General features: G+C 42.3%; 1 protein-coding gene across 3 annotated transcripts; it reads right to left on the minus strand.

The window, feature by feature from the left end:
• Positions 1–11,460: 11,460 nt before the first annotated feature.
• On the minus strand, positions 11,461–51,335 carry GORASP2 (golgi reassembly stacking protein 2). Of its 3 annotated transcripts, XM_032771039.2 has the most exons (11): positions 50,346–50,480; positions 49,679–49,781; positions 33,274–33,354; positions 28,474–28,677; positions 23,215–23,301; positions 22,509–22,639; positions 21,307–21,439; positions 21,069–21,192; positions 19,589–19,675; positions 13,422–13,532; positions 11,461–12,485 (listed from the first exon to the last, which is right to left on the minus strand). In XM_032771039.2, exons 4-11 carry the CDS (start codon positions 28,615–28,617, stop codon positions 12,193–12,195), a joined length of 1,110 nt encoding a protein of 369 aa, XP_032626930.1. In that variant the 5' UTR covers positions 28,618–28,677; positions 33,274–33,354; positions 49,679–49,781; positions 50,346–50,480; the 3' UTR covers positions 11,461–12,192. The 3 variants fall into 3 exon arrangements, with proteins under 3 accessions (XP_032626930.1, XP_074926225.1, XP_032626929.1); XM_075070124.1 differs by lacking the exons at positions 49,679–49,781; positions 50,346–50,480 and adding an exon at positions 51,180–51,335; XM_032771038.2 differs by lacking the exon at positions 49,679–49,781 and having other exon boundaries at positions 50,346–50,502.
• Positions 51,336–72,089: the final 20,754 nt, after the last annotated feature.

The raw sequence follows: 72,089 nt of genomic DNA on the forward strand, positions 1-72,089 counted from the left end.
TTATGCCACCACTTGCCTGTCTTGTGAGTATAGATTGTAAGACTTTGGGGCAGGCACTGTTTCTTACTATGTTTTTGTACAGTGCCTAGCTCAATGAAGCTGCAATATCCTTGGGTACTTCTGGGCACCCTATTGTAATGGAAATAGCAGTAAGGCATTACTAAGCCTATGTGTCGATTTCCGATGCTCTAAGGAAAGATGGTAGTGTCAGCACCTTGTTTGCTCATACCTCAAGTAAGCAGACACGACTCCTGAAGCAGATGACTTTCTAGAAGCGAGAAGTATCAAGGCTAGGAATGGGATATGGAGAGGATTAAAATTGTGGAAGCAAACACTTGTCCTTGTTGAATTCTTATGAACTATCTTTGTTTGCTAAATATAAGCACCATTACCCTGTGCTAATGAGACAGGGTACTTATTTTCATTTGGAAAATAATTGATGTTACTGATTTCTTCATTTGTGGGTTTAAAGCCCACTCATTCTAGTGAGGTGATTGGCAAAAGTTATATTTTCCCTGAAGTATATTTGGCTCAGTTGAGATTCATAGGTAGGTTCGAAACATTTTTAAGAGTGTAACTCTCCTCCCGGCAATAACTGCTGATAAACTCATGTAAGCAAACGTGTTGTACATCTCACTAGGGCCTCAGTACCTGTTAGCCCAACAAGACACCTCTCCCTGCCCATTGTGAAGACTTGGGAAGATTCCTCTGTATAAAGTATTAGTGAGACCATTAGTGGAATACTGTGTCCAGTTCTTGTGCCCACACTTCAAAAAGGGTGTTGAAAAACTGGAAAGAGCTCTTTGCTGAGCCACAGGAACAATTCAGTGAGAAAGCAGCTCAGTCTATTTAGGGTAACAAGAAGAGAGTGAAGAAGTGACTTGGTCTATAAGTACCTACACTGTGAGAAGATTTCTGACCACACAGGTTTCTTTAATCTAGCAGACTCCAGAACAAAACAAAATCCAATGGTGGACACTCAAGCTAGATACATTCAGACTAGACTAGAACTAAGGGGCAACTTTTTAAGCAATGGTAACTAATAATTGGAACAATTTACCTAGGGATATAATCAATACTCACTCATTTAAGTTTATTAAGATTTGATGTCTTTCTAAAAGATTCTCCAGCGCAATCATAAGTTATGGGTTTGGTACAGGAATTATGAGTGAATTGAATAGCCTGTGTTAAGCAAGAAGTCAGACTAGATGACCATAATTGTCCCGTCTGGCCTTAAAAATCTGAATGTATAAACTGAGCTGTCTCTTGAACTCGGGGCTTGGAATCAGAGGTTGTTGCTGCTCCCTTCTCCAGAGTGAGAGGATAGGAAGTGGATTAGGTCCATCTCCATAGTGACACATAGCCCATCTTCCTAAACCAATTTCTCCTGCTCCACCATGGCAGACCAACCAAGAAATGGAAAACATTCTTGTGACTCTTCTTACTTCTCCAATCTAAATTACACTGGGTGCTTCTTTTTATAATATCCCTGCATGCACCGTTTTGCGATGTGATCCCTTGAAGTCTCTCATGCTACAAAAAGATGGGCCAGATCAATCCTGGCAACACCTTGGCCTTGCAGGAAAGGGTTGGCAATTCCTTAGCGATTCAGCACTGAAACAATGCCACAGCATGGTGTTGGGCGAGCACTGTGCTGCTGGAGTGAACTTTGGAATCAGAGGTTGAATGGAGGCTCTGACTACTTATGGTGATGATCAAATCTATGAAGAGCCATAAGATCTTTCAAAATTAAAATCAGGCAATTGTACTCTGCCTTCTTAAATCTAATTTTCTATTGTATTTTTTTTTTTTTTTTTTTTGCCCCTTATACCCTCCCCAGATTATTGGATTCTGTTGCTGTGAGCTGTCATACAGCTATTCTCAACACCACCTTAGTGTTCTTTATTCAAGTTTCAGGCCACCATGAAATGGAAAAGGGCCAAAAACGGATTAGAAAGAATAATTAAACTGACTAGTGTCTTTTCATCATCTGAGCCAAGAAAAATAGAAATCCGCATAAAGAAGGAAAATATAATTTTGGAAGTTTTCTCTAAGAGTTACTGATAAGACTGCTAAAAGAATCTGTGTTATGAACATTTAACCTCTAAGCGAAAGGTAATTTTTCCCCCCAATTTCAGTTATTCACACTACACAGCATGCCATTTGGCAATGCTTGGCTTCCAGCTGGTTTCTATTTTCTTAGCAATTGCAGTTGCTCTCTAAAATAATTTTGATCTGAGCACTGTTCAAATTTACAAAATCATTCAAATCCCCTAATGTTAGATTTCTTGGCTTGCTGGAACGGTCGCTACCTGGGATCATTTTCATTCTGTTTTCAATGTCTTCTGAACACGTATACGTGTTAGGAAATAGGACTGATTTCACAGCGTTGTTTATTTCCTTCCCTGCAATTCTAGCATTTAACATTCTATTTATTCAAGCTTTCTTCAATTTGACTTGTGCCCAGTAAGTACTAAAAATGATCTGCAACTGTACAAGTTTCCGCCCTAGCTTCTGAGTGGATTTACTTTAATGTTCTTATTGTTTGTCTCAACCATTACTGTTCATGTGGTTTCCTACATCCCTTTTCCAAGCTCTTTAGACTTTGCGTAATATTAAATATTAATACGTGTGTGTTTGTGTATAGGTGTGTATGGATGTAAGTTCTGTACTTAATAAAATCAAACTAAAGACTCAGTATCTTAATGTTTTCAAGATTTAAGAATTGGTCTGTTGGGAAATTTTTTCTACATAGGGTGGAATTTTCAGAAGCACTCACCAGTGGCATAACTTTGCTCCTATTGACATAAATGGGAATTAAATTTATAATAATTTACCTCCTCATTCCTGTATGTTTTAGCCGATGCTTACAGGATCTGTCTCAGAAATATGGTAAAGCTGGTAGTAAGGAATCAACTAACCTGTCCTATCCACACATGCTGCAGGGTGTGGAAGAAGTTGAATATCTTTGCATCTGCTTGACTCCTCTTTGTTGAGACTGTATATGCAAATATGCATGTAGTGGTAGTATAGCTGTAGGATATTGGAGAGACAAGATGAGTGAGATTGTTTTATCGGAAGTTGGTCCAATAAAAGATGCCTTACCCACCTTGTGTGTCAGTGCAAATATGTAGCAGTTCAGATTCAGTGCTGAGACAATCAGCCATTTCTGGTTAATGTTCATTTATACAAAAACAAGAAATCTGAAATGGACCATCTGTTTCATGGAAGTTAACACACACTAAAACAAGGGCAAGGAAGAGACTTGCTATTAGCATAGGCTCTATGCTGGAAACTAAGGGCTAGAGCCACAAAGGGTGCCACTTTAGGCACTTCAGATCCCCAGAATACCTGCTCAGGTGCCGCTTAACCCTGTAGGTGCCTAAATTCCCTAGATGCCACCCATAAAATCCCATGGCCCTTCAAAATCTGCCAGTGAGCACATGCACAGCTTCCTCAATCCTGTGCCTAGCTCATGCCTAAGCCCTGGTGGGATCCTCAATCTAGGCCACAAGCTTGTCCTGCTTGTGGGGCACCGTCTGGTAATCCATTTCAGATGCTACCTAACAGATCAGGTACTGCACAAAACACAGCCAGCTGGGGATGTGGTGTTACTTCTCCACCTTTATATTTTTAGCCCAGTGGTAGGCACTCACCCAGGATGTAGGAGACACAGGCAATGGGATATTCTAGGGCAGGGTGCTCTCAACCTACCTGCGGAACAAATATTCAGTAATAGCTTTTTCAATCTAGCAGCCAAGGGTGTAACACGATCCAATAGCTGGAAGTTGAAGCAACACACATTAAGACTGGAAATAAGGTGTACGTTCTTAACAGCAAGAGTAATTAACCATTGGAACAATTTATCAAGGGTCATGGTGGATTCTGGCCATCGCTGGCAATTTTAAAATCAAGATTGGATCTTTTTCTAAAAGATCTGCTGTAGGACTTACTTTGGGAAGTTCTGCGGCATGGGCTATACAAGTCAGACTAGATAATCACAGTGGTCCCTTCTGGTGTTTGAATCTATGAACTTTCCTGTTGAAGTTGTTCCACTTCTGGTAAATAAATATGCATTGGGCCAGAGAGTGGGAATGTCTATAGCATGGCAGTTAAAGTACACAGCTGGGGGTAGGAGAGCAAAGCTCCTATGCCTGTTTTGATTACTTTGAATGTTTATACACACATCCTAGCAGGGGCCCCTTTAATGACATACATCAGGAAATGTTTCATTATAGGATTTGCTTATAGATCTAGAGATCCTGTGTAAACTGGAGTCTTTGCAGTCTGAATACACCTGCCTGCTGTTCTGGTTTTGTTACTGCTGCAACAAAAGCTAAATGAAACAAAGAAACTTAGCTGGGAGTTCCTTCCTCAATGAACAAAGCACGTCTATCTTCAACTATTGTGTTCATTGTTAGTGGCACAGCTCTCCAAGTAAAGGACTGTTGTTAGTACGAATTGCTGTGCTGGAAAAAGTAGCATCCAAAGTTCCTGAGGCAAGAGGGACTCCCCTGTGCCACTTTCTTCTGGGTCTGTTAGGTCTGGTCTCTTTCTTCTGGAGAACTGTGGCAATGTCAGATGCTCCATTTGAGGCAAACTGTCCATACAAATAATGGACAGAAATTATAATTGTTCTGTGCTAATGAATAAAAAAAATTATATTACAAACTGCAGAAAAAAATCTTTCTAAACAACTTCTTTGCTAGGAAGACTTGTTCAAAGGTCAGGCTGCTAACTTACCCCACTTAGCGTGTGCTATGCTGCACTGTACCAGTGCTGTGCTCTAATCCCACCCCTTCCCACGGCACAGGGAATAAAATTCTCAACCAGATGCTGCTCTCCCAGAGCAAAATTGGGTCTTTTGTGAAAGTGAGATGAAGGCAGCCAGTCGGAGGGTCCCTGAACCATCCTGCCTCTTGAGGAGAATTAGTGAGTAATTTAAGGAAAGAGAATGAGAAGTTAAAAGGAGTTTTGTACAAATAAACACCGAAGAGTTTGAAGGGAATTAAATAATTGGGGGTTGTGAAAATACTAAAATGTGTAAGTGCTAAAGAGAATGCTAGAATATCCTTTTTTAAAAAGAGTGCTTAGTTTAATAAAACCCAATGATGGAAGTATAATTTAGTGGAGTGACACCTGGTAAAACCCTTAGTAAAAAAACAAATTATGCAAAGGGAAGGTGAGGTGGTGGTAACTACCACCCCAGATGTTTTTCCCTCCAAGAAGCCATACAGCTTTTCTAAAGGGAATGGGCCCTACCCAATTAAAATGTCTATAAACACTCAGTTGTGCTGGCTGCTACAGGCAGAGTGATGATCTGATTTAAATGATTGAACTATGAATAATTTAGTCAAATGTAAATGGGGATTTCTATAAGTCACGGAGTCTCCGAAGGATGCTCTGGAACTGCTTCTCACGAAGCCAGTCAGGGCTTTGGGGAGCCTCCTCACCCTCAGAGCAGACTCTCTTCAGGGCAAGAACTCACATGGCTTCACCTCCTGGGTCTCTCCTAGGAGCATTCAGCATGTGCGCTTCCCACAGCGAGTCCACCCAGCACCCTCACTTGCTGTGATTCACCATGACTCTCAGCCAGCTAGTAAAGCAGAAGGTTTGTCTTGGACTGTGTCCTGTCATCCAAGTAGGTCTCTCAGGCACAGACAGCAGGATCCCCTTTAGTTAGGTCCATCTGGGGACATCCCTCTCCATTTCCATCCATTGGGACATCCCTCTCCATTTCCAGCCAGCTTCAGAACTGAAACCCCCTCCTCTCTGGGCTGTCTCTCTTTCCCTGGGCCAAGAGGTCACCTGACCTCTTTGTCTCCAACACCTTCAATTGGCACCTTTGCAGAGGAGGGCCCAGGTCATCAGTTGCTAGGAGACAGAGTGTCAGGCACTTTGGTACACTGGCCCTTTGCTCTGCATCAACCATACACCCTTGTCACATCACCCAGCCACTCAAGAACTGCATGGGGGAACCTGAGGCACGAACACAGTATTCAGAGAAAACATTAAGAACATTCCCAGTTCATCAAGCTATATAACTTGACTGCTTCCGAATGTGTTAGTGGGAATATATGCTGGGTATAGCTGTTTTTAAAACAAGACGTTCAGAGCGGTGCACGTGGTGTTGGTCAGTTCAAGCAAGGGATGGTTTAAAAATAGGGGAGGGCACCTAGTTTTTTTCCCCTGAAGTGTAACAAGCAGCTTATTAAAGCCTTCACCAGCTAAGAAACGGAAGGAAGAGAAGGGAGGACAAAGAGCATAAAACAAAACCTTGCTAAAATACAGCACTTCTCAAAGCCCAGGCCAAAAAACTTACCTTGCCTATTTTTATTTAAAAAAAGAGAGGCTACTCCAAGAGAGTGTATAAGGAATTGTAATATTTTGGGGTGGGGGGGGGGTCATTGAGCAACAGGATGGTGGTGCTTCCTATGTACAGTTGGACCAGTGCTGGTTAAAATAAACCACTACTAATTGACCTGCTGTGGCTCCTTGGCATGCTGGTGGATAGAGAAGGAAAAAAACTTGAGTTGAGAATTTACCCTGAATAGTCAAAAGTGGGGAAAAAATATCTACAGCTGAAGTCTGAGTTAGTGCCTGAGAAGTCAAAACCCCACTCTATCAAATTTGCTGGGAATACTCCATTAGCAAGCATTTCTGACTGGAGCCAGCTACAGCTCTGGCCCCCTACCACCTACTCCAGCAACACCTTCGCTCAGCATGCCCACTCAGATGCAGCAATAGCACCTGTTCGGCTTTCAGTTTCACATACTCATGGGGGAGAGGGGTCTTTCCTAATTGAAGAAGAAAAAATCTCAGGTCCTAATGTTGCCCTTTACTGTGCTGCACTCTGCCCCTGGCCTGTGCACGCAAAACTGCCGCAAACCCAACTCACGCTTGGACTGGAAAGATTAGGCTGAGCTGTTCTCCTGGCTGGTTACATAAGCCCCAAACAGGCCTCTGCCTGTAATGCAGTTTTCAAGGCAAGCTTCAAAACTCACATGCCTTAATTAGCTTGGCTTTTTAATTCTTTAAAAAATTGCCAGTGGGTTATTGGAGTCTAGCAACAGTGAGCCAGGATCGGTACTGGTCTTTGCTGCCTCCAAATTATAGCTGGTCAGAGGTTATTCATAATTCCTTAAAATGTTGTGCTAGTGGCTAGTTGGCAGATTCAAATGTGGTTAGTTTCTGAAAAAGATCACAGACCAGTGCCTTGATTGGGCACTTCCTTGCCAGTTAAGGCAAAGAGAAACTACACAGCGCCATCTAGTGGAACAACATAGCTTCCCCCCCGCCCCCCCTCGGAAAGCAACAACAAGAGATTCTACTGGTGACTAAAAAGGACTTGCGTTATTTTAACTCACCGTACAGGAATATTTTACTTCAACTATTAAAAAGTTTGCATAGGATAGGATTGGGAGTATCTTTATGCTTTCCACAAAGGGTAGGAATTAATGGTAAATTCTCAGAATGGAGAGGGGTAACTAGTGGTGTTCCCCAAAGGTCAGTCCTAGGACCAATCCTATTCAATTTATTCATAAATGATCTAGAGAAAGGGGTTAAACAGTGACGGTGGTAAAGTTTGCAGATGATACTAAACTGCTTCACGACAAGTTATGACCAAAGAACTGTGCAAGAACTTCAAAAGAGATCTCACAAAACTAAGTGGATTGGGCAAGAAATATGGCAAAATGAAGTTTAATGTGGGATAAATGTAAAGTAATGCACACTGAAAAAAATAACCCCCAACTATATACCTTACACATAGATGCGCGGCTAATTTAGCTACAACCCCAACTATACATACATATCATGGGAGCTAATTTAGCTACATGACTCCAGGAAAAAAAAGAATCTTTGAGAGAAAATCCGTCCCCATGGAACAAAAAGTTTCTCTGAAGATGTCCATGCAGTGTGCAGAGGCAGTCAAAATCAAACAGGCTGTTTAGGAATTATTAAAAAGGGAACAGAGAATAAGACTGACGAATATATTTTGCCCTTATTAACATCCCATGGTACGCCTCCATCTCGAATACTGCGTACAAGATGTGTCTCCTCAACCTCAACAAAGATATTAGTAAGCACTACGAAAAGGTTCAGAAAAGGGCAAACTAAAGATGATTAGGGGTTTGGAGAAGGTCCATAATGAGGAAAGCATTAGAAGCTAGGACTCTACAGCATTTGAAAGAGAGACTAAGGGGGATATGATAGAGGTACTAAAATCATGAGTGATGTGGAGAAAGTGGATAAGGAAAAAGTTATTTACTGATTACCATACATACAAGACTAGGGGTCACTAAATGAAATTAATAGGCAGCAGGTTTAAACACAAATAAAAGGAGTTCTTCATAGCAGCGCAGTTCAACTTGTAGGCACTCCTTACCTGAGGAGGTGTGAAGGTTAGGATTATATAACAGTGTTTTAAAAGAGAAGTGGTTAAGTCCATAAATGGCTATTAGCCAGGGATGGGTAAGGAAACGGTTCCTAGCCTCTGTTTGTCAGAGGATGGAGATGGATGGCAGGAGAGAGATCACTTGATCATTGCCTGTTAGGTTCACTCCCTCTGGGGCACCTGGCATTGGCCATTGTTGGTAGACAGATACTGGGCTAGATGGACCTTTGGTCTGACCCGGTACGGCCGTTTTTATGTTCATGTATCAGGCCAGGAAATACCTCCGTGACATTTTTAGCCTTCAGAGCATCCAGATTTATACAGCTCCATTGCAATGTAAGCAGCTGGGGCTGGAGTGGCAATGAAGACTTGGTACTCATCTTGTATGTGTATCATCATTTAGTAGATAAGTTTCTCGAACTCACCAGTAATTAAAAATAACCCCAATTCCCAGCTCTGGAGCACCATAGCGCTTGCCCTGTGCTTACAGAAGTGTAACCAGATGTAGTGTGTTGGACATCCCTGGGCATGTTGAGCAATTAGCTTTTCAAAGCTACATTGGGAGGGGGGTGGTGAGGAACCTCTACCAATTCCACATTAAATATTAATCTTAGCTCTATGTATGTGAATTCTGATAACTTTAGCTAAAAATATATTGCATTTATCTAGTCCTTCAGCTGTAGACCTCACTGTGCATTACAACTTATACAAAATAAATGTATTATTAGCTTCAGTTAGACATGGAGTAACTACTCAGATACAGATAGTTGAATACATAGGATGGTGAGTTACAATTAGCTGATATGTAGGTTCCAGTCTTGGCTCAGCTAGCTGAAGTCTACAGGCAAGGAGACACTGGTGATGGTTCATGCCTGCACTGATGACACCCTGCTATGCAGTAGCTTGCTTCAGGGAGCATGCTGAGGAAGACCATCCAAGCCATCTTCTCCACGGTACTTCCTGTCCCATAAGCAAAGGGTTCTGGAAGCAACTTACTGACTAGATAAGTGTTAAAGAGTAGAGGGCTTTGGTTTTATGGAACACTGGTCTACCATCTAGGGGGAGGCCTGTAAGTTAGTCTCCTGGATGGTGGTATCTAATTGGGGGTGGATGGCAGTTTCTTCAGAAATCTCTCTCCAGCTCAAGGGAACCAGGCATAGTGTTAAAATGAAACATTTACTTAAAGCAGGTGAAATGTTATTGTTTTTCCGTATATTTAATAAAAAACTTTTCATGGTGTTTGTCAGGGTCCAAAGCAGCTGAGGTCCCTGTATACCAAACCCTGAACCTAGTTCAACACTGGTGGACATGTGACAGGCTCATGTTAACATGTTTGCGTCTTTAGGCCCATTTATTCTATCAAAATGAATATGAGAGCGCCTGTCTCCACCTCAGGCAGAAGGGGGAATTGAACCACGATTCTCTCACATCTCAGAGGAGTGTTCTAATCACTGTGTTAAGTTTAAGGGGGTGCTGCCTGTTCCTCCAGCTGTTTTTTCTGTTTGTTTTTGGGGGAAAGGAGTGTTAAGGCTGGGGCCCATATTCTCAGAGTACACTTAAGCCCCCAGGTAAGGGCAACCTAAATTGAGGATCCTGCTGAGGTTGGAGGTGGCAGTAAGAATGCTCATTGGCAGAAAGTTAAGCAGCAGCTTAGCAAGTGTTTGGAGGATCTGTGGTACCTAACTGTTGGTCGTAAGTGCTGAACTGCTACTTTAGGTGTTGAAGTCCTATTGTAGATCAGTTCCTATAGTTTTTTTGTTTCTGTTTTTAAATACAGTCATGAATGGTGCTGTGCCCTGCTGCAAAGACACAGAAGGGAAGAACTGCAGTGATGTTCAAGTTTTCTGATCTCCCCACAGTTTCACCCTTTGTACAAGAGTGGGAGCAAGGAAAAATGTTAACTCAGCATTTCAGACAGTGTGGGAGGAGCCTCAACTTCAGTGCAAGGAGATGGAATGGGAAGTACTGCAAGTGTGCAGCAATCTTCACTACCAAAGTGGAGGAGACACGCCAAGGTATGTCAGTTTAAGGCTTTACTTGCATCAGCTTGACAAAGGTGGCTTCCATTTGAAAATTCTTCCTTGACATTTTAAACAAAATTCTTTTGTAAGCAGATACAGGGATTAGCTCATCACAAAGGGAACTCTCAGCACAATAGCTGAGATTCCAATTCCTGCTACAAAAGTATGTTTGGGTGCACTTTAAACACAGCTCTTAGTGAAAACACTAAAATCCACCTGACTTGTGACCACTAAAATCCCCTCAATGCCAACCGGCAAAGGGTTTACTCTGCTGTAACAGCAACTCTTAGCAGGCCAGACAAACTGACTACACTTAGCACACTGCTTACATGATACTGTTTATGGATAAATACTACAGAAGTCTCAATAAAAGGTTGTTATAGTGATCCTTCAACAGGGTTCGTGTGTTTTTTAACCTGCACTGCTAAGGGAGTTGGCATAGGTCTGAGAAGACTGTTGAGGTGGTTGTGGCAGGGAGCTGGCACCCAGTTAAGCATCAGCAAGTCTTCTCTTGCTGGTGGTTGGGAAGGGTGTAATAAAGTGATTTTCAGTCCTGGGCTGCCTGATTAGATCAGGCAGAGTTTCAATGCATCCTGTTCAAGTGCAAATCAGGCAAAAATATTCTCACCTTGAGGCACTAAGACTGAGGACCACCTTTGAGCAATACGAATATAATACTCGTAGAAAAAGGAAACTGATGCACTTCATGTATGTGAAGATGCCAACTATTGCACAATGACAAGGAGAGATTTGCACTTCAACAGCAGATGAAGCAATCCTGCTACATTTGGTAAAGCATTTTATTGATGTGACAGAGTCAAAACAAGCCCCTTCATCCTGAGACGCAACTGAAATGCAAGTCTGTGCCACAATCATCATCCTGAGATGAGACTTACAGTGCTGATTGCATCACTAGTACTAAGTCACGCCTCCCATCCTTTTCTGTGACAAAGACTATTTTCTCTAGGGTAGAGAAAAAACAAGTCACTGAAAGGTGAACAGAGCGTTGTCACATCTTACACACCGAACAAAAATATTGTGCTATTTTGGTCTCAGAATAAAATTCCACGACTTTATTGCTGTATGTATGTTTTCCTCTATGTAACTTATCTTACAATAGTCAAAGTGCCACCTTCTGGTTTAAAACTGTGCAACATTAACATTCATTTTCTTCCGAAGACCATTATACAGTGGGGGTGTAAAGCAATCCAGCAGCAGTTACAAAATGTTGCCCGACCATTTTTTCTTAAAAGTTTAAGATAAAGATCTGCATACAAGCTGAATGAAAAGATGCTCAATTGATAGATCATTCAGTAACTTTAATAAAACATTTTTAGTTGGAAGTTTTGTAATGCTAAAATTTACAACTAAAACAAAAGTAAACACTCCTCCCCCACCCCCCACTGTAGCCACAAGGTTTCTATACTTGTAAAGAACAAGAAATATGGTATGTAATTGTCTCACAAACCTGCTTCATTTCTAACAGAAGCAAAAGTTGTGGAGGCTGCCAGCCTGTTAAACCTGCAAGTTTGGCAGTGGAAGTCTGTTTTACTACCATGATGCTTCTTTTTGGTTATTTAAATACAAGCCTTTTTCTTCCCCTCCCATTCAACACACAGTATAAATCCCATTTCCTTTTTTTATTTATCCTCAGTATTATTTACAGGACTCCTACAGATAAAGTACAAACGAATATGAAATTAATGGTAGTTTGCATCTTCAAATATGCATCCCATGGCTAAATTTACCAAGACACTCCAACAGAATGATCTGAAGTTATGATGATTCTGAAGTATGTACAGCTGAGACTGTGGATGTTTTTTCATTTACTGTAGTAGATTCATTTGATCTGTCATCAACAGGAGTTGCCTTAGAAGTGGGGATAGCAGTATCCAAGGTGAGTGCAGAGGTTTGTTCTACACTTACAGTAGTGCTATGGGAAAGCAGATCTGCAGGTGGAGTAGATACCTCTGTGACCAAAGGAAATTGTGCAAGAAACTCAGGTGGCATTGAGAGAGGTGTTATTCCAGATAGATTTAGAGGTGGCAAGGAAGGAAGCGGTGGCAAACCTAGAAATTAAAAAAAAAAAAAAAAAAAAAAAAAAGGCAGCAAATCACACACCACTCTACTTCTACTTTTTAAACTTTTCCCCAGGATGCCATGTGATCAGTTTGATCTACACTAGAACTATGAGTCCGCCAAGCCTCATGGTATCTGTTTGTTCCCCGAGTAACTATGGGATTTCTTCTGCTCCTATTGAGTTCAATAGGAATATGATCAAGACTTTTGAGCAGCAACAACTCAAATAGCTAGTTTTAAAGCTTTAAATATTTTGCAAGCCAAACAATCCTCCTCAACTAGATCATCAAGCATTCTTTAGAGGTTAACAATAATGGAACTTGTGTTGGCTTGCTGACATGTACAAGAGGCAGCTACCAGACTTGAGACAATGCTTTTAATGTACTTATTTGTCCTATGGCCTGGATTTCTCCGGCACATCCTTAAACTGCCAATGCCCACAGAAGCCTTGTTCCACTTTTTGCTTGCTCAATGTGTATTTTTCAGTAGTTATATTTAGTACCATAAATTTAGTATGTCAGATACTTATTCTAACTTCTCAGTCTTCTTGGCTGGCACACAGAAAATATGAACTGTGCATTTCATTAAACCTCCCCCAAAAGCTATATACTTCCTCTAATCTTTAGCACAAAGGAACATCTTTATGAAGCCCTAAATATGATGGGGGTAATGAGGAAACATCATCAACCTAAGGCAGTGAGGACTAGATAGGGTTATTTTGACACACATTCCTTGACTGACCAGAAGAGATCACCAATGAGAGCACCATTCCATTGCAGCTGTGGCAACAGACTCAACCATATTCTGCATGACTGACCCATAGAGCACAACTTGAAATTAGTAATGAATGGGTGGTATCAAGGAAATAGGGTGGTCAAAGGTCTTCATAAACCAGTTACTGTAATATTTACAGTTTGTAAACATACCTGGATGTATGATGTCTGACAATCCAGCACCAGAAATGATGGGTGGGGCAGGTAAATTCAGACTGGATAAACTGGTCAGGGTAGGAAGTCCAGTTGGTAATGACATCAGACCTAAAAAACAATTACAAAAGATACAAACCTCAATTTCAAGAGCTGCAGCCAGCCAGTAGAAAAACTGTTCCAGACAGAACTTGCATATCACTGGCTCACACTATACTTCAAGGTGGTGGTTCTTTTTACAAATGGAAAAGTGAGTACGCCTCTCTTTTGATCTTAAAATCCGGTGATGAAAGGGATTTACTTAGATGCTGTAGCAGCAAGAGTTAGGGCTAGAAAAATCCCACTTCCCAGCTAATTCTATTTTTACTATCATGGTAATAGAGCATCTTCCATAGGATAATGAAAAGGAAGGGAATGATTTTGGTTTGTTTTTTAAGTGACAAAAACAAGCAAAAGTGTTAGTTATAAATACAAATAGAAAAGGCTATGGTTAAGGACGAAAAATATACAGAAATAATGGCAAGTTTTAAAGTAATTTTCAAAGTTAGGTGAAGGCTATAAAATGCAATACAAGTGTGGAATTAAGATGGCATGTGCTTGCCATCATTCTGCCTGCCAACAAGTATATCCTGTTTTGTTTTGTTTTTTAAATGGATCCTCTATGGAGCAAGGACCACCTCTTTCTTAAAGGTGTACACAGGGTTTACGTTAATGAGGACTAATCCAGAAATAAACCTTGTGTGTCAACATTAATAGAATACTGTAAGATAAGATCCAACAAAAATTACTTATTTAAAAACAAATCAGATTCAAAACAGAACCAGCCTAATAAATAGTTAAGATTAATAAGTAGGTCAGCAGTAAAACAACAACAGACTGATTCACAAAGAAAGCTTGTCTTTAGACTGAAAGCTAAGACTAATGTAAATATTGATCTGGGAAACTTAACTGTACACAGAAGCCCACCTTTTGCTACTATAAAGACTTTAAACATCTTTGATTTACAATTTCACTACTACAAGTATAGAAGCAGTGAACAGTTTTTTCCTGTGGGTTTCAAAACCACATTCCTATTGCCCAGAGTTGGCAGGTAAATGTTCACACCTTAATGAAAAGTGAAACTTCTTAGTAGTTTGACATCTTAACCTCGTGATATAGGAATTTAGAATTTCCTGACATTACTACTGCACACACACACTTAGCTCTACTGTATTTTCTTCCCACACTGGCAAATCTGACTTCAAGAGTTTTGGGTTCATTTTTTAAAAACTTTACTACATTTCCAATATTTCAATTGTATTAGCATGCAAAATACGTTAAGTAATCCTATGTGTCCTGTACCATTTAACAGGGAATATATGGAGAAATAAGACTTGCATTGTCTGACAAACCTACAATAGAATGATTTTGGCATATGAGGAGTCAGTATTTCATTAATCTCAGTAAATAAAACATTACTTTATTCCCAGGGCATGTAGCAAGAGTTTCCACACCAGTCTAAAATAATACATTATGGGAACTGAGCTAGTAAGCCTGTGCACTATAGGAACTCTCAACACTTTAGAGATAATGGAATCATCACTAAACATTTTATGGCAGATTGTCAATGTCATCTTTTAACAAAATGTAATAGGCTATTATCTAAACTGCTGTTAGTAACTTTAAACTGATCCAAATGCAAAAATAGTTGGCTATCACCCATTGTTCTAGATAGCTTATCTTAAGATTATTAATATGTGGAGTATTAATATGAATACTAAATTAATCCAGTGTAAATATACATATGTAACCTTAGCCTAACCCAGGGGTAGGCAACCTATGGCACAGGTGCCGAAGGCGGCACACGAGCTGATTTTCAGCTGGCACTCACGCTGCCCAGGTCCTGGCCACCGGTCCAGGGGGCTCTGCATTTTAAATTTAATTTAATTTTGAATGAAGCTGCTTAAACTTTTTAAAAACCTTATTTACTTTACATACAACAACAATTTAGTTATATATTATAGACTTATAGAAAGAGACGCAAAACCTTAAATCAGAGTGAATGAATGAAGACTCGGCACACCGCTTCTGAAAGGTTGCCGACCCCTGGTCTAACCATACATACTGAGTTGGAAAATAGTGCAGTTAATGTGTCAAACATGACACACAAGCCAGTGGAGCACAGCAGTCACAGGAGAGCTCTTAACCCCACCCCAAATATTTGCTTCTCTCCAAATAGGAGAACCCCACTGGGCAGCTGTCTCCTTCCTGGGCAAGAGCCTCTTGCTCTGCCCCTTTTCCCTGAAATGGAGCTAAGACAGTCGTGCAGCACTGTGTGCTGTGGGAAGAAACGAAGTCTGCTGAGAGCAGCTTCCAGCTCCACTAGCTATTCAGTGGCCATCTAAACACCCAAGAGAAGTAGAACTCTGTCTTTTGGGTCTTGCAGAAACTAGTCCTAGTCCTACTCCTTGACACCAGCATGGAGCCATTAGCAATTATCTTTGAGAACTCATGGAAGATGGGTGAAGTCCCAGAGGGCTGGAGAAGGGCAAATTCCTATCTTTAAAAAGAGGGAACAAAGAGGGCCTGGAGAATTATAGACTAGTCAGCTTAGCTTCGGTATTTGGAAAGACAATAGAACAATTGTTAATCAATTTATCAGCGCCTAGAGGATAAACAGTGATAAGCAACAGGCTACATGGATTTGTCAACAAATCATACTAAACCAATCTGATTTCCTTCTTTGACCGGATTATTGGTCTGGTGGGTGGGTGGGAGGAAGCAGTGGATGTGATATCTTGATTTTTAGTAAGGTTTCTGACCCAGTTCCACAAGACATTCAAGCAAACTAAAGAAAAGTGGCCTAGATTAAATTGCAATTAGGTAGGTGCACAACTGGTTGGAAAAAAATATTTAAAAGTATTTGTCAATGGTTAAATATCAAATAGGGAGGATATATCTAGTGAGTCCTACAGAGGACTGTCCTAGGTTCAGTACTATTCAATATTTTCATCAATTGGATAATGAAGTGGGTGGTATGCTTATAAAAAATTGTGGATGACACCTGGAGTTGCTGTCACTTTGGAGGACAGGATTATAATTCAAAATAACCTTGATAAACTGGAGAACTGGTATGAAATCATTGAGATGAAATTCAGTGTTACACTTAAGAAAAATCAAATGTACAAATACAAAATTGGGAATAACTGCAGAAAAAGGATCTGGGGGATTATAGTGGATTGCAAATTGATGAGCCAACACCATGTTGCAGTTGCAAAAAAAGGCTAATATTCTAGGGTGTATTAACAGAAGTGCAGTATAGGAGGTAATTGTCCCACTCTGCTCAGCACTGGGGAGGCCTCAACTGGAGTACAGAGTCCAGTTTTGGAGGCCACACTAAAAAGAGATGTAGACAAATTTGAGAGGCCAGAGGACAGGAACAAAAATGATACAAGGTTAAGAAAACCTGACCTAGGAGGAAAGCGTTTAAAAAAACAAAACAACACTGGGATTGTTAAGTCTTGAGACAAGAAGTGGAGGCCTGATAAGTCTTTGAATATGTTTAAGGGATGCTATAAAGATAATACCGATCAGTTGTTCTGTATGTCCACTGAAAACAGTGCAAGTAGAAAGGGCTTTGTCATAAACAGATAGTAGGGGTTAATAGAACAGAAGTACTTTATATCTCTTTTGACTGTAAAGGGTTAACAAGTTCAGGTGAGCCTGGCTGTCACCTGACCAGAGGACCAATCAGGGGACAGGATACTTTCAAAACTTGAGGGAGGGAAGTCTTTGTGCGCGCTGTTAGTTTTTGGTGGTTGTTCTCTCTGGGTTCTGAGAGTGACCAGACGTGCAACCACGTTTCTCTCCAATCTCGCCGATAAAGGCTCTTATAAGTTCAGAATAGTGAGTACTAGGCAGATAAGGCAAGTTAGGCTTATGTTTGTTTTCTTTATTTGCAAATGTGTATTTGGCTGGAAGGAGTTCAAATTTGTATTTTGCTAAAAGGATTTTAATTTGTACTTGTATACTTAGGCTGGGAGGGTATTCCCAGTGTCTATAGCTGAAAAACCCTGTACTATTCCATTTGAAATGTACAAAAGATAAAGAGATGAAACAGTAAAAATTAATTAAAAGTTTCTTGTTTGAAGAACTGATTGTTTTTTTTTTTTTCATTCTGGTGTGAGACCCCAGGGACAGGGTCTGGATTCACTAGCGAATTGGTGGGACAGAAAGGAAGGAAGGGAGAGAGAGAGGCTAATTTCTCTCTGTGGTTAGGATTTATCTCTCTCAGGGAGAGGTTGGGAGGGGAGAGAGAGAAGGGAAGGGGGAGGTGCATCTTCCTCTCGGTTTAGATTCAAGAGAGTTACTTAAATCCACCAGCTTAATCATCTCCGAAGCACCACATAAACCACAGCAGAGGGAAGCCACTGGGAGAGGCCAACAGCCGAGGGACAGCGGATTATCTTTACTTTCCTTGTGTTAAGATCCAGAGGGTCTGGGTCTTGGGGGTCCCCGGGCAAGGTTTTGGGGGGACCAGAGGGTACCAGGCACTGGAATTCCTGGTTGGTGGCAGCGCTACAGGTTCTAAGCTGGTAATTAAGCTTACAGGAATTCATGCTGGTACCCCATCTTTTGGACGCTAACATTCAGAGTGGGGAATTATACCATGACAGGCTTAATCTGCAGCAAGGTAGGTTTACAAAAGATGTTAGAAGGTTAAATAAAATACCTATCAGGGATGGTTTTGGTCCTGTGTCAGTGCAGAGGGATGGACTAGGCGACCTCTTGAGGTCCCTTCCAGCCCTACTTTTCTGTGATTCAGCATGTTTCATCCCTAACCAATTTCATATTCATGTGCCTGTAAGGCCTTAAGATCTCAGTTCCACTGTAACTTAATATGCATTAAGTACATTTCAGACCACAGAAATTTAGTGATGGATTGGTTACATTTTACTTTTACTCCAAATGTCAAACTTAATTAGTGAAACTGCAGTTTAAAAAAACAAAAAACAAAACAGAATAGGATGAACTCCTAACCCCACTGAACTCAATGGCAAAACTCATTTGTTTCCACAAGGCTAGGATTTCACCAACATTTATTGTAGATACAATTGTGCTGAAAATGCATATATTACCAAATCGGGGGATTTTCAGATATTTGAGAGTCCAGTCCCAGTTTGCCAACCCACTACTCCCTCTTTATTTAGATTACGCCTCAAAACTCTGTTCCACAGTGACACAGAGTGCTAGGCACAAAGGCCTATGTCACTACTCTTCACAGCAGCCCCAATCAGGCAAAATTTAATTTGTGGGCCAGCAGGGCAGAAAGGCCAATTAAGCTATTAGGGAAGAGCCCACAACTAGGCCCAGGAAGGAAGCAGGAAGTAAAAGAGAGAGAGATTGTCCTTCTCTGTTTGGGAAAGGTCTTATGTGTGGTGGGATGCAACTGTATATAAACTGCACAGGGTACTGAACCAGCAAAAAGGTGTCTGCATAATTTGTGGACTGAGACAAAGGCAGGACCAAGGTAGCCCTTTTACACACAGTTCTTGAGAGTCAACATTTAAAAAATGTAATTGAAACATCAAGTTGCACACATGTACCTTGTCCTTCCTCATCCCCACTAGATATCAGACTCCTTGGTCACATCACATCTACAATTTGATTATATGGTATTCAAGGCAAAAGCCATAGAATTCTCCCACTAGTTATGGATCTAGCACAATTATAAGTGGAGAAGAAAAAATCTGTTCTAAGGGAACAGCAAGTATGGTTTATCTAGATATAGAAAGGTAGGGCTGGAAGGGACATCAAGACATCATTTCATCCATCCACTCATGCTGAGGCAGGGCCAAGTAAACCTAGATCCATCCCTGACAGGTGTTTGTCTAACCTGTCCTTAAAACCTCCAATGACAGAAATTCCACAACCTCCCTGGGTACCCTATTCCAGTACTTAACTGACTTTAGAACAACATTACACCTTAATGCTGTTAGAACATTATGTCAATGAAAGGGACAAATTACTCCTATATTCTAGTTAGACAAAATGACAGAAACAGACATAAAATTTTCTTAAGAATGGGGCCAAAAAATACAAACCACCTTTTTCTCCCCATCATTCTATACATCTTGACTTATTTTGTTTTAAAACATTTGAACTTTGCTCAAATTTTCACTACTCACCTGGTAATGTAGTTGCTGGGTTAACTGGTGGCACTGAACTGAGAGACTGATTCACTTGTGGTGGCAATAATGGTACTGTTGGGACACCTAATGAAAGATACATGAAAGTATATACCATCATTTCAAATACGTCCAAGTATGCAACATCCCAACCCGCTTCCTCACACAGTATCTCAAAGAAAAGCTTATAGGTAGGGCCTGCCAAATTCATGGTCACAGGATTTAAAAAATCATAAATTTCATGATTTCAGCTATTTAAATCTTAAATTTCACAGTATGCGGGGGGGCAGGGGAAGTCACAAGGTTACTGGGGGGGCTGGGGCTGTGGTACTGCTACCCTTACTACGCACTGTTGCTGGCGGTGGCACTGTCTTCAGAGCTGGGCAGCTGGAGAGTAGTGGCTGCTGGCTGGGACCCAAGCTCTGAAGGCAGAGCCGCCATCAGCAGCAGCGCAGAAGTAAGGTACAGTATTGCCACCCTTACTTCTGCACTACACCCTGCAGAGTTGGATCATCAGGGCTTGGCTACACTCAGAACTCCAAAGCACTGCCGCAGGAGTGCTCCTGCGACAGCGCTTTGAAATGCGAGTGTGATCGCAGTGCCAGCGCTGGGAGAGAGCTCTCCCAGCACTGCACGTACTCCACCTCCCTATGGGGATTAGCTTGTAGCACTGGGAGCCGTGCTCCCAGCGCTGCGGCACTGTTTACACTGGTGCTTTGCAGTGCTGTAACTTGCTGTGCTCAGGGCGGGTGTTTTTTTCACACCCCTGAACAACAAAGTTGCAGCGCTGTAAAGCGCCAGTGTAGCCAAGGCCTCAGTCAGCAGCCACTACTCTACACCCACCCAGCTCCGAAGGCATGGTATTGCCACCCTTACTTCTGCACTGCTGCTGGTGGGGCGCTGCCTTCAGAGCTGGGCACCCGGCCAACAGCTGCCACACTCTGGCCGACCAGCTCTGAAAGCAGCACAGAAGTAACGGTGGCAATACCATGACCCCCCTGAAATTCACTTTAAGTTAGGACCCTCAATTGGGAAACCTTGGTCTCCCCTGTGAAATCTGTATAGTGTAAGGTAAAAGCACACAAGACTAGATTTCATAGTCTGATTTTTTTTCATAGCCATTAATTTGGTAGGGCCCTACTTATAGGGATTCAATGTTTCTGTATTAGCAAAACCTTGTAAACATGGCATAAAATGCTATCAGTAATTTTGAACCCTGGTGTTAACAGGTTTAGAGACACTCACCTTACAGTGAAAGTACATTTTACCATTGGGCTATGATGTGAAATATACCAAGCCCTAGTTTTTGGGAAATGGTTTTGGGAGATGCAAAGGGAAGACATGAACTCTGGAAATCATATACATTTCTACAAACATGTTTTCTCTTTAGGAAGTTAACTGACAAATCCATTTTTCTGAATTACAGAAGTCAATAAATTATGACTGTATTTCACAGGTGAGGGGTTTTTTTTATACATACCTGTACTGAGAACACTACTGACTGTAGTAGGAGTTGAACTAATGGACAGCCCTGACAGACTCTGTTCAATTCCTGTTGTTCCAGGCGGTAAGGTGGATGGGGGATTAACTGAAGACAGTTGAACCTTACAAAAATGAGAAGTTAGTGTTAGCACTTTTGTTTTACTAAAATCCACAAAAATGTTAGTTATACTTTCACAGTTACGATTTTATCAAGCACAAAAGAGATTACAACTTACCTCTGTAAATCCATCTTTGAGTGGACTGATGGGTGCACTATGCAATTGTCCAGGGAGAGAAATTTTCTTTCCCTCTTCAAATGGACGTGTAGGTATCCGATGTAAATACCCATAGCCAATGCCACATCCTAGGCTTTTAAAATATGAAAATTTAAAGGTTAGACACAGACCAGTCTGACCTTGGTACATGCATAAACGACCATCACCATGGACTCTACACTAAACAAACAGCACAGAACAACCTTGCCTAACGTGAAAAGGACTCAGTTCTCAGATTCCCAAAAAACACAAGAATGGTGTCTTGAACTACAGCGAGACACAGAAGTGTGTCAACCAACAGAGTTGCAGGCACTCAGCAACCACAGGACAGTTTCCCCCTACAGTATTCCCCCCCCCCCCAGGGCTTCCTTTGTGTAATCCAGTTTTAAGTGACAACTAATGAGGCTTCTATAACTTCCTTTGGGGGATTGGTTTACAATATGCCATACGCAAACAGCTCTTAGAAAATATAGCCAATGACCTGCAAATGGCTCAAGATGTCATAATAAATCTCTAGAATAAAGCCTTGTAAATCATTAAGTGCCCATTGTTATATGGAAAAGTACTAGAGTACACACTCATTTTTCTGAGGAGAGAAATACCCTCACTAGTAGATTATACATATATTACTTTGAACCTTTATAGCTCCTTTCAACCACTAATATCACTACACAACACCACAGGTGTCCAAAAGATTTAAAAACTATTAGAAACATAGCTAAGCCTCAACCACACCCTTGTAAAATAGATTTACAGATGGGGAAATAAAGTACAGAACTTAGTTACCTGCCCAAAGTCAGAGTAAGTCAGAGATACAGCTGAAAATATAACGCACGTACATCAGCTGCAGTCTTCTGTTCTAGACACTACATGCTTTAGCATACTATACAGTATCAAGATTTCAAGTCCAATGCACTAAGCATTCATAAAGTTTTATGAACTTTTAAACGAGCTAATTTGAGTAACTACAAAAAACATGGGCCCTTTTACAAACTAATTTGTATGTACATCACCACCGCACAGTTTCTTCTTAATGACAATACTCTTTGCAGCAGGAATTACCTTTTCCTCTGATTCTACAGCATCAAGCACAGTGGGGCCCTAATCCTGAATGGGCTAAGTGCCTCTGCAAAACCACCATTTGGTATGTTGAATTAGCTTACCTGCCTTCTCCACCCCATGCAGAATTGGGGGTAATAATCACCTCTCGACAATTATCCGTGTCTGTGTTGTACACATAAAGTTTTAATGGTTTTCCTTCATGTGTTTCAATAAGAGAGAACAGATCTTCAGACTAAAAAAAAATAGGAACATTGCAAATTGGTTAATTTTTTAAAATAGTATTTTACTTTTAGAATCTAAGAAACCACGGCAATTAGTATCTCATAGGCTTCAATGCAGAACTAGCAGAGCCTGGCACCTAGTGTGTGCGTCTGTCTATATCTCTATAAAAAAAAAATAAAAATAAAAAAATCAAATTTCAGTATACTCCACAGATAAAATAGTTTATATTTTCAGACTGAAAAACTGAGAAGACGAACTACTACATTTGGGATAACTCAGATTTCAAATCAAAACAAAAAAATGAAAGTTTAAATTGTATTTTACTAGTTTAATTCCTAATAAATATTTCAAATTATTTTTAAAAGGTGTAAACTAATCTCATCTTATTATATGAAGGCATTTCAAACAGCATTTTTTAACTTTAAAGTTATATTTGTGTACTCAAATGTAGACTTGCTGTGCCAAAGCTCCTTCCACTAAGTGGCAAAGAACTTCTATTAGCACAGGACATGGAGAAAGTTGGGGTTAATATTAATATTGCCCTGGTACTCTGCTTCTTGTAAATTAAATACAAAGTTATATTACCTCATTCATGACAGTATCTGCTCCGATGACATAGTCACTATGTGGTCTAAGACCTGCTAGTGCAGCAGGAGAATTTGATTCAACTTCCTAGTTTCAAGATATAAAATTACAAAAGTTAAATCTCCTCAAAGTATTAGCAAAACACAGTAACAAGCCCCTTCCCAACCTTTAAGTTTAAAGGAATTAACACACACAAAATGTAAAATGTTCCAAATACTTATTCTACACTTAGTCCCATTTTAAAAGATACTGCAACAGTACATATACAAATATATCCCACAGATGTATGGATCTCTGTTTTGTCACTATTTTCCCCTGCCACACAAAATGCTTTGTCTCCAGTCTTCAAGCTGGAGGATGTGGTGGACAGACCTCAGTATTTATGCAAAAATGAGTATTAATTATAATATAATCTTCCAATGTTAGGTCATTACAAACGATGAATTTTAGGATGTAGCTACAACTATGTTATACTATCAGGCAGTAGCTGCGTTAGTTTGTATCCATAAAAATAACGAGGAGTCTGGTGGCACCTTAAAGGCTAACAGATTTATTTGGGCATAAAAAACCCACTTCTTCAGATGCACGGAGTTAAAATTACAGATGCAGGCATTATCATTCTGACATATGACGAGAAGGGAGTTACCTTACCAATGCTGATAGGGCCAATTCAATCAGGGTAGATGTAGTCCACTCCCAATAATAGATGAAGAGGTATCAATGCCAGGAGAGGGAAAGTTGCTTTTGTAGCAAGCAAGCCACTCCCTATTCAAGCCCAAATTAATGGTGTTAAATTTGAAGTAAAAAACAAATGTCAAAGAGAAATGGCAAATTTCATTTGCAAATTTAACACCATTAATATGGCTTGAACAGGGTCTGGGAGTGGCTGGCAAACTACAAAAGCATTTTTCCCTCTCCTGGTATTTTCACTCCATGCATCTGAAGAAGTGTTTTTTTAACCCACGAAAGCTTATATCCAAATAAACCTGTTAGTCTTTAAGGTGCCAACGGACTCCTCGTTATTTTTATGGATACAAACTAACTCAGCTACCCCCTGATACTTGTCTCCTGGCATTGATACCTCCTCACCAATTACTGGGAATGGACTACATCCACCCTGATTGAATTGGCCCTCCTCGTTGTTTTTATGTTATACTATGATACTTGAGAAAACATTACTGGATACAAGGCAAGTGAGAGAACTTGGTTATGACCCTTGGACTGCAGCCTGACAACCTGGTCTATTTGCCTTTGTTTTATGAATTGAAGGATGTGTATAGGTGTCAAATGGTAGATGTGTGTTGTACGGAATTTTCCACAGGCATCTTTGAATTCAAGTAGTAATTGTCGCAACTGGGAAAACACCATTTACTTGAATAGGCAAACCTTACCACAGAGCAGGATACTTCTTTGGTATAAATCATCAATAGGCAAAGAACGTTTTATCCCTAACAACATTTCTTGCAAATAGTTGGTCCTGACTTCAAAATGGTATTAAGAGCAAAAACCAAAAAGGTCATGAATAGAGATGTGTTATCCCAGTCATAAACTAGGAGTAAAGTGGGTTTCTTTCATAAACACACTAACATCTTCATTTTTCAAATGTAAAAACATTTATGGTCAGGAAATATTTTATAGAAAGTGTTACTTATAAAACACGTTTCCACTCAAATAAAAAATATTGTAATTCTTTAGATGATTGGAGTCCATGAGCCTCTTTCAGATGTATATTCACAAATATTTTCTCTAAAGGAAGCTTCTAATGTCATAACTTCCTAATGCAACTGTTACGTGAATTGGAAATGGTAACACACCAACACAGCAAGGTCAATTAATGCTTAATTACCTAAGAAACTATTTTAAAATAGAAATTTATATCGATGCAGTATTTCAGCAACTCCTCACCAAACAAGAATCACCTCTTCAAAGACTGTGGAGAAAGGACAGCAACTTAGTAACTCTTCTAGTTTGAGGACAAGGTGGAAGAGGTGATATATTTTAGTAGACCAACTGCCGCTGGTGGAAGAGAGAAGCTTTCGAGCTTACACAGAACCAGACCGGAAGAAGAGCTCTATGTAATCTCAAAATGTTAAGACCATTTTAAAAGCTTTTTAAGACCAGGCGCATTGAACTTTTTAAAAATAGAATTTCAATTCCTGTTGAACCCTAATGAAACTGAAGAAATCTCAGAAATCGAATTTAAAAAAAAAATTAAAACCTCTAACATGAAAGCTTATCTAAGTTTCCTGCCACAAAAAAACACAAGCACTTAAAGGAACTGAATGTTCAGGAACTGAAGGTGTCAACAAAACCAACTCATGAAGCCACTGAGTCAATATATTTTAGTACGATCTAGTCCTAAAAAGGTGCACCTTCGCCTCCAGTAAAGCTGTGACAGAAGGGTATAAAGCTCCCTCTGCTCTCATCTAAAAAATGCACACATTCAAACACCTTGTCTCTACGAGTAAACTGCCACAAACCTAACAAGAACAAAAGAGAAGCCTCAAGAAAAAGAAGTCAATGACAACATCCCCAAGACTTCAACAAGGAAGTTAAAACACTGCCCAAATAGTTAGATTTAAAACTCATGCAAGGATTTAATTGAGATATTGAAATGCTATTGTCACTTAAGACATTAACAAATTCTCCTACAAGCCCCATAGTTTAGGGCCATGTATTTCAGGACAGGAGCTGAATGTTGGTAAATAGAGAAAGTTTTAAATTTTGATTTAAGATTAATATTCGTTAGTTGTCCTGTATTAAAGCAGCTCCTTAAAATAGCTTCTTCGAAGCAAGAGATTTAAAAACTGACTTCCTAGAGTTTGGTTAAAATTGCTTACTTAACCTAAAATGATTTATAAATTGGCAATCAATAACTGGACTGGAATCAACTGTCCTTAAGAACATTACTAAAACATTTTATAAATGGGAAAAATAATTTAAAAATATACTAAGACTGGACTCCCAATAATTTTGGGACTTCTGGTGGTCTTAACTTTCCAAGAACAAAAGCACTCCAGAAATAGTTTTAGCTCAGAGGTATGATATTTGGGTATGTCTACATGACCCATGTTACAGCATGGCCAAGGCAGTGCTGTGACGTAGGCAGTGTAGTCATGCATTATCACTGGGGGAGAGCTTGTTGCACAGGGGTGTGTTTTTTCACACCCCTGAACAACAAAAGTTTTAGCACTGAAAGTGGCAGTATAGACAGCCTTAGTTTAAAGCTTTCCATGAAGAGATAACAGAAATAACTGTTTCACATTCATGTTTCTTTTCCTTTAATAAAATAATGGTATAGTAGATCACAAATTTAATATCAGTCAACAATGTGATACAGTTGTGAAGAAAGCTAATACTCTAAGATGCATTAACAGGAATGTCACATATAATATACAGGAAATAACTGTCCTGATCTACAAAGCACTCATGAGGACTCAGATGGAGTACTGTGTTCAGTTTGGGCACCACTCTAAGGATATGAACAAACTGCAGAAGAGCTATAAAATGATAAGACAGGCCTGCACAACATGCGGCCTGCGGAGGCTCACTGTGCAGCCCGCAGGGGGATTCTAAAACCCGCGCACACAGAGCTCTGCAGGCAGCCCAGAGCCCTTTAAATCATAGCCGTGGCTGGGAATCAAAGGGTTCTGGGCTGCCCGCAGCCCTGGGGAGCCCAGAGCCCTTCAAATCCCAGCCGCGGCCGGGATTCAAAAGGCTCTGGGCTGCCCACAGAGATTTCCAGCCACAGCTGTGATTTAAAGGGCTCAGGGCTCCCCGCTGCTGCGGGCAGCCCAGAGCCCTTTGAATTCCAGCCGCAGCTCCAGCGGATGGGCTGGGGCTGGGATTTAAAGGGCTCAGGCTCTCCTCAGCAGCAGGAGCTCTGGGCCCTTTAAATCCCTGCCCCAGCCCTGCAAAGTCCGGGTGCCCCCAGCCACTGGAGCCCCAGGCCCTTTAATTTGCCCCTGAGGACTCCCAGCCACCTCTTCAGCTGGGAGCCCCTGGTTGATTTAAAACCAAGTATCACCTCCCCACCCCAAACCTTCCTTTTTGGCCCACAGCTGTTTTGGTGGGGCAGTGCTGGGGAAGGAGGGTTTGTTTCTGCAGGGCTGGGCAGTGCTGGGGCAGGGTGCTTCCACGGGGCTGGGAGGTCCGGGGGGAGGCGTTCCGCGGGGCCGGGGGGGTTTTGGCCCTCAGCTGTTTTCTTTGGAGTAATGTGGCCCTTGCCGCTTTACGAGTTGTGCAGGCCTGTGATAAAATAAAGATTAGGAAACATGAGCTATGAAGAAAGGTTAAAAATGCTGGGTATGCTTAGTCTTGAGAAAAGGAGACTGAGGGGAGGGACCTGATAACTGTCTTCAAATATATTAAGGGCTATTTTAAAGAAGATGATGTTGATCAACTGTTTTCCAGGATCACTTAAGGAAGGACAAAAAAGTAGTAATTGGATCTACCTGCAGCAATGGAGATTTAGGTAAGATATTAGGAAAAATCTTTCTAAGGCTGTATCTACACTGCCATTTTCACCACTAAAACTTTTGTTGTTCAGAGGTGTGAAAAAAACACACCCCTGAACGACAAAAGTTTTAGTGCTGAAAAGCACCAGTACAGACAGCGCTTTATCGCCAGGAGGGATAAAGCTACCACCGCTTGTTCAGGGTGGGGTTTTGTTTTTGTTGTTTTTTTTTTTTAATCACCAGGAGAGCTCTCCCCCAGCAATAAAACATGTCTACATTGCCCACATCACAGCGCTGCCACAGCCATGCTGTAATGTGGGTAGTGTAGACACACCCTAATTGTAAGGATAGTTAAGTACTGGAATAAGTCACCAATGGGAGGTTGTGGAATCCCTGTCACTGGAGGTTTTTAAGAGCAGGTTAGACAAACCGCTATCAGGGATAGTCTAGGTTTACTTGGTCCTGCCTAAGTGCAGGGCGATTGATGAGATGACATCTTGAAGTTCCTTCCGGTCCTACATTTCTGATTCTGTAACTGTGGTGACTACTAAGGTATGTAGAAGAACCCCGTGACTAAAATAGTGGGAGCCACATCCCTAAGTTGGCCTACCATTTCTTGTTTCTCTAGACAGCCTTTTTTTAGTAATTTTGGAGATTAAGTTACTTGGCACTGAATAGCTAGCCTTCCCACTCCACAGGTGCATATTTGTTATTTTCAGCTAAAAATTAATAAATACAATATGGTAAGTTGTAGACAATGACTTTTTACAGTAGAGAAACCTTTAAAAAAGATTGTACATACCAACACATGCCATACATTTTCGTTGGCTCCATCGAAACTGCAGAAACGAATACTCACTCCCAGCAGGCCCTGTCCACCCCACATATTACTGGGAGTTACTGATGTTTCTCTCAGTTCCAGTGTTTTGCTACTGTACACTTGCATTTTTACAGGCTTTTCAACATTTGCTTTCAACAGATCCTTGAGTGTATCATTGTCTTTATTCTGAAAGTACACATACAAATTACTTTGGTTTATAGCATTTAACAAAAGAAGTGTTCAATTTTATAGCACCAAGTTTGCATTTCAAAGGTCATACAGAGAACACCAAGATTAGGAAGTATTTATTGGATTTCTCTACAGTGGTTTTCATATAAAAAATTTTCAATTCCTCAGAACTTCCTATCAAGTAATTTCCTTAACTTCTATATTCACAGTAAGAAATATACCTAAAGTTTTGTCTTGATTTTTATACACACAAATTACCCAAACATAAGGAATTCAACATTAAGGAAATTAATTCTTTGAGCTTTAATGTGGTAGGAGTCTGGTATCGGTAAGCAATGATTTGTCTTATGCAGTACATAAATATAACATGGTAAGTAATTATTAAGCTTCCAATCACTTTGTATACAAAAATCTTTAACTGCAGGGTTAAAGTGCTGAACAAGCAAAACAGGGGCATTCAACATGATGTATAAACTTACTTTTTGTTTGCTCCAGAAGTGCAGAGTGGGAGTTTCTTCTGGACTTGTGAAAGTAAGCAAACTTTCACAACAGATATTTTCTAGATAGACTAATGTTCCTATAGGATACTGATATTCAGAGAGATGCTTGCAAGCCACAAGTGGCTTTTTAATGTGTCTCCTGTGGCTTTTTGCAGCACATGATATTAAAACACTGATTTAATTATTAACCAATAAGGATGTTTTATTGCTATTAACCAACTGTAGTTGATAAAAATACTTGGTCAGTTATTTTGCTGTGAGAATAATTATAATTAATATATATACAATTATTCTCACAGCAAAATGACTGACCAAGTATTTATACATAAATAAAAACTTTCCCCATCATATTGTTTAAATATGAATATACATAGCATAATAAATTAAACAAATTCACATTACTGTGACTCTTGGGTAATGCTGATTGCTAATATGGCTCCTTAGGTCTGAATATCACTGCTACAGGATCTGAAACAGTCCGAGTAATCTTACATTAAATTTGTTTATTCAAAAAGCCATATAGAACACACTACTGAGCCCACATCTAGCTTCAAAATCACTGGAATCCAAAATGACTTGGCTTAAAACAAATGTTTTTAAAGTTTTTGGGAAAAGAGTTGTTCCATAACTAACAACAGGGTATTGCGAGTAGCAATTCAATAGCCAAAAGCTAGCCCTTCCAGATGTAAACAATAATCCAAATATGCAAAGTAACTACTTCAGACATATTTAGTTCAAAGCTGTAAAATGTTTACATTTACAATACAACGTTACCATATGATGTCCCTTTCCAAAAACAAGCCTTGTGCTTCAGAAAACTTTCTGAATTATATTTTCAGTTTACTTTGACTTCAAGTGCCTATTTTCTTTGCTTGCATTGGACTTACGTAGAATGCAACCAGAACTGCACTTTGATCATAGAAGCTCCTTGTTATTTCCCCCATAGGCTTAGAAGTCTTCTGTGCTGAAAAGCCTGTGTAGATGCAGTTACACATTTCTGCATTACAAACCCTAGAAGACGAGGCTCTACTAAGGCCTGGTCTACACTACGCATTTAAATCGATTTAACGCTGTACCCATCCACACTACAATGCTCTTTATATCGATATAAAGGGCTCTTTAAATCGATTTCTTGTACTCCACCCGACGAGAGGAGTAGCACTAAATTCGATATTAACAGTTCGGATTACGGTTTGTGTGGACGAAATCGACGTTATTGGCTCTTGGCGGTATCCAGAGTGCAACACTGACCGCTCTGGACAGCATTTGAACTCGGATGCAGCGGCAGGTAAACAGGAAAGCCTGCGAACTTTGAATTACATTTCCTGTTTGCCCAGCATGGAGCTCTGATTCGCCCGGGTGGCGATTGCAGTCTCAAAACCAAAGAGAGCTCCAACCTGGACCGTACAGGAATACTGGATCTTGATCGCTTTATGGGAGACAAATCTGTTGTATCAGAGCTCCGTTACAGAACATGAAATGCCAAAGCGTTCGAAAAAAATCTCCAGGTACACAGTGCTGCGTGGACAAACGTAACAGGAAGCCAGAGACTCAATGGCACCCTCATGAGGGGGGGAGGGGGTACTGAGGATTCCAGCTATCCCACAGTCACAGCAGTCTCTGAAAAGTATTTGCTTCTTGGCTGAGCTCCCAATGTCTGTAGGTTCAAACACAGTGTCTGGCGTGGTTCAGGGAATAGCTCCTCAGTCCCCCGCCCGCCCAACCATGTGAAAAGAAAAGGAAGAAATCATTTCTTGACTTCTTTCAGTGTCACCCTATGTGTAATGAATGCTGCTGGTAACGTGATGCTACAGCAGTGAAGAGCATATCCGTCCTCTCCCCCTCCCCGGTGGTAGACGGTGCAATAGGACTGGTAACGTCCTCATGAACCCCATGCCTGATAATTGCTCAATATCATAGGGAATGATTCCTGGTTACTCCCAGTAGATAGGACAGAACGGCTAATAAGCATCTTCATATGCAACTGGGGACTTCAGCCCCCCCCTTTCCTGTGTAAAGAAAAGATTCTGTACTGCCTGGATGTATAGCCCGGGAGGCTGCCTCCCCTCATTTTATCTCACTAACAAGTCTTGTTTCTATTTCCTGCATTCTTTATAACTTCATGACACAAATGGGGGGGGGGGGGACGGACACTGCCACGGTAGCCCAGGAAGGTTGGGAGAGGAGGGGAGCAACAGGGGGTTGTTGCAGGGGTACCCTCTGTGAATACTGACACGGAGAGCTGTGCTCTGATACACTGGGTCCTCTAATACACTTGCCCCTTATTCTAGGCAGGACTGACACTATTTTTAGAAACCATAAGGAGGATTGAGTCAGTCCAAGTGAGTCAATCCCATTTTGCTTTTGCGTTGCGCCCCCGGCCGATTTCAGCCAGGGCACTCATGTAGCAGCGGACAGTACAGAGAGGAGAGATAACCGATCTCTACATTGCCAGTTTTCTCCGGCAGTAGACGGTACAGAACGACCGGTACCATCTCTGCTATCATTGCAAAAGCAATGTGAATGCTGCTGTGTAGCGCTGGAGTATTGCCTCTCTCTCCGCGGCATCAGTACACATATGGTGCCAGAAAAAAAAAAGCTGAACGGGCTCCCATGGTTGCCGTGCTATGGCGTCTGCAGGGCATATCCAGGGAAAACGGCACGAAAGGATTGTCAGTGATGTTTTCCCGGAGGAAGGAATGACTGACGACATTTACCCAGAACCCCCCGCACATTAAGATTCAACCCTGAATTCCAAAGGGCAGGGAGCATGCGGGAACTATGGGATAGCTACGGAAGTGCTACCACAATGCAACGCTTCGAAATCGATGTTAGCCTCGGAGCATGGAGCCACAATGCCGAATTACTGTGGCCTAGTGTGGCCGCATGAAATCGAAATTTAATATCAGTTTTATAAAACCGATTTTAGCAAATTCGTTTTATCCCGTAGTGTAGACGTGGCCTAAAGGCTGCCTATCTCTCTTTAGACGTTCTGTATCTTCAGTTGCTGCTTCTCAAAGTCAGAGAGATAGCGCCTTGCGCATTCTTTTAGTTATTGGCAGCAAGCATCAAAACAAGTGCACAAGATTCCACTTCAGTGAGTGCAGAATGCACGAGATCTGTGGAAAGTTCCATTTACCCTGCGTGTCGCGTGTCCCCCAGGACCTGTACCCTCTCTGGCAAGTGCCCAGTACCACAAGAAGGTGGTTCAGGATCAAATTAGAAAAACAGATCTGAAAACAGTTGAGTTCAGGTTACACTAAGTATTCTTATTCTCCCCCTTAGTAACTCTCTCTGGCAAGAGTTGAGAAGTTCTCGTGAGGTGAGCCAAGCCTACTCTTCACCCTGCCAAAATCCAGTCCCAGAGGGACTTAATGTATGTTTTCACTACTCTCCTCTCACAGAAGATCAGGGTTCAAAATGGGAGGAAGGACCCTGTCCCCAAGGGGGGGGGTGAGAGAGAGCTTTGGATCAACTGTATTCTCTTCATTACTGTTCAATCAATATTTGCATGGCAAAGATATCAAGTTCAGAGCTTTTGAATCTAGAGTGGTATTAAAAAAAAAAAAAAAATCAGTGTTTTCCAAAAACTAATTTTTAAAAAATACAAATCATAAAATGGTGATTGGAAAAATCTAACATACTAAAATGTAAAATTAATAGGAATGTGAAAATAATAAGCTATATAGTTGCTTAAATAAAATGTATATTTTTATTGTGCACCCTCCCCAGTATCACACCAAAACTAGTGTAAAGGCTCTATTTAGCTGTAAATGAATACTGTTTCAAAGATTATGTCAAATCAACAAGAATGCACTTTCTTTAGAAAATAAAGAAAGTACAAATGGATGATTTAGACGGAGACATTCTACTTGGTGATTTAAATCAATCCACCCTGGTTTTGATCAAGACAAATGCTGTTCTTCAGTTTAATTTTTTTGCTGAAAGTCAAGCTACTGAGTAAGTGACTCAAGACTAACTTTTTAAATATTTAGATAAAACAATTCAAGAAAAATAACTCAAAGTTTAGCAAAAACAGACAATAGAAACGTATTGCTTACAACTAGACAGCTACAATATGCAATGAACTTACCAATCTCGAACCATTAATAGAAACAATAAAATCAAAGAATGGCTCCAGTCCAGCCCTATGTCCTGGTGAATTTTCTTGTACCTATCAAAAAAGTTATAACAGAAGAGGATTTAGTGGAAAAATTACAATTCTATGGGTATTAAAATTTGCATTTTACAACCATCAACTTCTACTATTGCACTGATATATTTTAGAAGTCACTGATATATACACTGATATTTTTCATAACACCCAAGTACAATAGTTGAGTCTCAAAATTTGAACAGCCTTAAAATGTTTGTTGGGAAAAGTCTCAAGTCTTAACAAAATACATAATTAATTTGTTGGGAAATCAGTTCTACACAGTAGCTACTATTTCTCACCAAAACTGAATTTTATGCTTCTGCTGCTGCAGATAAATAGCTCTAGATAACTAGTAAAATTATAATTTAAAGCTAAACTTTATTCGATCCTGCTTTTTACAAAAAAATTTAAAATCCTTCTTAGCGTGTTCTGTTTTAGCACCATTAGGAGACAGTCAGCACCACATCCTGAAGTGTTAGAACTGTGGGTCAGGACTCCGCAGTGGGTTGCAATCCTGTTTTAATAGGATTCCCAGGCCTGGCTTTAGACTTGTTGGTAGCTGGGGCTGGGGCCGAAGCCAAAGTCTGAGGGCTTCAGCCCTGGGTGGAGGAGCTCAGGTGATAGGCCCCACACCAGGGGATGAAGCCCTTGGACTTCCGCTTTGACTCCCCCCGGCCCGGGAAAGTCGGGCTTGGGCTTTGACCCTCCCGCCTGGTGTGGTGGGGCTTGGATGAGCTCAGACTTCGGTCCCCCCTCCTGGGATTGTGTAGTAATTTGTGTTGTCAGAAGGGGGTCATGGTGCAATGAAGTTTGAGAACCGCCATGTTAGAATGACCGCAGTACACCTTTAAGCAGGAGGAGAGGGGATGACATCCAGCTTGCCAAGGGAGAGGGAATAGTGTTTTATAGGCAGGGCAGGGATGGGGCAAGAGCCTCAGAAGCTGCTGCAAAAGGAGCAGTGGGGTCAGCATGCTGATGCTGACTCACCCCCAAGGACCAGAACTGTTGGGGAGTTGACAAAAGGCAAGCCCAGTGGGACAAGCCTCTTTTCTCCAGACCAGGTGGAGCAGCACATCCTTCCTCCCTCAGAGGAGCAAAACATTAAGTTTGATCAGGACTGGCTGTGGGCACTGCATTAGCCACAGCTTTCTAGGGGACTGGCCTAGGTGCAATGGGGGTGGAGTGAGGGGCCCTCCCAGCAAGGGAGGGCTTTGTTATGGGAGTAGGGAAGGGAGTTAGGTTAGGTTAGGATGTTCCAACTCATGATGTAAGTGTGGGGCAGATGTCCAGTGCAGGAACTCCATAGGGAAAGTCCAGATAAATGGCTTGGTAAAGGACTTAAAAAGGAGACATTGGTTAAAGGAGCTGAAGGGGGAGGGAGAGAGAGATTTGCAGCCCCTATGAGTGGTATAGCAGGGAGACAACCCCCCCCTTTCTTATAGCCCATCTTAATGCATGTTTGTGGGGGGAGAGATGGTAAGGTCCCAGTAACGGGTTGGCTGGGAGACCTGGATGGAAAAAGATGGGAGCTGGCAGAAGCTCTCTGCTTCCCTCCCCTACCCTACAGCTCCTGCCTCCCAGACCCTGGCAGGCGGCTGAGGGGGAGGGAGCCGCTGACCATCCCTGAGACCCTCTGCCCCTTATCCAACCACTCGACCCTGGCCTGGCCCGGCACCCTTAACACGCTGCTCAGAGCAATGTGTCAGAGCTTTATCGTGTTATAACGCGGGTTCGCATACATCAGGTCACATTATATTGGGGTAGAGATGTATCTTACAGATCAGGGGTTCTCAGCCTCTTTCTTTCTGAGTGCTGTCCCCCACCCCAACATGCTGTAAAACTTCACAGCTCATCTGTACCACAATAACTGGTTTTCTGAATATAAAAGCCAGGGCCGGCGTTAGGAAGCAGGGCAGTTGCCTGGAGCCCCTGCAAAGCTACATTGCTCAGGCTTCAGCTTCAGTCCCAGGTAGTGGGGCTTTGGCTTTCTACCCTGGGCTCCAGTGAGTCTAACACTGGCCCTGCTTGGCGGCCTCCCTGAAAACTGCTCGCGCTCCCTGACCCCTGGTTGAGAACCACTGTTATTGACTGCACCCAGGAGCTTGAAATCTGCTCTTAATACAAAATAGAGTAACTTTAATCAGAAACTGTGACAAGTATCTTTGTATTTACACTGAACCATGCAGTGCCAATCTAGACTACCATAACTTCAGACCCGAAGAAGAGCTCTGTGTAGCTTGAAAGCTTGTACCTTCCACCAACAGATGCTGGTCCAGTGAAAGACATTACCTCACCTACCCTGTCTCTCTCATATCCCAGGACCAACATGGCTACATCATCACTGCAAATAACTTTAATGAAGATGCTAAATTATTCCTCCAACTGTTCCCTTGAACATGATGCATTTCACCCAATGGTTTTATTGTTTATACTCTACATTCATCTTTGAGAGATTTGAAACAGTTTAACATTTTCTCAGAATAGGGTTTCTTACTGCGTGTTTTCTGCAGTCCTAACAGAATTGGTGCCATACTGCTGGTTATTCCTATATCAGTCTGATAATTGCAAATTTGCTTTGCCTAGAGAAATGTGGTTTTCCTAACATGGGCTACTAGTGTAAAATGTTCTACTATGGAAAAATCTGAGGCTTCCCCATCTGTGACACTAACACCATCACTTTACCCCTTCATTTCCATCCTAACGTATTCATGCATTTTTACAGATTATGCAGACACAAAACTAGAACATGAAACAGCTTTTTGTAATTGGTGAGTGAGTATGTCAATTCACTACCTACACTTAATACTCCCTTACTTTTAACTGCAAAATCTATTTTGATAAGCTTACTTTTTTTGCATGTATCCATTACATTTAAGGTAGTTTTATTTAACTAATAAAATTTTTTAAAAGCTATTTGTTTATTTTTAATTGAAATCCAATTTCCTCTCCAATGCAGCTTGACACAAATGAGTAAAAAATAAGAAATGCATCATTCGCTGTTTCCTAACACAATACAATTTTAAAATTAAGACTCTGAATAAATATATGTTAAGTTATATAATTGCTTCATAGAGATGTATCCCCCTGGCTAAGAAATTAGGATTAAATTTAGTGTAAAGGCTATATTTGGTTGCAAATAAACATGCTTTAATTAGGGCTGTCAATCACAGTTAACTCACGCGATTAACTCAAAAAAATTAATCACAATTATTCGCCTTATTAAATACTACAGAATACTAATAGAATTCAATAGAATACTAATTGAAATTTATTAACTATTTTGGATGTTTTTCTACATTTTCAAATATTTGATTTCAATTTACAACACAGAATACAAAGTGTATAGTGCTCACTTCAAATTTATTATTACAAATATTTGCATTGTAAAAGTGATAAATATTTTCCTTTTTCAATTCACCTCATACAAATACTGTAGTGCCATCTCTTTATCATGAAAGTGCAACTTACAAATGTAGATTGTGTGTTACATAACTGCACTCAAAAACAAAAAGTAAAACTTCAGAGCCTACAAGTCCACTCAGTTCTACTTCTTGTTCAGCCAATCACTAACACAAACAAGTTTGTTTACATTTACAGGAGATAATGCTGCCCACTTCTTATTTACGTCACCTGAAAATGAGAACAAGTGTTCGCATGACACCACGGCATTGCTAGATATTTATGTACCAGGTATGCTAAACATTCATATGCCCCTTCATGCTTGGCCACCATTCCAGAGGACATGCTTCCCATGCTGATGATGCTCCTTAAAAAAAATGTGTTAATTACATTTGTGACTGAACTCCTTGGGGGAGAACTGTATGTCTACTGCTTTGTTTTACCTGCATTCTGCCATATATTTCATGTTATAGCAGTCTTGGATGACGACCCAGCACATTTTCTTTTTAAGAACACTTTCACTGAAGATTTGACAAAACACAAAGACGGTACCCATGTGAGATTTCTAAAAGTAGCTACAGCACTGACCCAAGGTTTAAGAATCTGAAGTGCCTTCCAAAATCTGAGGGGGACAAGGTGTAGAGCATGTTTTCAGAAGTCTTAAAAGAGCAACAATCTGATGTGGAAACTACAGAACCCGAATCACACAAAAAGTAAATTAACTTTGGTGACTTCTGTCTCATATGATGAAAATGAACATGGGTCAGTCTGCACTGCTTTGGATAGTTACTGAGCAGAACCCATCATCAGCATAGAAGTATGTCCTCTGGAACGGTAGGCAAAGCACGAAGGGACATATGAATCTTTAGCGCATCTGGCATGTAAATATCTTGCAATGCTGGCTACAAAAGTGCCATGCAAATACTTGTTCTCCCTCTCAGGTGACATTGTAAACAAGAAGTGGGCAGCATTATCTCCTTGAAATGTAAATAAACTTGTTTGTCTGAGCAATTGGCTGAACAAGAAGTAGGACTGAGCGAACTTGTAGGCTCTAAAGTTTTACATTGTTTTATTTCTGAGTGCAGTCATTTTTTCTATATAACTACATTTGTAAATTCAGTGTTCGTGATAAAGAGATTGCACTGCAGTACCTGTAGTAGGTGAATTGAAAAATAATATTTTCTTTTTTACAGTGCAAATATTTGTAATAAAAATAAAGTGCACACTGCACACTTTGTATTCTGTATTTTAACTGAAATCAATATATTTGAAAATGTAGAAAACATACAAAAATATTTAAGTAAATGGTGTTCTATGATTAATTGCACGATTAATCACAATTAATGTTTTTAATTGCTTGACAGCCCTAGTTTTAACAGTTTATAATATAACCTATGAGTCTCACTTTAGGGAAGTTACTAAAAAGTACAAATGCAAAACAAGATTAAAAACAATTATTTTAAATCATGATTCCCTTCTCACTGATTTAAATCATGATCAGAATTAGTGATTTTAAAAAAAAAAAAAAAATCAATCCACCCTAGTTAGCACCACACATGAAACTACAGTGAAATGCCAAGACCTGGCCCTCTCCACTGACATATTAAGTTGTAAGAAACTAGAAAGTACTAGAGGGACACACACACACACTGTTCCTTTTGCGGGCCAAGCACATTGCACACACCAGGAGCTCCCTGCATTCCTCTGTTCTCACCCACAAGCTCCCCGTGATGGGCCTCCCATTCTCCCTCTGACCAGTAGTTCTGGGTCTCCCATTTCTCCTTTCCCCATGCCAATAGCTCTGCATACCCCTCACTGCCCTCCATACCAGGGAACCCCAATCTCCCCCTGCTGAGTTGTGTAGTCTCTCATTCCCCCATGGCTACCATTCCCTCCTCCTCCACACCAGGGTCGTCTCCCATTCTCCCAACAACCAGGGATTCTGAGTGCCCCCCCAGTTCTCCTTCCCCCCGTGCCAAGGGCTGTGTGTGCGCCCCCAGGCCCAAAGCCCCCCATTCTCCCCACATGCCAGGGGCTTTGGGTGCACTCCCATTCTCCACTTCCTCCAGTCTCATATTTTGTCCTCTCTTTCAGAATGTCAACATTTTTAAAGCTATTGTGAGGATCAGGAGAGATGATACTGGGGGTGATTGTGGTGGGGGTAATTATGCAGAAACATGGTAATGGCTGTCAGCAGCCAGTTCTTTAATCTACAGACAATTACAGAGGTATCTGAAACGGCTGCCATTACTAACCAGATGCCAGAGGCTGTATCCTCACCATCCCCTTTCAGTTTTCCTGATTTCCACCAAAATCAATAGGGTTCTGGCCACTGAGCCTTAGTACACTCCCTTAATTTTTTGAATTGATCAAATGTGGCCATCAAAAGTTCAAACCAAAATGCCAGTGGATAGAGTGTTAGACCTCACAATGCTCTGCCAAAAAGTGGTTATTCTTCACACAACCTTGACTAGAAAAATCACTGAACATCAAAGCAGCATCTCAACAGGCTTAATCAAAAACTAGCTAATAATTTGTTTTCAGTTGCAATCAGGTTTCACCATTATCTGAATTGCACAATATAGCAGCTAGTGGCTTGTCTAAAGCACACATTTTAACTTATGAACTTACAGTATGCCTGTATAATGTACACTATGTAGACCTATTGAAGTATGTGTGTAGTGACAGAATTTTGTTTATTATAAAGATTATGAATAGAAATACTTCTCTGGCCAACAGGTTATTAAATAAAGGAATCAAACACTTTTTTTTTTTTAAGTGCATTAAGAAGACTGTCACACTACAGGAAATTGGCAGACTATTCCTTTAGTAACAGCTGCCTCAGGCCCACAGAAATGTGGTTTGTTGTTGAGGGAAGCACTCAGGGAACCAGTAGGGTGCTGAGCATGGAGCTCTGTAAGTCATGATTCAGTAGTGAAATAAGCAACCCAACAGGTTGGTAAAAACAAACATAGCCAACCTGTCAGGAGGCACTGAACAACTGGCTGTGGGAGATATGTACATGGGAACCACTGGAAGCATCTGTGTGTCTATCGCTGGTCTCAGATTGCCTCTGCTTTCCCCACCTCTCCTGTGCAGAACAGCACTTAAACGTATTGTACTCTGGGCCCACCTCAGAATGCCAATATGCTCACTTCCTCACTCCAGACCAGGGGTCTCAAACTCCTAGCCCGCGAACCTCCCCAGTGTGGCCCACGGGGCTCCAGCAGTTTTGGGGCTGGGTCTCTCCCTTGGCCCCACCTGCCACCCCCGGGCACACCCCACTCAAGGGCCATGGCAGTGCAGTGGAGCTGCGCAATGTCTGCCTGCTCACTCCAGTGGCTGCCAGCCCCTCCCTGCAGCCCAGAGACAGGGCGGGGCTGTGCCTCCATGCCCTGCCCTGAGTGCCCCTGCAGTCAATGGGACACTGTGGGAGCTGTGCCTGGAGGCAAAAGCATGTGGAGGCCCCCGGCCCGCCCTGCCTTGAAGTTCCAGGTAAGTGCTGAACCCCTGACCCTCTCTCAGATACTGCACCCTCACCCCCTCCCCACACATCCCCTCCTACCCCCATACTCCCTCCCAGAGCCTGCACCCCCTTCCCACACACTCCTCTCACCCCCAAACCCCCTCCCCCACCCAAATTCCCTCCCAGAGCCCAACCTCTCACCCCTTCTGCATCCAAACTCCCTCCCAGAGCCTGCACCCCAATCCACTATCCCAACCTCCTCCTCCACTCAAACTCCATCCCAGAACCTTAGGCAGGTGGGGGGTGGAGTTTTTTTGAGGGTGGGTTTTGACTGGCATGAGTGACATTGGCCCAGTGGGAGGATTTGAGGACTGGCACTGGTCCTAAGGTAAACTGAGTTTGAGGCCCCCGCTCCAGACAGTCATCACTACTCATTTCATTGCAGGCTTAGGCCATATCTTCACTAGCTAGAAAATGCCTGTTCTTTACCTTGGGGTAACCAAGATGCACGAGCTATCCCAAAGTAAAAACCATAGTGAAGCCAAGGAACTTCAGTTTTTCCACATATTAGACTAGGTGGAGTCAGAATTATACCCACATCAGGGGTTAAATTCAAACTGACTTCATAGTAAAACTAAAGTGCTTTGTTTTCATTTTGTTTTTACATTGAGATAGCTCATATGTGTTAACCACCCTAACATAAAAAGCACACCTATTTTCAGCAGCCAAGATAAGGCCTTAGAGAAGTTTACTCAAGTTGCTGAGCTCATTTCTCCACGCTACGCAGAAGCCTCTCTGTGATAGTGATGAACTTTTTATTATAAGGGTATGTATACAGCACGGTCAAGATCTGCAGTTCTGGATTTTTAATGTTAGACTTCTAAATCCATACAGCTACACCTAAAACCAGTCTGATTTTCAAAGGTGTAAAGTCCTTACAGTTATCACTCATCAATGGGAACTGTAGGCACTCAGCACCCTTGAAAGTCAAGCAATTTATATAGGTTCCTAACTTCGGATTGGGAGCCTAACTTCATGTACTCAAGTTTGAACATTTTAGTTCAAATCCATGGACTGTAAGTCACATTCAGTAGCAGAAAGTTTGAATTGACTTTTACAGGGAATCTTGTTAAAGTAGTATCCAGTTTATCACCTGCAAGACACTGAAAGTAAAGCAAAAAATTTTGTAGCTATGTAGGCTGTAATAAAACTATTATGTATTGCTTGTATTAAAAGAAATTTGTCAGAGCTGATAGTCAATTTTATCTCTGCCAGCTTTTTTACTGCACAGTACACATTTTTTACTTATATGGTACATATTTTTATTGAATTCCTTTATGAAACACCTAATTTTCAAGAGAAAAAGCTTCATAAGTGAATTGATCTAGAGATTTTAAGAAAATAAATCTCCATACTCAGCAATGAATTTCATTCAAAGTACAGTTCATATAGACTGGCCTGTTAAAAAGTAACCATCTATTTGCTGCCTTGCCATAAGAAAACAAAGAAGCATTGAAGTAAAAAAAAAATATATATATATATATATAAAAATTCCCCTCTCACCCCTATGGGTGGTATGTGTCTTCCTCAACCTCGGGTCCTCTACCAGACCCTGGGCAGTTGGGGTTTGCGCAGTATCTAGCTGTTCTTAGCACTGATCTTCTGGACCGAGCTCTGATGTTGTCCTGGGATCTGTTGGAGCCATGACCCAGCTTAGGGTCACGCCTCGATACTTCTAACCCCCTGGACCACTTTGCTTCACTTTCCACATCCTCTTGTTCTCTTTAGGCCCTGGTCTTCTCAGCTTCTCACTTCCTTCTTCCTGATGTCGCTTCACTGCCACTGCTATAATCTTCATTCACCGCTGTCTTTGTCTTGTCTATTCCCCGATGTCTGGTGATTGGCCATACCTGCTGCACCCTTCTGTGGAATCGCCATATTTGAGGGTCTAGCCCATATGCTGTGCAGTGTTCCTTTTACACAATGCTAGCACTTGTCTGTGCCGTTCGTATATGGGTTCTGCCTGCATCTTACATCCCACTATGTGTTGACTGTCTCCGGCCTCTCTGCCGTCTGCACCTTGGGTTCCTCTGTCGTGGTCGAGCTGTTCAATGGATCTGGTGCTCAGTGCCTGTTCTGTTGCTATGATCGTGCCTCAGTGCGTCTTCAGTCCAGCCCTTTCCAGCACTGTAGGATTTCCATGTCGCCCCTCAGCTATCTGTTGCCTGTACTCCATGCAGGGTCTTGTCATCATGGCATTCTTCTGCTTGTCTTCCTCCCATGTTCTGCTGCTGCTCAGGCTTCTCCTTCACAGCTATCTTTGGGGCCATCTTACGGATGTACTCCTGGATGTTGGTTTCATCAGGACGTGGCTTCTCACCAAGCCCCCCGCTTCTTTCCGGCTGGTATCAGTCTTCTGGGTTGGATTGGGGTGAAACTCTGTGCTTGTGAGGCGCTTCCGGTCTTCACATCGGCGCCTCCATGTCTCCTTTTGGCCATTCCTTACCGGCGAGTATTGTTGATGCGGGATTTGTTTTCCACTGAAGCTGGTCTTCAGACTGTCTTATCCTTTGGATGGTACTTGAGCATCGCTATTACCATAGTCTTTATCACTTGCCATCAGGCTCCTTTCCATGTCTCTTGATCCCATTTGCTTTGTAGGGACGCCTCAGGTAGCTCTCCTGTCACACCTGGTCTGTATGTTCTCGCTATGTGGCCCACTAGTATTACACCCATCGTTCATAATACTATATTATTTATATATAGAAAGCTCTTCCTAACTCACGGGACTATTCTCTAATTCCGTTTGCACCACGGCAGGGAAAAAAGTACTCTAATATAGTAACCTGTAAATCACTTGAGGCCAACTTAAATATCTTTATTTGCTACAAAGAAACTGGTTGAATCAATACAACCATGTATCCAAATTGATTACTCGTGCAAGGATACAGAGTAACTGTAATAAAATGGAGAGAATATATTCTTTTCAGACATTTACTCTCCATTTCATCTTGAAAGTGTAGAAATGAATGCATAATCAATCAAAACAGAAAAGACTGTTGACTTAATTAGCTAAGTGCACGAAAGAAATTAGAAGCCTGACATTGTTTCCAGGGAAAAGACATAGTAGGCATTCCAATAACAAGACTAACATTACTGGAGAGAGGTTATAGAGATAAATAAGGTTGAATATTGTCAGCGTGAATGGGGTTAATAAATTAATAAATCTAAGGGCATGTATTTACAATCAGCAAATACAAAGCTAATGGCAAATGTGAGGAAGTTTCCATTTCCAGAGGGCATACTAGAGAAGAGAAATTTTCCAACAAAAGGTTGGTTCATAAAGCATACTTGGGAAAAGATTACTTAATTTAACGGTAACACAAGAAAATTTAACCTAAAGTTAACTACTGTATATACTTGTTCATAAGCCAAATATTTTTGGTAAAAAAATGGCGCATCGAGGAATGAGAGTCGCTTATAAACAGGTCTATACCAAAATGTGATGAATTTAAACTCTATGGAATCACTGAATTGATTATCTAATACAGGAATCGACAACCTCTGGCATATGGCCTGCCATGTGGCAAGGTCGGTTTGTTTACCTGCTGTGTCCACAGGTTCAGCTGATCGCAGCTCCCACTGGCCACAGTTCGCTGCTCCAGGCCAACAGGGGTGGTAGGAAACGGCGGCCAGCACATCCCTCAGCCTGCACCGCTTCCTGCCGCCCCCATTGGCCTGGAGCAGCAAACCGCGGCCAGTGGGAGCCGTGATCAGCTGAACCTGTGGACGCGACAGGTAAACAAACTGACCCTGGCAGGCCGCAAGCCAAAGGTTGCTGATCCCTGATCTAATACATGGTAGTTTTGTTTACCTGGAGCGTCTCCATGGCCACAGGGAGCTGAGGGGCTTCCCATGCCTGCAGACAGCTCCAGTAAACAAAATGTCTCGACCCACAGCTACCCTGAAGGCGGGAAGCCAAAGTTGTCCAATCCTGAAATATGGGTCGGCTATGAAAGGATCACAACGTCTTTTGTCGATTTATTTAATCCTTTGTGGGGGGGGGGTCAGCTATAAATGAATGGCTAAGACATAGTATATAGTACTTTAAATTAAATTAATATCTATTCACATTTGACATTCTTCTCTCACTCACCTACAAAGAAAAAGTTACAATATATTTACCGTTTTAATTTATAATCGCTGGAAGCCTAGAAAGAGCAATCCCCAGCATGTGATGAATTTAAACTCTATGGAATCACTGAATTGATTATCTAATACAGGAATCGACAACCTCTGGCATATGGCCTGCCATGTGGCAAGGTCGGTTTGTTTACCTGCTGTGTCCACAGGTTCAGCTGATCGCAGCTCCCACTGGCCACAGTTCGCTGCTCCAGGCCAACAGGGGTGGTAGGAAACGGCGGCCAGCACATCCCTCAGCCTGCACCGCTTCCTGCCGCCCCCATTGGCCTGGAGCAGCAAACCGCGGCCAGTGGGAGCCGTGATCAGCTGAACCTGTGGACGCGACAGGTAAACAAACTGACCCTGGCAGGCCGCAAGCCAAAGGTTGCTGATCCCTGATCTAATACATGGTAGTTTTGTTTACCTGGAGCGTCTCCATGGCCACAGGGAGCTGAGGGGCTCCATGCCTGCAGACGCTCCAAGTAAACAAAATGTCTCGACCCACCAGCGGCTTACCCTGAAGAGCCGGGAGCCAAAGTTTTCCAATCCCTGAAATATAGGGTCGGCTTATGAAAGGATCATACAGTTTTTGCTATTTTTATTTATCCATTTTGGGGGGGGGGGGTCAGCTTATAAATGAATGGGCTAATGAATGAGTATATATGGTACTTTAAATTTAAATTAAATTTATCACATTTGACGATTCTCTCCTCCTCACCACAAAAAGAAAAAAGTTACAATATAATTTTTAGTTTTAAATTTATATTCCTGGACAGCCCTAGAAAGACAATCCCCAGCAATGTTTCCCACTTAGCGTGCATATGAACAGATCATTTCCCCACTCTTGTGCTTGAGTATTCAATATATTCAAATGCCTATATTTCTTTTTCCAGGTGTAGAAATAATAAGGCTTTACTGAAAATACTACATTAAATATAGCAGAATCAGCAGGAACCACCATAACGAAATACAAAGGGCATTTTAGATCATCCAGCCACCTCTTTTCCAAGGAAACATACTCCCAATATTTTTCCAGTCTAGTCTGAAATGGCCTGAATAATGGTGCTTCTACCAGTTTCCTTGGGAGATTATTTCATAGTCTAAGGTCTCACCATAAGGCAGTTTTCCTGGATACTAATCTTAATATTATTTTTGATTACTTTCCTTCCATGACTTCCAGTCAACCCTTAGGGTCATTCTAAACAATCCATTGGTTTGTTTGGTTTTTTTAACATCCTAACTTTTCTTCCTCTTTAGTTATTCACCCAAACTACATTTACTTTCTTTTGAACCTCTTTCATAAATTAATTCCATCATTCTCACCAACACTATCAATCACTTTGTTTCCCTTTTCTGAAGTTGCTCCAATTTGTCAACATCTCATTGAGACAAAGCCGTCTACCGTCCAGTAGCCCGATATAGTTTCAAAAGGCAGTATTCCCTCCCTATGGCCCTATCTGAACTGAATCCATAACAGAAGGCACCTATAGTTCAGCTTTTCATACTTTGCCCTACTCTTTTATTTAAAAAAAAAAAAAAATTGAGCTCAGGGAAGATAAACACTTAACATTTTAGGTCTCTGCAAGCTGGCCTATAAAGGCAGACCCAATGAAGTCAAGAGGGTTATGGCCGCACAAAGCTCATTGCAGGATATGGGCCTTAAAATATTCATTTTAGAACAAATATTTCTAACAGAAAAAGCTCTTCAATATTTCTTGTCACTGTATATTACACGTCTGTAACTAAATCATTCCATTACTGTTGTGAAAAGCTTCCATTTGATTTTTTCTACACAGCATTAACCTGAACTCCCAACTACATAGAAACAAGGACAGAGGTTTCATTTGATCCTGAGGTCATGTGCTATTTAAAGAGGTGGTTGTTGTTGTTTTTTTAAATACAAGTTTGACCACAATAGCAAAGGAAGTATATTATGGTGTCTTCAGAAGAAGACACCAACTGAGAATAAAAATGTGAGAAATACAAAAATAGGCTCAGGCCCACATGATAAACTGAATTTACACAGTGATGAGACATCCATATTTATGCCAAACCTCATTATTCTGAATTTCAGACATGCCTCTACAGATATTATATAAAAATGTTAAACAAAATTTATTTCAATTTTGCTGTTTGAAGATACTATACCAAAATTGAATTAAAATGAAAAAGTGCCTACCTGACTAGAAACAAAACCTGTCACATTTAAACAAGAGTGCAACTCCAATAACAAAGTGGATTATACCACATGGATGATAAACAGTCAACAATTTGTTCGTGTTCTTTAATCAGAGGGTAAATTAACCTATGAACTGACACTGATGTTGCAGTTTTAGAGATGTACAGTAGTAAATTGTGCCTGATAGTTATACTGTGCCCTTCACTTAGGCTGATCCTAAAGCATGTCTTTTTTTTTTTTAAAGAATGATTCCATATTGAACATACCAGTTTTCCTCCTCTCAAATTCCAACCACCTCTGGCATGAAACACAGCAGCCTTTCTATACTGAAATACTAAATTGTTTCAGTAGGAGAAATGAAGCATACACCCAGCTGAATCCTGTATGGAAAATATTAGGTACACAGATCACAATTACTCATACTGAGATTTGGCCAGCACTCCAGGGTTTTCCAGGGGATTTTCATGAGAAGAGAAGATTCACGGTTCTTCTGCAAGATGACCCTGGCTCAGCATAGTATTCAACATATACTTCTAGAAACACCTGTTTTTCACTGGGGCACTGGCTCAGTACAAAATCACCAGCCTGTAGCTCAAGTTTACCTTGGATGCTTCTGAGCTAAGCAGGTTTAGACCCAGTCAGTTAGCAATATGGGAAAGTTACATGAGATCATAGCTAAATGTGGTATGGCTGCAGGCCATATATATAGTTAAAGATATCAATGGATGATATTCCAATCCCTTCTGATTTATTTTAAGGGTGTATACTCCTTAAGTACAATGAATACAAGAAAGTCCCCGTTATATCTGTCAGGAATTCTATGAGTCTCTCATACAGTAATTATGGGTAACCTTCAGTATCTCTGAATTTCTCACATCTATGGACAGTGGAATTCTAATAAGACATGATACCAAAAGCAAGCATACCATGTGAACAAAAAAGTGATGCCCCTGTTGCTACTGCCCATGAGAGGGTTCTAAAGTAAGCTTTCCCAAAAATCCTAGTAGTGAAAGGCCAAGTTTGCTTTCTTATCTATCACTAGCTAGCATTTGCCTGATAAACTTCTCATACCCTGTGCATAGCAGCTACTTATTGTATCAATGTTCACAGCACAACTCCTCCAACAAACAGATACAGGTGCTGCCCAGTGTACCAGGTACATGGTTCAAAAGCCGTCTTCAGAACTACCCCATGTTTCTGGTATACCCTCTACAGTGTCAATGGTCCAGTGGAAGTCTGTATTTGACCATACTGATGAATATAAACAAAGGATTTTGGGAAAAAAAGGAGAGAGAAATATGAAGGGATACTAAGAAACTGTAGCTGTAGTTATCCAGAGTTTCCCTCCCTCCCTCCCTGGAAGATAGAGATTGTATAACAAAGTAATTACTGTACTGCTTTCTCACCATTTTCCTCTCTGCACTTTCCTTTATCTGCCAGATTAATCTGCCTATATAAATCATTTTACTAACAAATCAATTAAATTTTAAAAATCATATAGTCAATATCCAAGTAAGTATCTGATAAACCCATACAAGCATAATCTAAACCACAACAGCTACTCAAAACAGAGAGATCTGAATTATGCAAGAAAGTCACAAATTTGCCCCTTTATCAGAAATTCAGTGTATTAATCTTTAGAACTGTGCATAATTATTTGAACATCAAGACAAGCACAATACTATGGAAGCAAAGGACAAATGAAGTCAGAGTAAGGCCACCCATCCTCCTTAAGCTTTTTAACACTACCATCCTTACAAGTACCTACAAACAGACATAATAAAAATGTCAACTTTAAGAGTAAGTACTGAAAATCTGTCCCCATACCAATTGGGCTATGAGAAGAAATAAGCATATTCAGCCCCTCACCCTCCTGTGGTCATCGCATATCCAGCCTTGTGGTGACTAGTTTGCAATCCTCTACTTGACCATTCAGCTTGCAATATGTTATTGATGTCACAGCAACTAATGAACCTCACTGGAGCAAAAAGCTAGTCTAAAAGGGAACAGGAAACTGGAAACATTCTGTTTTAATATTTTGCATGTTTTGGACCAGGCAGTTGTGCATTACGTTATAAATTTTCCCTCCTCGTCCTCCCATTTTCTGAGATTAATTCCTATCCTCAATTTACAATGGTACCTTGAAGATATACGTAAGTGGATCATGTGTCTTTGCTTTGGCACCTCTAATTACTATGTGTTGTCCAAACTATATTATGCTTTTGTGTTGTCTCTGTTTAGTTTACTTATTACTTTAGGCGAAAACAACATTCTTTATTCTCTGTAAAGAAAAGAATAGCCTTAAATTGTGAAGAAAAGAACATTATAAAAAGGCTAGAATTAAGGGAACAACAATTAGTAACATACCAAGATTCCAAGCTGTATAAATATCAGAATATGTCTCCACCAACTAAAATGTGATAATTAAAATATGGAACTTGATGAAAAATGATAGTGTTCTGGGGGTGAGTGTTTAAAATAGGCAGTTTTCTTCCTTTATGAAAACAGAGCCTTTTTAAAAAAGTTTCTGCCATTGCTAATTCTGCTTCAGTTCCATTGGTGGTTACAACTTTGGGAGCTCTTGGACACCAACCTGCAGGTGTTTTTAAACATTGTGTTCATTAGACCTGGCCTGAATAGGGCTTTGTGACAGCATTAAAAATGCCAGTAGCACATCCACACTAAGACTTCTAACATTATCAATAGTCAAAAATATTTAGAAAGGTTCCCTAATGCAAATAGGTCTTAGAGGCAAGATGTTAGACAGCAATCTTGACCTAATGAACACCTTCTAAAACTCTAGTCAAGACAAATAAACTGTACTTTAGAACATGCTAAACTAGCTGAATTAAAGCTTGGGGGAATCTAGGGTTCAGTGCCACCAGCTAACTTGTTAAAACAACAGTTTAAGATTTTAACACAGTAAAAACATTTTTTTCCTGTTGTTATGCTCCCTTTGGGGTTGTGTTCAGAGACATCATACATTGCTTACACAATGAAGAACAAGCAAGGGGTAAGTGGTTAGTTATCCTGCCAATAGCTTCTACAGATGTAACGTAGATACAGTATCAAGACATCAGAATGTATGAAGTTACATCGCTTTCTTATATAACTACCGTTTTATTCTTCCATTTCTTTTGCAGTAATAGAAAGGACGCTGAGTTCTCAAAGAATGAAAGACTGGGTGCTGCGTGTCACCGCAGATGGCTTTTTGAATTTCTGTAATATCAGAAAAGGAATTGCTGACGCTGGACAAGGACAAGCCATAACAAACCCTAAGCTGGGGGGCAGAGTCACCTCCACTTTTAAACAAACACAACGCAGTTTTTGCGAAATCGTGTCTAAACTCGCAGTGTTTTAAACTCAAGCTGCAACGTGCGGGTCGGATCTCAGGAGACCCCCGTGAAGGTCTGGGAGGCAGATCGCTCCTGTAGTGACCGCGCAGCAACTTCCTCTCTGCCCGCCCCTGGCAAGCTGGCCAGTCCGGCGGCTCCACACACCTGGGCCCGGAGGCGGGCGGGCGAGACCCGAGGCAACAATTCACAGAGCCAGGCCCGGCGTCGGGGCCGCCCAAGAGAACCGGGTACGGGGGGGGGGGGGAAACGCTGCCCGCCCCCTGCCGCTCCGGCCACCTCCTCCCGCCCAAGGGGCCAGCGAAGCCAGGCCCGCGCGTGAGAGACGCCCGCCCGGACGCCCTGCCCGGAGCCCATTGGCCCGAGCGGCGCTGCTGCAGTTAGGCCCTTGGCGAGGCGGGCCCGGCCCTGCCCCCGGCCCGGCGCGTACCCGCAGGACGTGGTAGCCCTCGGTGCCTCCGCCGGGAATGTCCACGCTCTGCGAGGCGCCCATGGCTCCGGCCAGCGGAGGAGGCGGCGCTGCTCCTCACAAAGCGCCGCACTAGAGACGTGGCACTCTCTCCCTAAGCCCCGCCCCTACCCGGGAGGGGGAGGCGCGGGGGATGCTGGGAGTCACAGGCACCAGCCATCGGCTCCCGGGACAGCGCCACCTGCTGGGCCTTGCGGGCATCAGGGCCCGGAGGGGACCCTGGCTGCGCCGCGGTTTGCGAGACAGCGGGAGCGTCACCACCCTCTTCCCACCAGGGCGTCCTACGGTGGCCGTCGCAGGACACTCCTGTCACGGAGCAGTGCGCCCCCTAGCGCTGCAGGAAGGAAGTGGCTGCCAGGCTGAACATCCGCCTCCCGTAGCCCCGCCCCGGGGTGGAGTGTCTCCGCCCAGCCCCCCCAAGCAGCCCTGGTGTGGCGGTGGGTGGCCCCGGCTTCTCTCACCGGGGACTCCGGGAAAGGGAGAGAGGGGAACGGAATTGGGCGCCTGCCTGCACCCCCCAGCCCGCTTTGCCGGGCTCCTCCTCAGGCCGCGCCCTCGCTGCAGCGAGAAAAGTGACGTCGAGATAGGGCATGGCCTTTCCCGGCCGCTGCGCTCGCCGTCCCTCGCCTCCTGGCCCAGCTGCATAGGGTTCGCCTCTGCTCGCCTGTAGGCCCCCCCCCCCGCCCCAGGGACCCCATCCCAACCCCTCTCCCGACCTCCCTCGCTCTGGCTCTGTCCGCACAACGCACACGGTTGGGCTTTCCCAGCTTAAAAAGAAACCGGCCTTGGCTGCACCTGCCTCTCCAGCTACCGCCCTTCTCGTTTCTCCCTTTCATCGCTAGCTTTCATGCCATGTTGCCCTCCCGGCGCTGTCTCCAGTTCCTTTCCTCCAGTGCTGTCCTAGACACTCCAATCCAGCTTCCACCCCTGGCATTCTGCGCCAAAGCCTCCAAGCACCTCCTGCTGGCCGCAGCTCTGGCTAGTTCTCGTCCTCTTCGGCTTTGACAAGAATTGTTGGTCCAGGAATTTCGAGTCTTTTGTGTAATGCAAAGTGGAGTGGCACTAGTAGCAAAAGCCATGTTGTATACATGATATTTCTTCACCACCCATAATTGTGCTAGGGCCATTCATTACAGGAAAAAAGAGAAGGTGTGGCCTTGCCCAGAACATTTTACAATCTAATTTGAGATGTGATACCACCAATCTAGTCTAACATCCAATAGGGAGGAGATGGGGAAGGACAAGGTATATGTGCTCATTGTGATGTTTAGATTAAAAGTGTTTTTTAAAATGCTGGCTCATGTCTTGCTTGTACTGTGAAAAAGAGTTTTGAAGAGTAATCTAAATAAAGGGAGTAGTGAGTTGGCAAACCAGGATTGGAAAAGGATTGAGCTCCCAAATATCTGAAAATCCCCCAGTGATGGGGCTGCCTCAACATCTCTTGGTAACCTATTTCAGTTCTTAAACTATCCTTATAAATTAGAAAGTTTTTTCCTAATATCTACTCTGTACCTACCTTGCTGAAGATTAGGCCCATTACTTTTTGTCCTATATTCAGTGGACATGCAGAACAATTGATCACTATTGTCTTTATAACATCTCTTAAATGTATTTGAAGATGTTATCAGGTCCCTCCTCAGTCTTCTTTTCTCAAAACTGAACCCCTTTTTAACCTTTCCTCTTAGGTCAGGTTTTCTAAACCCTGTATCATTTCTGTTGCTCTTCTCTGGAGTCTCTCAAATTTGTTCACATCATTCTTAAAGTGTGGCACTCAAAACTGAAAAGAATACTCTAGCTGAGGCCTCCCCAGTGCTGAGTAAAGCAGAACAATTATTTCCTATTCCACACTCCTCCGCTGGACTCTCCAATTTTTCCACATCCTTCGTGTAGTGTGGGGCCCAAAACTGGACACATTACTCCACATGAGGCCTCATCAATATTGAATAGAGGGGAATGATCAAGTCCCTCGATCTGCTGGTTCACTCCCTCTTGGACACCTGGCATTGGCCACTGTCAGTAGACAGGATACTAGGCTGGATGGACCTTTGGTCTGACCCAATATAGCCATTCTTATGTTCTTATATAAGGACTTGTGGATACTGTTGTGGAAAATCGGCCACACAATTGATTTTAATTAGACAGCTTGAGGCTCCTTTATTGATTAATCAAACATGCATGCATGGGGGAGTCAGCCAAGGCAGCTGAATGACAGATAAAATGCGAGAGCTTATATAGGATAAAAACCACAAAAATTACATATGCTTCCTTAAAGTTTTACATCCATAGAAGGAATAAAGCCAAGCAAGCCTTTCCTGTTTCTCCTTACTTTTGCCCTTTGCTGTTTCTTGCTCTGTCATCTGGCAGCTATTAATCATAAGCTGTTACAAATGGTTAGTTCTGCTTCTATAGTTTCTACAGTTAGTTCTGCTTTTATGATTTCTTTTTACCCTTCTTTTTCTACCTCCCCCCCCTTCTACCTTCAGGCCATACTATACAGACTGCTTAACCAAAGTTTAGGCCCTGACCATCCCCCCCTCCCACCCCCCGCCACAGGGCCAGTGCAACCATTTAGGGGACCTAGGCAGTCGCCTAGGGCATTGGCATTTGGGGGGGTGGCATTTTCTTGAACAGCGACCGCGGCGTCTGGATCTTCGGCCGCCTTGGTCACTGCCAGCATTTAGGCGGAGGGACCTGGTGCAGGGAGGGCCGCCTGCAGTAACTAAGTGTGTATGGGGGGGGGGGCAACACGCAGGGGAACTCTGTGCCTCAGCTCACCTCTGCTCCGCTTCCTCCCCGAGCACGCCGTGGCTGCTTCACTTCTCCCGCGTCCCAGGCTTGCGGCGCCTAAGCTGATTGTAACTTTCCTGCCACCCTTCACCTGTGTCTGCCTCTTGCTCCCTGGCTCTGGCTAGACTAGTACTGCTGCTGTGTTCTGAAACTGAATCGTCAATGACTCATTTTTGCCCATCCACACTCGTTCATCTCACAGGCACCCAAATAATGCAATTGGTTTTATTTAGTACTCTAGCCTCAGAATCCTGGATCCAGCCTATTCCAAAGCTAATTGCCCTCTTACTCAGCTCACTCAGAGATCTTGATCTTTCTTTTGATTTTTAAAATTGTTTAAAACTTGTGCTCACTCATTTTCTTACATGCTGCCTCACCATTGCAGCTACACCATTGGCTGAAATCCCAGTGTAGCCAAAGCCTTAGACAAAGGTAAGGTGTCTTGATGGCCTGGAAGCCATACGGTATCCTCTTGCAGAAGAAAAGCAAAAGGTAGTTTCCAGTTATCCAAGTCCATTAGAAGAATGCCATACATGCTGTTGATGTCTTGCCAAGTGTTTAAAATACTGTTTGGTTTCTAGCCTGACTCAGTGTAGGACAGAGGGTTGCAAACTTGAGGCCATAGTAAGAGAGTTGATGTATATGCTAATTTGTCAGACTCCTTCCACTCAGTCTCCCAGCCTCTCATACACATTGGTGAATGGATCCAGTTTGATGTACCTTAAATGGCGAGGTGAGGGCGTAAAGAGGTGGAAGGTGTATGTTAAAGTTATGTGGGAGCTACTTACACTTACGCCGTTTTATACCTTTCTGGTCATTGCTTTTCTTGCTACACTAGTTTCCACTGGTTCTCAGCAGCTGAGTTACAGTTCCTACAAAAATACATAAAACTTTACATATATGAATAGTCTCTTTGACCTTGATGAGACTGCCCCCATGTATAAAGTTACTCGTGTGTAAGTGTTTGAAGGATCAGGTCTTAGACTCCATCTAAACTTACTAATACTCAGTTTAATCTTTCTTAGCCACACGTCTCCATTTGGCCTTTGGCCTTTCAAAAAATGTATGGTTGGCAGTTGTTACCTGGGCAGCAAAAACAGCTTGATGAAGAAAAGCTCATAGAAAGAAAATCCGTCTTTGGGCGAAGGCATCTCTAGGGGAGATCCATTTCATGATTTGCCTTTGGAGTTAAGGAACCTGGAATTATGTTGCTGCTGCTAATAAAAAACCTAAACTGTATTGCAATAGAAAGCTTCTCTCGCCAGTCAAGGTACCATAAATTCTAGAGTGGTTTTAGACCACACAGTAAATTTCAGTGACAATTCTGTTCCCCCCAGAGATTACAAACAGATAAATGGCTACAGTGCTGAGAAATACTTCATGAATAGTAGGTATTTCACACCCAGCATTTATGGTCGGTCAGACATAATAATTGCTAATGTACTTCATTGAAGATACATTAAATCCTCACCTAGGACTGCTGCATGTCTCATCACTTACAAAGCCACCCTTCATCAGAGCTTCCTATAACATAAACTCTACATGACACTGAAAAGTGTTGTAAAAAGGCTGCTCTTTGTATAATTAAAGATGAGCTAGCAGAGACATAGCTAACCTCCCTGGCTTCCTCTGTATATCACCTACAACTCCAAATTGGACATTTCTGGCTGGCAAAAAAGAACGACCTTTTGCCCTTTTAGTGAAAACATGCATGAAATTCTTAAGGTGCATATTGGTGATTTTCACACATATGTGGCAACAGATTCTGAGCTGGTCATGAGCAAACTACCCACTGCTACTTCTTTGTTTTTCAGGACAATTCCAAATTAATATATTCCTGTTAGTTGGCAAAGTCACAACTACTCCCACCCCCAACCCCCACTGCATCCAGACCACCTTCTAATGGGCAGCCATAATTTGTCCTCCTTCATCATTCAGAATCATTCAGTGGGCTAATAAGGCAATACTGTAATAGTCTATGTCTCCAAAGTGATTAACAGTTAATATTTCTAAGTGCATTACATCTCTGAGACACTTACGCTACAAAAAATTAACTTTACCACACCATTGTTACTACTAATGAAAATGCAGTCTGCATGTTAAGTCCATTTGGGATCTTTCCAATTCCAGTTAGTAATGATTAGCCAAGGGGTTTTTAAAATGCCCATTACTGGCCATTATGTACTGAACAAAGACACCTGCTTCATTTATCTGGGAATATTTTTTAACTTGATCCAATGCTGTAGAGGTAAAAAGCCAGTTTTGTATGTAATGAAAGAGAAATATTAAAAATAGCCCTTTTGAATGGAAAATCCACAAATATAAAGTAAGAAATATGGAGGACAATCATCAGTTAATACCTAAGGACAACAGACTGTATTTGCAGAAATTAACTAACAAATATGGCCCTACCTGTTCATCTCTGTATGTACCTGAGCAACTATATTTCAAAGTAATTAAAGTTAATGATCTATGCTTTGTGGTAGAACCATGGAAACTTAATTGTTGTAATTAGCTGGGAAATGGCAAGTGCATCTATTGAAGTAACACCATGTCATCATCTAATAAGAGTAATTAATTTCATAAATAAATGAAGGCCCTTATATGTTAATAAAATAATGACATAGAACCCATACATATCTGAAAATTATGAATGACTACCTTGGCTATTACATAGGAGCAACTAAACAAGATGGATGTTAGAGTGGCCTTCTTGACAACTGACAGCCAAAGTTCATCTTTACGAAAATCCACCCACAAATATTTTGAAATGTCCCTGTCTGACTGTTGAAAAGAGTGTGCTGCAAACATTTTAATTGTGGGGATACTCCTCTCAGAGGAGCAATAAATATAGCTGCTGGAGAAAAGCAGACCTGAATCTCTTCTAATACCTTGTGAACGCTCAGTGCAGTGCAAACAGGAATAAAGATGGAAGCAGAAAACAAATCATGTGTAACTGAAAGTGAGGAGCTACTGAAATATAGTGTACAAAATGACCCATCAGACCTAAAGCATTTAGAAGCTAAGGCAGCCAGAAAACGATGATTTATTAAAGAAAGGTACCTAAAGTCAAACACAGACAATTATGCCAGACCCAAAACTTTTCTGGAGAACATTAGGTATTTATAAATAGAGCGAGACGGGGATATTACCCTGTGATAGTCCTCTGCTGCTAGAACAGCACCTTGAGGGCAATTGCAGCCACATGAAACTTAAAACAGCCTCGAGTCCTCTTGAAGTTAAGCTGGGGATGGAATCAGCTTCTGGATTGGGGAGCGGCAAAGGGTGTGTAAATCTTTGCACCACTTGCCTCAGCTGTGCAGGTACATTTCTGGGGTAGCTGAGGATCTGCCCCATAGAAATAAGAAAAGGCTCCAAGGAATTTACAGTCCCACTTGTGCTGACAGCTCAGTGGGTAAAAATGTCAAGTCATGGGCATGGCTAGGAAGAGAGGGCGACAGTAGGTGCTATATTATGGGAGGTGAAAGCTTCTGTGATAGAAGAGACCATTATACAATAAATTAGTTTGACCATCAGCCTTAGAATTTCACCCAGATTTCTATTTATTTATTCTGCATAGTTAGGTGCTGACATCTGAGGACTGCTACAGGCAGGTAACTTTCTGGATTAATTTTCTGTTTTGTTTTATAGCTTTATCATGAGAATGCCAATGGGAATTATCTGAGTGGTGAAAGATGGACTTTAAGGAAGAATTTGGAAGAGTGTGAAGTTACTTTTCATTGTACCATCTTCAGTAGACAATAAGAAAATATACTTTACAAAGTAATTACTGCACTGAAGTAAATAACAAGAATTTAAAGGGCACAAGTGTCTCAGGAAGACAGACAGATAAATCTCAGAGAAAATGTCCCTGGGGACAGAGAGCTAAGGGGAGATAGTTCCAGATAGAAGGCACAGCAACAGCGAGACAGTCTGATCTAGTGGATTGAACACAAGACCGGGAGGAAGGAGCTCCTTGGTTCTAACTTCTAATCTGATCTTTTCCACCTGATCAATGTGTGACCTCATGTATTCAGTCTGTGTCCTAGTTACTCACTACAAAATGCAGGGCTAGATTCCCTTCTGTGCAGCCTGTTTGCATGTTATTCACATACACACACACACACACCCCATTTAGAAAAAGGTCCTCAGGAGTTTAAATTCCACTCAACACCAGTTTTACAAATTATGGCTATCAGGGAGCTGTCCAGATGTCACTAAGCCACTTGGAACTTCATATCAATGGAGGGGATAGAACCTAGTTCTTGCAGCCCCAGGACACATATCACTACCACTGGAGCTAAATGAGTAACACTATTAGCTGTCACCAGTATAGGTCTGACAACACACAGTGGAACAGCTCTAAACCTGTTCAGCAATCTGCAGTAGTAGACACACACTTGCCATTTCAATGCAATATTAGCCTAGATAACCTTTAGCTGGATGTGGCATAAGGATAGATAGTCTGATAAAATAGGGACTGCTGGCATGGATGCAAGATGCAAAACAGTGGTAGCCTCAGAACCCGACTTTGACTGGGGATGTTAAAAGATTTGGTTTTTCTGGTTCTCAGCTAACGTATGAAATATAGTAAGATGTAACAGTGAATCACTCTGAACAGACTCGAGCATTAGTGACTCTCACACCAAATGATCCCCAGAAATTAGGCAGGCTGTAATAAAGTACTATGCTCTAATGCTCTAAAAGTTAATTAAATTGAGGAATAAAGCATTTCTTTAAATGGTCATTAGTTGCTGAACAGTTGTAAAGGGAAGGAGAGGTTAGAACTATCCAACCAGCTTTGCCTGTAAGTATGTTCTCCTCACTCAGAACTCTACAGGCCCAATTCCCCACTATGGCTAGGTGTGGGACAGGGTATGAGTAGCTTCCACTGAAGTCTGAGGGCCTGATTCTTATCTCTCATCAGTTTTATACCAGTGTAACTCCACTGACTCTAATGGAGTTACTGCCTGTTTAGACAAGTGGACATGAAAAGGAAAATGGGTCCAGTGGGACATCAGTGGGAGTTATTCATCGCTTGCAGGGAAAGTATTAGGACCAATTAATTCATCATTTTACAACTAAAAGAAAATTCTAACTTGGTAACACTGGCCATCATTCTGGGCTCTGCTGCAGCCCCCTTATACCTTCACTAGCAGAAAGTGGCCATAAAGCTGGCAGACCTGTGTCCTGGGTCATATCCCCTACTGTTACATAAGGGGAATATATGAGGCATCTAGAGCTGGCTGAACGGTTCTCATGCCAACATTGGGGACAGGCAACATGCCAGAGGAATAGTTGAAGTGCTGTTGTACTCTAGCCATTATCAAAAGCAGAAGCAGCCTGTTGAGGGCCATTGCAGCCAAATGGAAGCTAGAGCAGTCCTCTGCCTGCTTTAATTTATACTCAGAACTAGAGCAGTCACCACTTAGTTGATCTCTTTGGGGTCAGGAAGGTTGCAAAGGCCCTCCTCTCTGAGCCATACACAGCCCAGCTCAGAACCAGGGCCATTATCTCAGACAGGCCAAATTATGCCCCAATTGGCTTTTGATGTTACCATTAGAAAATGAGTTGGAAGTTAAGTAGCATTTTCATAGACATTTGGGCCTTGTCTAGACTAGCACAAGTGGTTGAGTTTGGGTCAGGCTGAGCACTGACTAGATCCCATTGACTTCTGTTGGAGTTATGGATGCTTTGTATCACAGTGCCAACATAACTGTGCCTGTATTTCCCATCCATGATGCACATCAAGAGCAACCAGTTAGGTCTCAGGCCTCCAGCCATCACCTGCCTCTGGGGAGGGACCTGGGTCCCATTCCCTTCTGATCACGGTTTTTACGGCTGCACAGCTTCCTGCCTTACACTGATATCCCCAGCAAGCCAGTCTGCCTAAAGGCCAACACTTGGGCTGTGCTTTCTCTCCAAGGGCTCTGAACAGGGCATTGCCAAGTGTTACAAGTTACCACACAGCATTTCCAAAGCGAAGTACATTTATTCTTAGGGTAAAAGCAGCAAAGAGAAAACATATAAAAACAATAAAAGTTCACACATGCTTACTGACTGTACAAGAAATCACCTACCTTCCACATGGGAAGTCTGATAGCAATGTCCTTTCCAACCTTTCCCTTCAGGGTTACCCAGGCCCAAAGCTCCTGCCTGTTCACTGAATCAAAAGGAAGATCCAGAGTCTGTTTAAATTCAGCCCTTTTATAGCAAAATCTTGCTTTGTTCCCCAGCCTCTTGAAAACAGGTAAAACCAATGCCTCCCTCTGTTGCCCAGGAGATCAAGCTTCAAAGGCTAGGAATTTAAATAGTGAGCTTTGGGATTTTGCATTAATCACCCCCTAGTGCTTCCAGATTCCACAGGAAACATTCAGCCATTAATAGTCTACAGCTCACACTGTCTGGCCTAGCTCAATATAATGGCTTTTGAGGTTTTCATGCTTCAGCCATAAAATACAATATGGTCTTCAAAGATGCTGCCTGTGGCTGCAATATCTGTCAAAATCAGCACTTTTGAAAAGCAGGCTCTAGGTTTCTCCAGTTGGACGTCCAAAACCAAGGTCCCCCAAATGAGTGGACACGTTTGGAATGTGAACCTGACTGAGCCAGAAGAAGACAGTTTACAGGTGAGACTGTCCTTGACTTTTACCTCTACAAGTTATGGCTCTGATCCTGTGGTCCTTACCCAGGCCTGGTCCCATTTTCTCCAGTCATCAGCCCCTGATTTCTGGCCAGAATACCAGTGAAAGACAGGTTATTGATTGGATGACTAAAAAACAGCAAGAATAAAAGAGAATAATCACTATGTTCATGCACTTGGCATAAAAGGTGCCTAGGTGAATGGTTAATAGAGACCCGAGAATTAATAACAAATGTCAGAATGATTTTAACTCAGGTTTGCTTTGTTTTTAGCTAGCCAGTTACATACTGCACCAGAAATCATAGACAATGGATTTGCTTCTTTGTGAGTGAAAAATAATGGTTGAATGGCTCTTTTATTTAAATAAGCTAGAGGCTGAAAACAGGGTTAATAATAGAAACACTGAGAAACTTAATTATACAAGCAATTTTATAATCTAGGGGGGTCTATCCATCCCATTTAGGAATTAGAAAGCAAGCACTTACTAGGTTTAATAGACCCAACTGCTAGTCTGCTCCAGGTGACAGCTGGCCCTTAGAGCATTAAGGCTAATAAAGATGTTCACAAAAGAGGGTGTATAATGGCTGTTGAACGAAATAATTTTGAACCACTTCTTTACATGTCATTTCAAAGTATTTTATCTGGAGATGGCTCTCAAACAAATGCCTGGAGCTGAACTCTCCCAATCTAGGCGTTTGAAAGCTGGATCCACATCCAACCTTTACTAAAGTTTGGATTCAGCTTGTTATAGAGAGAGACTTGGATCAGGAATTTGCTTCTCTATGTTTAATTTGTAATGAAAGAGGTGCCAGGGCTGAAGCAACTAGGCTCAAGCAATTTTTTTATATTCATAACTGATGCAACAAGCCCAGAGGTGACGGGGTTATGACCTGCCGAGCCTAGAGGTGCCGGGGCTCAGCGCTGGCACAAATTAAGTCGTGTTGCTACCCAATTGGAGTTTCTGCTCCAGAAAAGTCTAGAACTAAGCTGGTGTGGAGACTGATTTATATCACATTCCTAAGGGCAGTCTGCCTAGGTTTGAGGTCATGGGTGAGGAAGCTTGAATTCAGAGGTGGGCCAACACTGAAATCTTTCAGTCCTTCACTCTGCAGTCTGAACTACCTAGGTTTAGCAAAAATCTAAACCTGACTTTCTTAGCTGACCTCTGCTTACCTTGCAAGTGCCTAGGGTTACTACATCTCACTGGTGCGTGGAAGACTTTACTTTTCATGTCTGCCAGCCCCAGACCCTCCACATCTATGTTACAGAGATAGAGAAAATGCACTACAAATTCACAAAAGAAATTACACTTGGCTAGATGGCAGGGAGGGCACCATCATTCCTAATGTATCTATAAGAAAGAATGTTTCTATAATGGTGTCATAACTTGTACCTAAACGTGTATACTTGACCCAATACACAATGTTCTCCAAGGCCCAAGAGAAGCCTTAGAGGCCTTCAGAACAAGGAACTGCATATGAAACACAGCTTAAATAAGGCAGATTTGTCTTCTCTAGAAATTTCACGATTCACTTCAGTCCCCTAAATTTTAAATAGTCACTCCCTACTGGCACTGCCCACAGTGAGCCCTGTACAAATGCAGAGTATATTATTTATGGTGTTACTGGACCATGTTGAATCTTCTCTTGCCTGGCAGGGGGAATGTGAGAGAGACAGAAGGTCTCTCCCTATAGACAGGTGCAAGGAAAGGCACAATAATTTCATTATTATTTATGAGCTGTAATGCTCACAGTATGTTAGGAATTATTACGAAGGAGATAGAAAATAAGAGAAACTATCATAGTGCCACTATGTAACTCCATGGTGTGCCCACTCCTGGAATACTGTGTCCAGTTCTGGTCATCCCATTTCAAAAAGGACTAGTGTAACTGGAAAAGGTTCACAGAAGGGCAATAAAGATGATCTGGGTATGGAACAGGGCCACCCAGGGGCAAGTGGGGCAATTTGTCCCAGGCCCCGAGCCCCACAGGGGCCCCCCACAACAATATAGTATTCTATAGTAGTGCAACTTTTTTAAGGGAAGGGGCCCCCGAAATTGCTTTGACCTAGCCCCCCTGAATCCTCTGGGTGGCCCTAGTATGGAAAGGCTTCCATACAAGGAGAGACTAAAACAATTAGGGCTGTTAAGCTTGGAAAGGAGACTTCCAAGGGGGGAATATAATAAAGGTCTATAAATTCATGAATGGGTGTGGAAAAAATAAATAGAGAAGTATGTTTTACCCTTTCACAGAACTAAAAAAAGTGAGGTCATGCAATGACATTACTAGGCAGCAGGTTTAATACAAACAAGAGGAAATACTTTTTCACACACCCCACAACTAACCTGTGGAGCTCATTCCCATGAGATGCTGTGATGGCCAAAAATATAACTGGTTTCAGAAGAAACCTGGGTAAACTAATCTGTTAGTCTAGATGGGCAAGGATGCAACCCCATGTTTGGGGCAACCCTAAACCTCTGAATACCAGAAGCAAGGAATGGAAGACAAGTGGATCACTCCATAATTGCCCTGTTCTGTATGCTTCCCCTGAAGCTCTGGAATGGACCATTGTTGGATACTGGCAAGATGGATCATGGTCTGACCCAGTATGGCAATTCTTATGCTCTTAAGAATGGATTTGTTTATACTCTGTTATATTTTGATAGTTCTTTTTATCCAGGATACAGATGCTGCTTACTCTATTGTATACTTCTTGAGCTATTTTTTCTCCCTCCTCAGGAAAAAAAGAGGTTCCTCAACTCACTCTTTCTCTCTCTCCTCTTTTTTTTTTATTTTGGCCCTGAAATGGCTTTAAGGATTTATTTGCTTCTGCCCTGGTGGCTGATAACTTCTTTCCCTTCCGACCTACAGGAGAAGGGATCTTTTATCTTCCTGATTTTACTACACCTCCTTGCTGTGGATTTTTTAGCACTTTGCTGATATTTGTCACCTCACTGAAATAGGGCACTGCTTCTGTTGGGAACTTCTGAAATACCCCTTACTAATTCTGAGCTTATATGTTTACTAAGGAATGAAATTTAAAGGTGGTAACCAAGGCTATGTCTAAACAGCAGTTGGGAGGTGTGATTCTCAGCTCAGACAGCCATGCACTAGCTCTGCCCAACCTAGAGTGCTAAAAATAGCAACGTGATCATGGCTGCACAAGCATAATGTGTTAATTAGGAATAGTGGCAGGGCAGCGACAAAAAACAAAACAAAACAGCCTAATGGGAGTGCAAGCTGGTGAAATGACTCCACAGAAATAGCTGCAGTCACCAAGGTCTTTCTTCAAAGGATCATTTTTATAGGAAGAAAACAAAAGCTATTAATATAACCAGAAAAGGAAAGAGAAAACTCCCTTGTGCTTGGCGATCAACTAATCCTAGGAGCTTGGACGTAAAGCCTTGTCTTCTCAAAGACATTTTTCTACCGCTGTCTTACAAGAAGCCAGTCTTCCCATGCACACCTGTTTAGAAGCTATAGGGAGCTATATTGAGGTTAACCCCTTGTTCAAGGGGGCCCACAGAGTATCCTTGCACAGCATTGTGCGTGTATGTGGGTACCCTAAAAGACTTCTTGCAGTGTATAAACTAAAAAAATGCCTTGCAGCAGAATTACTTGCACTTTAGAAGGAAAAAAATTGCACCATTTACATCCACTGCTCCCAAAAATCAGCAGCAGTTAAACTGCAGTAGTTGTATAGCTTAGGAAAAGATACACCAGTCCATATACGGATTTATTTAATTTTATATCCAATTTCAACTGCAAAATTTGACAGGTGAACAGGGCTACCTTTCTTGTTCCTACTCATTTAAATGCTGTAGTGTACTTAAAGCAACAGCAGAGAGACATCGCTATCAGCCATGTGTTATGCCAAAGGATGAGCCAGACTAGTCTGTCATTTTAAATGACTGCAACTAGGACCAAATGAAACAGAACAAGAACATTTTCCATTGTGGCTGATACTGGGTTACTAAATGTTCACTTCTAATGTCCCTGGTGGAATTCTGTCCAGAACAAATCCTAACTTTGGCATAAGAATGTGCAAGACTCACCTTATTGATGCTGGCACTTCCCAGTTACTCATGTCATCAGTCATTGTCCTGATGCTGGCCTAGAAACCAGCCACTTGATCGTATCACTAGCAGTCAGTGGCTTTAGCAGAGGGAGATGAGGTTTCCCTTTCAGAAGGACAACAGTGTATCTTGAGTTGCTGTGGAAAACGCCCTGATACAACATTTGAAATGTATAAAAATATCTCATAATAATATTTTTAATTCAAGCATCAGACCACTGGCTTAAAGCTAAAACTTTTTACCAAATGGACTCTGTCCTTTCCTTTTGCTTTAGAAGAGACTAACTGCAATAGACAGAGAATTTATGTACAAACCATTGTGTCTGTTTTACTGGTAGGTGTTGCTAAGGTGCTCATGTCTGTAATATCTTAGTCGGGAGTCTTGGGAGATTGATGTAACAAAACTGACCTCTTTTTCTGAGTGTCCTTTGCTTATCATGGCCTCAGACCCATTCACTTCTTATGTCAAACCTATAACCTTCTTTGTGCTGAGTCCCCTCCAAAAGCAGGATGTGGGACTGGGCTCCAGAGCAGGTATAACAAGTGTATACTAGGAACTGCTAGGGAAAATGTGACAAAGCTGCTATAGGAATAACAATTGAGAAATGGCAGAGACAAGCAGGGAATCAGCTGGGATCCTTGTTAGTGTGGTCAGCATGAAGAGAAAGAGCTTTCGTAGAAAGCAGACAAATGGTCAAACACAAGTGCAGAGAATGTTACTGAGGCCAGATGATGGAATGGGTGATCTGCAGTTCAGTCATTGGCACTGGCAGTAGCCACAAACCTATTTAGGCTCTGTGTGCACTAGGAAGACTTTAGCAGTATAGGAATAGTGGTATACTGTCAGGGCCGGCTCCAGGCACCAGCCCAGCAAGCAGCTTCTTGGAGTGGCCAACGGAGAGGGGCAGCACCTCCGACTCTTCAGCGGTGGATCCCTCACTCCTTCTGGGAGCAAAAGACCAGTCACCGAATTGCCACTGAAGACTGAACCGTCAGTGGTAGTGCCGCAGATCGCGATCGCGGCTTTTTTTTTTTTTCCTTTTTGCTGCTTGGGGCTGCAAAAATCCTGAAGCCGTTCCTGTGTACTGTACTGGTAAAGCACTCCTAGCACAGACACAGGCCTGGTCTACACTACACCGTTAAATCGATTTAACGCTGCACCGTCCACACTACACTGCTCTTTAAATCGATTTAAAGCGCTCTTTAAATCGATTTCTGTACTCCTACAAAACGAGAGGAGTAACCCTAAAATCGATATTACTAATTCAGAATAGTGTTAGTGTGGACGGAAATCGACGTTATTGGCCTCCGGGAGGTGTATCCTCACAGTGCACCACTGACCGTCTGACAGCGATCAGACTCGAGGCACTGCACTGTAACAGGAAAGCCCGCGAACTTTGAATTCAATTTTTTTGGCAGCGTGGAGCTCTGATCAAAGGTGACCACGCACAGCTCATCAGCACAGGTAACAATGCAGTCTCCTGAGAATCGAAAAGACCACCAATGGACCGCACAAGAGGTACTCGTCTGATACTTATGGGGAGGATTCAGTGCTAACAGAACTCGTTCGAAGATGAAATGAAAAATATTTGAAAGATTTCAAAGTTGACGGAGAAAGGCACAGCAGGGACTCAGTGCAGTGCAGAGTAAAGTATTAGGACTATCAAGAGGCATACCAGAAAGAGAAGCAACGGAAGGTCTGGGTAGGCCGAAAACATGCCGTTTATGTGAGCTGCATCAATTTTAGGGGGCTGGCGTGGATTCAGAGGTTGGGGTTGTAATATCACCAATGGATGAGGTTTCTGCAGAGGGGAGATGAGGAGGAAGAGGAGAGAGGAAGAGCTTGCTGAGAGCACAGCACTCCATTAGCCCAAACCAGGAGCTTTTTGTGACCCAGAATTACCCCCAGCCCACCAAGCCATAGCCCAGCGTGAGCCATGAAAGACCTCTGGTGAGTGTCTTTGTAATATCAAACATGGTTTAAAAAAGCGTTTTTTATGATTGATTTGCCAGCAGGGCTGGTGGATCATTCGCAGCCAGTAAAGTTACAGGAAAGTTCGTTAATCTCTGCGGATGGGAGCGGAAAATCTCCAAAGAAATCTCCATGAATGCTTTGGAGGTACTCAAAAGCCTTTGCAGAAGATTTCTCTGGGCAAGGTAGGCCTTATCCGGTCCCCATTGTAGGACACTTTTCCTCGCCTGCATTAACAAGTAATTCGGTATCATTGCTTCACAAAGCAGCTGCGTATGCTACAGGTGACTGCTGGCATTCAAGAAACATACGTTCTGCATCTTGCGCTGTTTTCTCAGGAGAGTTATATCATTCATTATAACTGGTTGAAATTCGGGAATTTTATTAGGGGGCATACATACATGGCGATTTTCCTACCCTACTGGGCTGCTGCTTAAATCAAATCTTCCGTGCAGAGTAGCAAAGCGGGGAGGGAGGAAGGATACGCGTGAGCTTTCTGCGTTTGGCGAGGAGGATCTTCACCTACAGCCGGGTGCGGGCATGGGAAGGAGGAGGGGAATGATTACAAGATCTTACATTATAGCAGCATGCGGTGGGGGAGGAGGGGAAAGAGGGGGTTGGGTTCTGCTGGTTCCTCTTAACGGAAAGCATCGTAGGGCACTGTGTATATGAAGGCGCAGAAGTAAAATAAAGCTTACCATGGCGACATGGAAGCTGAATTGATGCCTGGACTGCATCTGTGAGATCTGCAACACCAGAGCACAGGCACTCAATATTAAATGATGCAATGGCGACCTTGTAGTGAATAATGTGCTAGTAAGGTGGATAGTGTTATTCACTGTGAAAGAGAACAAGCATTGTTCTGTAAATGTATTTTTTACTACTTTCTCCCGTTTTCCCTCCTCTAGCAGCTGCACAGTTGTCCAGCCTCCTACCCATCCGAAGGCTAGCTCAGATAAGGCGGAGGAGGAAGAGAACGCGAGATGAAATGTTCTCGAAATCATGGAAGTAACACAGTGAAGAGCTCATCAGAATGAGTGGAAGGACGTGCTAGCAAAGTACAGGAAGATGCCAGTGAACGGGGATAGGAGCGACGTCAGATGAGAGGTGGCAGCAGGAAGATCAGAGGTGTAGGAGGAAGTCACCGTGGCGGGATGCAGCGCTGGAGCGCTGCTGATCAAACTGCTATCTCTGACGCATGGTGGATCTTCAGGAAGAGCAGTGGGGTCACAGGTGCTGCTGGCAGCCCCTGTGTAACCCTCACCCTCCCATGTCCATATTCCTACCCAGACGTGTAAGAAGCGTGAGGGAGGCTTTCTGACCCGCCCCTCACCCCCGTGGACAGTCCAACCAAAGGCTGTCATTAGTTGAAATGTGCTTATGGCCTTTTTTCCCTCCTATCACTCTCCAACCACAGCAGGCAGGGATACTTGCTAATTCTCTGCTCTTTTTTATAATTACTTTTAATAAGAATACATCAAGGGGAGGGTGGTTGCTTACAGGGAATGCTTTTAATAGACATGATTTTTAACGATACTGAATGACTTTTATAAGAATACATGATTTTTTAACCATACTGTACTTTATTCCTTCAGCAGCTTAAGCAAAGGGAAGGGTGGGTGTGCTTAGGGAATGAGTCATCAAGGGGGAGGGTTCATCAAGGGGAACAACAGCATGCAGTCACAGCGTACCTGGCCCGTGCTGAAACTCGTTTTCAAGGCTTCTCTGATGCGCGCTCCTTGGTGTGCTCTTTATCGCCCTGGTGTCTGGCTGCTCGTTATCGCAGCCGTGATTGTGCCTCAGCTCCACCCCACCATAAATTTCCCCTTACTCTCTCAGAGAGATTGTGGCCACAGCAAGCAGCATAAAAACGGAAATTGGTTGGCTGAGGTCTGAGCGGTAGTAATGTTCGCCAGCGCCCTTTAAAACGGCAAATGCACATTACACCTATCCTGCACTTGCTCAGCTGTAGTTAACAGCTCTGACCACTGTGCAGGCTGGCTGTTATGGCTTCATGACATGGCATCAAGGGGTAGGCTGGGTCACCCAGGATAACGACAGCCATCCAACATCGCAACTGTTATTTTCGTCTGAGTAATTCTTGCTGCAGCCGTTTAAACAGAGTTGTGCTTTTGAAGACACGAGTGTCATGAACCTTCCCGGCCATCCACGTGGCTGTTGGTAAACGTCCCTTGTGATCCACCAGTGCTTGCAGCACCATTAGAAGTACCTTGCGGTTTATGTACTGGGTCCTCGGTGCTCGGGCCAGGATAGGGATATGGGTTCATCTATGCCCCCACAGTTAGGGAATCCCATTTCAGCAAGCCATCCACTATGACCTGCAGTTTCAGAGTCACAATTTGTAAGCACGCTTAAAGATTGCTTTGGCTACTTGCTTACAGCAGGCCACAGTAGATTTGCCCTCCAAATTGATTCCCGACTGAGGTTGCTGTCGGCATTGCAAGCTTCCAGAGGGCTAGCCACTCGCTTCTCACTGTGAGGGCTGCTCTCATCTTAGGCCACGTCTATACGATGCGCCGTATCGGCGCGTTACATCGATTGCTCGGGGATCGATATCGATCTCATCTAGACGCGAATATAGATCCTGAGCGCCTACACGATTCCGGACTACCAACCCCCCGAGTTCGAATTGACATGGGAGCCGCGCACATCGATCCCGGTGAAGACGGGTGAGTAGATCGATTTAGATAATCGATTTCAGCTACGCTTTCCGTAGCTGAAATTGGTGTATTAAAATCGATTTTCGCGTTCGTGTAGACTAGCCTTAGTTAAGTGGGTTTCGCAGGGAAGCAAGTCAAAAGTTCAGAGAGTGCCCTTACGCATGCGAAAGTTCGCAGCTCAGAGATCGTCCACACCTGCAAACTATGCGGTCCCACCAGTCTGTGCTTGTTCCGGGCCAAAATCGGTGTTATTGGGTAGAACTGCCCTTAAGCAGTAGCTCCAAAAGCAGGGGCGCGCGTAGGAAGAATTCAGTGTCCATGTCCTCATCGCTCTCGTCGCGTGCTGCCGTAGCTGCCTCCTCCTCTCCTGCTTGCAGTTGTGTTCACATAGACAGCACGAGAATGCGTGAGGTTTTGCAACGTCCACGTGCGTTACTGATCTGAGCAGGGTCCATGCTTGCTGTGCTATGGCGTTTGCTCAGTTCACCCAGGGAAAAAGGTGCAAAACGGTGTCTGCTGCTTTCACAAAGGGAGGGGTGAGGCTTTGTATCCAGAAACCCGGCAATGAAATGATTTTTTTGCCCCATCAGGCACTGGGCTCTCAACCCAGAATTCCAAGGGGCGAGGGAGACTGAGGGAACTATGGGATAGCTACAGAACAGCTACCCACAGTGCACCGCTCCAGAAATCGACTCTAGCCTTGTACCATGGACGCACACCATCGAATTAATGTGCCTAGTGTGGATCCGCACAATCGACTTTATAATATCAGTTTTATGAAACTGATTTTAGCTAATTCGATATTATCCCCTAGTGTAGACGTGGCCACAGCTATACCAGTGGAAGTCCCATTTTGCTGGTATAACTGCAGCTACACTAGTGCCTTTGTCATCACAGGTAGGTCAGTCAAGAATCACACCTCTTCTCACCCCCGACTGACATAGCTATGCCAACAGAAGTCTGTAGTGTATACTTGGCTTTAGTAAGCTAGATTCTAAGAGAGAAACAAGGGGGTTCTTTAGAACCGGTTGGCCCCCTACAGTCTTAGGCCCTGATCCAGCAAACTACCAGAAGGTAGCTCCAAAGCAGAAGGTAGGAGATTGCAAGCAAAGGCCTGTAAAAGTTCTCTGAGCCTAAAGGCCATGATGCATTGGGCTGGAGCAGTGAGTTTACTTTGTACCACACTGAGGCCAGGTCTACACGACGTGCAAAAATCGATTTTAGATACGCAATTTCAGCTACGAGAATAGCGTAGCTGAAATCAATTATCTAAAATCGATCTACTCACCCGTCTTCACCATGCAGGATCGATGTGCGTGGCTCGCCATGTCGATTCCGGAATTCCATTGGGGTTGGTGGAGTTCCGGAATCGATGTAAGCGCGCTCAGGGATCGATTGTAACGCGCCGATACAGCGCGTCGTATAGACGTGGCCTGAGATGTTGAGTAATATGTTCATTGTGAGCCCCAACACCTTAGAAGGTATGTAGTGGTTCTATAGGGCTTGACTCAACCCCTGTGGTCCTTTACTACAGTTTTCAATACATAGCTGACTTAGCCTTGCATACATTTGCCACAAAAGTGGCCATCTCTGGCTGTGCACTCTACAAATGTGGCAGGAAAACAGCCCCAAAAAATCTACTGATCATGTGCTGCATGCAGTTTCAAAGGTTCACAACTTGGCTATATCAAAAAGATCAAAGCCACTTCTCTGCAATGAAGGCTATTTCCGTGCCAAATTTCAGCTTTCTATTAGCAAGTCATTTTGGCTGTTTATTAATTTTTTTAAATAATGGGGAATTCTTTTCCTCGCTCTCCTATTCAAAAATGGCTATGTTGCATTTGCTCAGATTTTCCTCAAAAATTACCTTCAGGCAGAAACTTATCATGAAAAATTCAGTCTGAAATGGGAAAGCATGTAAATACAGATAGGGAGTCAGAATGCAAACACACACACATGCACACAAATCAGCGGGGAGTCACATAAGTGGTTTGGGTGTGGGTTTTTGTCTCTGTTTCAAACAGAACTGTAAAACCAAGAGCTGTTTGATTTTGACAGACCTTGTTTTTCAGATTTCATTTGAAAAACCCAAACCAGGGCCATTTGCTCGTAAATCCCACTTTAAAGAAAATGTATTACAAACTGTAGAGGATAGATCATAAAACCAGGAATAACACAACTTCAGTCAATATGTGTCATGCAGCCAATAACCCAGTCTCACGAGACACTAAGCACTGTATCTCCAGTAGATACAAGTGAGATACCTACAAATGATTAGTTAAACTATCAGATGGGACTTATATATTTTATATCTATCTGATAGGTCACATTAGTCACCCACGGAGGTCATTGCAGGATGGTTACCTTACATTCTCCGCTGCTTTGCCCTTCCCAGTTTCAAATGACTCAAGTGATGAGACTTTCGTCATTTAACTTGGGGACCCGTTACAGGCCCCGCTGTACCATTATGACTTGCTCCTGATATAAGTTTTCCTTTGCCCATTTTATCTCATTATTTTAAATTAACTCTTCCTCTCCAGAACACTCTACACAATGCCCTTCATGGTATGGTCACTTTTCAAAGTTTTGTAACTACTTATAATAGTTCCCTAAGTCACTGTTTAGTGAAATACATTAACAGACAAAAAATTAATGAACTAAACTGAGGTTTCTATTAGAGATGCAAGTATTCTAAAAATACAGCTAGAAAAACCCTAAGCATTTAAAAATATGGAAATTAACAGTTAAGAGAAAGTAAATATTCAAATTAATTCACACATTGAATATATACATATAAATTATCATGTGGTAAAGTGGGATGGTGAGGACATTCCATTGCAAGCTACAGAAAGTGGATAAATCATTAAATAATTATAGATTATGTGATTAAATAATTGGGTTTGATTGCTATCTTATAAAATATTCATTCTTAGGGGTGCTCTTTGTTTCTTTTTCCTCCTCTCAGTAATTTAGTTTTGACGTGTCTCTGGAATGGGCACTGTGTGAATGTTACTTGGAATTGTACCATCTCTTTCCCTTCTACTTGTATGTGGGATGAGAGGGTCTGATTCACAATTTCACATTATTGTGATCCCTTTTTGTACACTCCCCCCACCTCACAAACACACGCACCACTCTCTCTTGATTGGTCTGATTTTCCATCCAATACAGGGCAGAGGTACCCATATTGTGGGACAGACAGACGGAGCATTATTCATTCTGACGGTGCTTTGGGATACTGTAAACGAAGGGTAACACACTAATGGTACCTTTCATTTATTTATTAACTATGTTTGTAAAGAGAGCAACATGATTGGGTGGATTACAGACAAATTAGAAGCTCATCTCATAAAACCAAATTGAGGACACGTTTTCCGGGGTTTCATTTGTTGGATTTAATGAATTTTTTGGACCAAAAAACGGTTATTCTATTAACTGGAGTCTTCTTTAATTGCTTGGAGATCCAATAATACTCCTTTGGGGCCCATGACGATTCCAACTATCCCTTTCCAGTCCTCTTGCCAGCCTTCTATGAACCTTCCAGACAG

The sequence above is a fragment of the Chelonoidis abingdonii genome, chromosome 10, assembly GCF_003597395.2.
Source record: "Chelonoidis abingdonii isolate Lonesome George chromosome 10, CheloAbing_2.0, whole genome shotgun sequence".
Classification (NCBI taxonomy): Eukaryota; Metazoa; Chordata; order Testudines; family Testudinidae; genus Chelonoidis; species Chelonoidis abingdonii.

Coding starts and splice junctions, on each gene's coding strand:
- GORASP2 (XM_032771038.2), bottom strand. CDS start 50,408: ATGGGCGCCTCGCAGAGCGTGGACATTCCCGGCGGAGGCACCGAGGGC. Junction 21,440..22,508: donor GCATGGGGTGGAGAAGGCAG/GTAAGCTAATTC, acceptor ATATTTTAAAAG/CCTAGGATGTGGCATTGGCT. Junction 12,486..13,421: donor GTCAGACATCATACATCCAG/GTATGTTTACAA, acceptor TTTAATTTCTAG/GTTTGCCACCGCTTCCTTCC.